The sequence below is a fragment of the Notamacropus eugenii genome, chromosome Y, assembly GCF_028372415.1.
Source record: "Notamacropus eugenii isolate mMacEug1 chromosome Y, mMacEug1.pri_v2, whole genome shotgun sequence".
NCBI classification, from domain to species: Eukaryota; Metazoa; Chordata; class Mammalia; order Diprotodontia; family Macropodidae; genus Notamacropus; species Notamacropus eugenii.
Window position 1 is genome coordinate 6,128,401 of NC_092880.1, and position 69,868 is coordinate 6,198,268.

At 37.2% G+C, this 69,868-nt stretch overlaps 1 protein-coding gene and 1 pseudogene across 1 annotated transcript; both read right to left on the reverse strand.

Annotated features, from left to right (window-relative positions):
• Positions 1 to 19,693: 19,693 nt before the first annotated feature.
• LOC140516792 (olfactory receptor-like protein OLF2) lies at positions 19,694 to 20,621 on the reverse strand (annotated as a pseudogene).
• Positions 20,622 to 38,240: 17,619 nt separating this feature from the next.
• LOC140516626 (olfactory receptor 5W2-like) lies at positions 38,241 to 39,173 on the reverse strand. The gene has a single exon (XM_072627628.1). It carries the CDS (start codon positions 39,171 to 39,173, stop codon positions 38,241 to 38,243), a length of 933 nt encoding a protein of 310 aa, XP_072483729.1.
• Positions 39,174 to 69,868: the final 30,695 nt, after the last annotated feature.

The following is a 69,868-nucleotide window of genomic DNA, read 5'->3' on the forward strand; positions in this document are numbered from 1 at the left end:
ACTTTCCCACATCCTCTCCAACATTTACCATTTTCTTGTGCTGTCATGTTTGCCAATATTATAGGTGTGATGTGGTACCTCAGAGTTGTTTTGATTTGCATCTCTCTAACCAATAGTGATTTAGTGCATTTTTTCATATGATTATAGATAGCTTTAATTTCTTCCTCTGAAAATTGCCTGGTCATATCCTTTGACCATTTATCAATTGGGGAATGACTTTCCTTGATAATTTCATGAAAAATGATGTGTAGGCTATTTTTTTGATCATGGCTTTCAGGTAGGCCCATAATTCTTAAATTGTCTCTCCTGGATCTATTTTCCAGGTCAGTTGTTTTTCCCATGAGATATTTCACATTATCTTCCATTTTTTTCATTCTTTTAGCTTTGTTTTGTGATTTCTTGGTTTCTCACAACGTCATTGGCCTCCATCTCTTCCATTCTAATTTTGAAAGAACTATTTTCTTCAGTGATCTCTTGAACCTCCTTTTCCATTTGGCTAATTCTGCTTTTGAAAGCATTCTTCTCCCCATTGGCATTTTGCACCTCTTTTGCCAATTGAGTTAGCCTGTTTTTCAAGGTGTTATTTTCTTCAGCATTTTTTTAGGTCTCCTTTAGCAGGCTGTTGACTTGTTTTTCATGCTTTACTTGCATGTCTCTCATTTCTCGTCCCAGTTTTTCCTCCACCTCTCTAAATTGATTTTCAAAATCTTTTTGAACTCTTCCATGGCCTGAGCCCATTGAGTGGGCTGGGATATAGAAGCCTTGACTTCTGTGTCTTTCCCTGATCGTAAGCATTTTTCTTCCTCGTCAGAAGGGAAGGGAGGAAATACCTGTTCACCAAGAAAGTAACCTTCTATAGTCTTGTTTTTTTTTCCCCCTTTTCTGGGCATTTTCCCAGCCAGTGACTTGACTTCTGAATATTCTCTTCACAACCACCTAGCCTCCAGATCCGCCCAGCCAGTGCTTGGGGTCTGAGAATCAAATGCTGCTTCCCAGCGTCGGGACTTTTGGCGGGTTCAGGGCTGCTATTCAATGTGAGATCAAGTTCAGGTGCTTAAGTGGGGGCAGGGCCGCCTCACAGGCTCAGTTCCCTCAGGGGGTTTATGCAGAGACATCAGCAATGGATCTGGGCTCCTGCCTGCTTGGGGAGCCCCAGTCTGCTCGCACCTCTGCTGCTGCCTCCCAAGGGGGCCTGAGTTATGGGGGCACCTCACCCCCCTCTTGGCAATCCAAGGAGACCTTCTCACCAACCTTTGGGGCCCGTGGGTGGAGGGACCCGCGTGGCTGCTGGAGGTCCCTAAAACCTGCTGGGATCTGCTCCTCTTGGTGCTGCGCAGCCAAGACAGGGCAGGGGTCGGCTCCTGGTCTGGGGTGCGAGGGACCTCTTGCGAGAGGTTTTCAGGGCTCTCTGGAACAGAAATCTCATCTGCTCTGTTGTTCTGTGGCTTCTGCTGCTCCAGAATTTGTTGGGAGTTCTTTTTTACAGAAAATTTATGGGCTGTGCATTCATACCTAGTGAATGTGTGTCTTTCTACTCCCCCATCTCGGCTCTGCCTCCCAAATAAAATAATCTTGGAAAATAATGAAAATATTTCTATTTCTTTTTTTAATTTAATTTAATTATTATTATTTTTAATGTTTTACAATCACTGCCATAAAATTAAGATTTTATCCCCCCCACACCTACCCCCCACTACCCCACTCCCTCCCCATGACAGCATACAATTCTGTATAGGTTCTACATACACTTTCCTATTGAGTACATTATCATTATAGTCATGCTATGTAGTCGGACTAAAATAAATGCGAGAAATCATATAACAAATCAAAACATGATACAAAAAAACAAACACACACAGACATGATCTGCAACTTTCTGCGAATGACTTCCATATTTCTTTGTCTGAGTATGGAAGGCGTTTTGCCTTAGAAAACCACCACTGCGATTTTTTTTTAATAAGTTCTTGCATTATTACGAAATTCCAAGTCTACCAGAAAAAACTCTCGCACACTGTGGTCGTTGTTGTGCACAAAGTTCTCCTGGTTCTGCTCCTTTCCCTCAGCATCAGGTCATATAAATCCTTCCAGGCCTCTCTGAAGTCTTCTTGTTCATCATTTCTTATGGCACAATAGTACTCCATTACATTCATATACCACAATATATTCAGCCATTCCCCAATTGATGGACCTCCCCTTCACTTCCAGTTTTTGGCCACCACAAAGAGTGCTGCTATAAATATTTTTGTACATGTGGGACCCTTTCAGAATTTTATGATCTCTTGGGGATACAGTCCCGGTAGCGATATTGCTGGGTCAAAGGGTATGCACATTTTTGTAGCCCTTTGGGCATAGTTCCAAATTGCTCTCCAGAATATTTGGATGAGCTCACAGCTCCACCAACAACAAATTAGTGGTCCAACTCTCCCATATCCTCTCCAGCATTTATCATTTTCTTGTTCTGTCATGTTTACCAATCTTATATGTGTGATGTGGTACCTTACAGTTGTTTTGATATGCATCTCGCTAATCAAAACTCATTTAGAGCATTTTTATATGATTATAGATATCTTTAATTTCTTCCTCCACAAATTGCCTGTTCATATCCTTTGACCATTTATCAACTGGGGAATGACTTGTATGGTTATACGTTTGAGTCAGTTCTCTATATATTCTAGAAATGAGGCCTTTATCCCCGAGCTTAGCCGTAAAAATTCTTTCCCAATTTACTACATCCTTCCTAATTTTGCTTGCATTGGGTTTGGTTGTGCAAAACCTTCTCAGTTTAATGTAATCAAAATTATCCATCTTGCATTCCATAATGCTTCCTATCTCTTCTTTAGTAAAAAATTCTTCCTTTCTCCATAAATCTGATAAATACGCCATTCCTTCCTTCTCCAGTTTATTCATGGTATCAGTTTTTATACCTGAATCATGTACCCATTTGGACTTTATTCTTGTGTACGGTGTCAGGCATGGGTCTATGCTTAATTTCCGCCACACTGTTATCCAGTTTTCCCAGCAATTTTTGCCAAACAGTGAGTTCTTATCCCAGAAGCTGGGGTCCTTGGGTTTATGAAACAGGAGTTTGCAATATTCCTTGCCTACTGTGTCTTGAGTGCCAAGTCTATTCCACTTCTCTACCTCTCTGTTTCTTAGCCAATACCAAGTGGTTTTGATAATTGCTGCTTTATAGTACAATTTGAGGTCTGGTAGCGCTAGGCCACCTTCCCAAACATTTCTTTTCATTAGTCCCTTTGATATTCTGGACCTTTTGTTCTTCCAGATGAATTTTGATATTTTTTAATCCAGCTCTAGAAAATGATTATCTGATAGTTTAACTGGTATGGCATTAATAAGTAAATTAATTTAGGTAGAATTGTCATTTTTATTATATTAGCATGGTCTACCCATGAGCAACTGATGTTTGTCCACTTACTTAAATCTGACTTTATTTGTGCAAAAAGTTTCTTGTAATTGTGTTCATATAATCCTTGGGTTTGTTTTGACAGGTAAACTCCTAAGTATTTTACAGTGTCTACCCTAGCTTTAAATGGGATTTCTCTTTCTATCTCTTGCTTTTGGACTTTGTTGTTAATATATAGGAATGCAGAAGATTTGTGTGGGTTTATTTTGTAACCTGCAACTTTGCCAAAGTTGTTTATTATTTGAAGTAGTTTTTTACTTCAGTCTCTGGGATTCTCTAAGTAAATCATCATATCGTCTCCAAAGAGTGATAACTTAGTTTCTTCTTTGGCTATTCTTTCCTTCAACAGCTTTATCTTGTCTAATTGCTACAGGTAACATTTCTAGTACCATATTGAATAATAGTGGTGATAATGGGCATCCTTGTTTCAACGCTGATATTACTGGGAATGTATCTAGCTTATTCCCACTGCATATAATGCTTGATGAAGGTTTTAGATAGATACTGCTTATTATTTTATGGAAAGTTCTCTTTATTCCTATGTTCTCCAGTGTTTTTAATGGGAATTCGTGTTTTTTTTTCAAAAGCTTTTTCTGCATCTATTGAGATAATCATGTGGTATTTATTAGCATTGTTGTTGATGTGATCAATAATGCTAATAGTTTACTTAATATTGAACCAGTCCGGCATTCCTGGTATGAATCCTACGTGATCATAATGTATTAATCTTGTGATAAGATGCTGTATTCGTTTTGCTAAAATCTTATTTAAAATTTTTGCACCTATATTCATTAGGGAAATTGGTCTGTAATTTTCTTTCTCTGTTTTGTCTCTTCCTGGTTTGGGTATCAAAACCATATTTGTATCATAGAAAGAATTTGGGAGGACTCCTTCTTTCCTAATTTTCAAAAATAGTCTATATAGTATTGGAATTAACTGTTGTTTAAATGTTTGATAGAATTCACTTATGAATCCATCTGGCCCTCGAGATTTTTTCCTAGGGAGTTCATTGATGGCTTGTTCAATTTCTTTTTCCGAGATGGGGTTGCTTAAGTATTCAACTTCCTCTTCTGTTAATCTGGGCAATTTGTATTTTTTAAAATATTCATCCATCTTGTTTAGATTATCGAATTTGTGGGCATAAAGTTGGGCAAAGTAGTTTCTAATTATTGTTTTAATTTCCTCCTCATTGGAGGTGAGTTCACTCGTTTCATTTTTAATATTTGTAATTTGATTTTCTTCTTTCTTTTTTTAAATCAGATTGACCAAAGTTTTATCAATTTTATTAGTTTTTTCATAAAACCAACTATTTATTTTATTTATTAACCCATTCGTTTTCTTAATTTCAATTTTATTAATCTCTCCTTTGGTTTTCAGTATTTCTAACTTGGTATTTACTTGGGGATTTTCAATTTGTTCTTTTTTGAGCTTTTTCAACTGCATGCCCAAGTCACTGATCTCCTTTTTCTCTATTTTATTTATGTAGGCATTCAAAGATATAAAACTTCTCCTAATAACTGCTTTTGCAGTATCCCATAAGTTTTGGTATGTCGTCTCATTATTGTCATTCTCTTGAATGAAATTTTTGATTGTTTCTATGATTTCTTCTTTAACCCATTCCTTCTTTAGGATTAGATTATTTAGTTTCCAATTGATTTTTTTAAATCTTTCCTTAGTCTTTTATTACATGAAATTTTTATTGCATTATGATCTGAGAAGGATGCATTGATTATCTCTACCTTTCTGCACTGGATTGTGAGATTTTTATGTCCTAGTACACGGTCAATTTTTGTAAATGTTTCATGTACCGCTGAGAAAACGGTATATTCCTTTCTATTCCCATTCAGTTTTCCCCACAGGTCTATCATATCTACCGTACCCAGAGTTTTATTTACCTCCTTAACCTCTTTTTTGTTTATTTTGAGGTTAGATTTATAGAGTTCATAGAGGGGGCGGTTGAAGTCCCCCACTAGTATAGTTTTGCTGTCAATTTCTTCCTTCAACTCCCCCAACCTCTCGTCTAAAAATCTGGATGCTATACCACTTGGAGCATACATATTTAGTAATGATATTGCTTCATTGCCTATGGTGCCTTTTAGCAGGATATAGTTTCCATCCTTATCCGTTTTGATTAGATCTATTTCTCCTTTTGCTTTGTCTGAGATTGGGATTGCTACTCCTGCCTTTCTTACATCAGCTGAAGCACAATATATTCTGCTCCATCCGTTGACCTTTATCCTATGTGTATCCCCCCGTTTCAAATGTGTTTCTTGTAAGCAGCATATTGTTGAATTATAGGTTTTAATCCATTCTGCTATCCCTCTCCGTTTCATGAGAGAATTCATTCCATCCACATTCACAGTTATGATTACAATCTGTGTATTTCCCTCCATCCTCTTTCCCGCCATTTGTGCTTTTAGCTCTCCCATCTCCCTTCCCCTCCTCAAAAGTATTTACTTTTCACCACCTCCTCCTGTGGCCTTCCCCTCCTTCTTTTTGCCCCCCTCCCTTTTACTCCCCTTTACTCTTATTGCTTCTTCCCTCCCTTTTACCCTCCCTCCCCTTTTTTCCCCTTCCCCTCCTACTGCCTATAGAGCTAGTTAGGATTATCTGCTTAAGTTTACTTTTCCCTCCTTTACATAAATTAGATGAAATTACCTCTCAAACAATGCTCATCTCACTCCCCTCCTTCCCTCTACTATAATTTTATACTTCTTCCTGTGATATAATTTGCCATTTTCTGCTTCCTCCTTTTCACACGTTCTATTACAATCCCTTCTCATACCTAAATCATATTTTTGACATGACATCATTTACTTTATACCCGTTCCCTCTATGTATATCCCTTTTATCATAACATCTGCACAGTTCTCAAGATTAACAGGTATCATCTTCCCTTATAGGGAGGTAAACAGTTTGCCCTAATTGAGTAACAAGTTTTTGGTTTTGTTTTTCCCCACTGTTTACCTTTTTATGATTCTCTTGAGACCTACATTTGAAGATCGACTTGACTATTGAGTTCTGGCGTTTTGGTCAAGAAGCTCTGGAAATCCCTTATTTCGTTGATTGACTTTCTCCTTGACTGAAATGTTATGCTGAACTTTGCTGGGTAGTTGATCCTTGATTGAAGCGCAATTCCTTTGCCTTACGGAATATTGGGTTCCAATTCTTTCTGTCTTTTATTGTAGAAGCTACAAGGTCCTGTGTGATCCTGACTGTATGTCCTTGATATTTCAAATGTTTCTTTCTGGCTACTTGTAGTATTTTCTCCTTCACTGGATAGCTGTGGAATTTGGCAACGATATTTCTTGGGGTTTTGAGTTTGGGATCCCTTTCAGGATGGGAACTGTGGATTCCTTCGATAACTGTTTTGCCCTCTGAATCTAGCACTTCTGGGGAGTTTTCCTTGATGATTTCCTGGAAGATATTGTCCTGTCTCTTTTCTTCATCAAGCGTTTCTAGCAGGCCAATAATTTTTAAATTTTCTCTACTGGAACTCTTTTCCAGGTCAGTTGTTTTTCCAATTAAACATTTTACGTTTTCTTCTCTCTTTTCATTCTTTAGATTTTGTTTGACTGATTCTTGCTGTCTCATTGAGTCATTAGTTTCTACTTGCCCACTTCTAATCTTTATCATATTGTTTTCTTCAGTTAACTTTTGCATCTCCTTTTCCATCTGACCAGTTTTTCCCTTCAAGGAGCTATTTTCTCCGGTTAATTTTTGTACTTCCTTTTCCATTCCACCAATTTTCCCAGTTAGGTTTTGTGTTTCCTTTTCCATTTGACCAATTTTCCCAATTAGGTTTTGGGTTTCCTTTTCCGTTTGATTAACTCTTCCTTTTAGGGAATTATTTTCTCCACTTAATTTTTGAACTTCCTTTTCCATTTGTTCAATTTTCCTTTTCAAAGTGATGTTCTCATAAGGTAATTTTTTTTTTATAATTTTAAATTCATTGGCCAGTTTTTCTTCTGTTTCCTTCTTCAGCTGTTCCAGGAGAGCTGCTTGTGCTTGTGAGAAATTCATAGTCTCTTCTGAAGTTTCAGATGGAAGTACAGTCTCAGCTCTGACCTCTTTGGTTTTTGTGTTTTGGTCCTTATCCCCATAGAAAGATTCTATGGTTTTTTCACCCTTCGTCTGCCTTTTCCTGTTCATGATGTTGACTGAGTGTTGTAGCTTCTGGTTCTTTCAGTCAGAAGCTACAGAACTTTTTGTTGAGCTGATGTGTGAAAAAGCTAAAAGTAGGTTTCTGTTTTTTTTTTTTCCCCCGGATCAACCCTGGGGTTAGCTTGTTAAGTGTGTGGAAGGAGTAGTTTGGTCACAGGAGATCTCCTCAGCTGCACTGAGGCAAAGACAAGGTCAGGGGATGGTGATCCCAGCTTCCCTATTGTCTTACCATTTCCCCTGGAGGGCTGAGGCATGCCTAGATGCTAATACGTGTTCCCACCCCTCCTGGCTCCTCTCCTAGCTCTGAGGCTTGCCTAGGTCCTAGTGCGAGTTTTCTCTGCCCTGGGTCCTCTGTTCTTCTGGTTCGCTTCTGCCACAGTCGGAGGAATCCCCCTTAGCTATTTTCCTAGCCTCAGATGTTATGAGACTATTTGCCCCTCTGCTGTTCCCGCTGATTAGGATTTTTCTGAGGAAATATTTTATGGTTCTTTCACGGTCATCAGAGGGGGAGGAGAGAGCATTTACTGATCACTCCACCATCCTGGCTCCCGGAAGTTCAAGTAGGTGACTTACCGAAGTTTAATCTTCAGGCTGAAGGTCTCAGGAGCTGCTGCGCTGATATCTGGCTCTCAGCAGCTCTCAGTGGTTTGGTTTGGCTTGTCTCCTGCTCCATCGGTTCCGCTAGCAACTCTCAAGTTTCTCAGGTCCCTTCAGCTCTGCTGCATGGACTGCGCTGTGCTGTGCTCTGGGGGCTCACCCCCGCGGAACAGATTCTTCCCGTGGACCTTCCAGTCTAACCTGGGCTCCGAATCCGTCACAGTCTGTCTCCCATTGGATTCCATACCTCCAAAATTTAGTCAGATTCTCCTTTCAGAGGTATCCAAAGGAGTTTGTCCAAGAGCTTAGGTGAGTCGTTGCTCTCACTCCGCCATCTTGGCTCTGCCCCCTGAAAATATTTCTTGAAAATTAGTATGAAACCTTTGGAGAATAATGCCTTTATGAGAAACCAAGAAAATATGACACAAAACCAAAAGAATGAAAAAATAGAACACAATGTGAAATATCTCATTGGAAAAACAACTGATGTGGAAAACAGATCCTGGAGAGTTAATTTACAAAATATTGAACTACTGGGAACCTAGACTTCTTCTTCCAATAAATTATCAAGGAAAAAGGCCTGATATTCTAGACCCTCAGAATAAAATAGAAATGGAAAAAATCTACCAACCACCTCCTGAAGGAGATACGAAAAGGAAAACTCCTAGGAATATTGCAGCCAAATTCCAGTGTTCCCAGGTTAACGAGATAGTATTCAAAGCACCCAGAAAGAAACATTTCAAATATTGTGGAAATACAATCAGAATAACACAAGATTTAACAGCTCCTGCACTAAGGGATAGAAGGGCTTGAAAAATGATATTCCAGAGGTCAAATGACATACGGTTAAAACCAGGAATAACCTGTCCAGCAAAACTGACTATAAGACGTCAGGGAAGAGAATAAAATTTCAATGAAATACACTTTTTTTAACATTCTTTGTGAAATGACCAGAGCTAAATCCAAATTTTGACCTTCATGTACAAGAAACAGGAGAAACACGTAAAGGTACACAGGAAAGAAAAGCTTTAAGGAACTCATTTAATTTGAAGTGTTTACATTCCTACATGGAAATATGTTATTTGTAAGTCATGAGACCATTTTCCATACTAGGGTAGTTAGAAAGAGCATATACAAAACCCAGAAGTTGATGTTTCCCTATACGTTATCTGTGTATGTATGTAGTGGTCAGACATTTTAAAGCATGTCTGTTGGCTTTTGACTTTTCTGTATTGTATCTAAATTTTTATTTTGATTTTCTCTGATACCCCTGCTTGATTAAGGTGATTGTTAACCCCTTGAAAGTTGCTTTCCTTTTATGAATGCAGATCTGCGAACTTGTGATATTAAGCCCCCCCTGTGTATATTGGGATGCTTACTGTTGCAGGTATGGAAGTTTATCTTACCCTACAGAAAAGGTAACGGGAGGGGATAAGAGAAGGACTATAATAGAAAGAGAGCTGATTGGGGGAAGGGGTAATCAGAAGCAAATCCTTCTGTGGGGTGATAGGTCAAAGGAGAGAATACAATAAATGGAGGGTGAGACATGATGGAGGGAAAAATAGTGTTACACATTATAACTGCTATAGAAGTGTTTTGCATGACTGCGTATGCATAACTTATTTTGAATTTCTTGTCTTATCAATGAGGGTGGGTGAGGAGGGATGATGGGTGAGAATGTGGAACTCAAAACTTTAAAAGTCATTGTTATTTTTTTTTACATGCAACTGGGAAATAAGATATATAAGCAATGGGGTTAAAAATTTATCTTGCTCTACAGGAAAACAGAAGGGAAGGGAGTAAGAGTGGGAGTTAATAGAAAGAAGGGTCGATTGGAGGAAAGGATATTCAGAATACATGCTGTTCTGGTGTATGGGGATGGGGGAGATAGGGAGAAAATTTGAAATTCGGAATTTTGTTGAAAATGGAATATAAATAAATTACAAAAAAATTCGGTTTAATTTTTTTCATGTAATTGGAGAAAAAAATAGAAATCTAGGTGTTAGACAAGATGACCCTCAAGATCTCTTCCAAGTCTAGACGTGTAATCTATTAGTCTTTTTACTTCTATCAAATGTTCTTTTTCCATTATTGGAAGCAAAGCTCTGAAGACATAATTTTTTTTTTATGATTTTTCCATGGCATGCCTTCTATACGCTGAACTTAGAGATGAGATAGCCTGAGTTCAAATTATGTTCCTGATATCTTTGTTAATGCAAGGCTTAACTTCTGTGGACCTCAACTTCCTCATCTGGAAAAGAAAGGGATAAGACTTCAAGTTCTTACTTAATAGGGTTTTCTTGTGACTCAGATGTTATGATTTTTTAACTCAAGTTAGATAAACCTTAAAGTGTTATGTAACTTGGAGAGAGACTCAGTCACAGAACCAGTATTGAATGAAGACTGCTGGGGGAAATATAGACTGGGTATTGATGGAAAACTAGTGGGCAAAGGGGAATGAGGAAGTGTTGTATTTCTTTCATGCCTAGGCCTTGCTCCAATCATGTCTTGACTATTCAGCTATGTGGGAAAACTGAACAAAATTTCCCTGCCTAGATGAAACCCAGAGACTGATTTCAGTGAGTTTCCTGAGGTTGACATCCTCTAGTGAGCTTCTTCATATCCTTTGCCTCATTCACTGATAACAAATACTCTGGAGTTGCACAATTAACTTCCTTCACATGGTTATATGACACATAGAACCTCCTATCTTGAGAACCAGCCTGCTCCAAGTCAAATTGACTACATTTGGTTCTGCTTCAGCCCTTTTGATGTAAACAATCATTTGTCACTTAAATACCAGTTCCAGCAGCCACTATCCTTAAATATGTCCTTTTTGCCTCTTATCAGTAAAATCGCATTGCTGCTCTAGGTGGAGAATTCTAGTATGCCAAGAAAGTTCTCCCTCTCTGGACCAATAAGTAGATTTCTTTGATTTTATGATACCAGGTATGGTCATATACTCAACTGATAGCTCCCTTATCTGTCTCCTATAACTAGGAAGATGTTTTATACAAACACATACGCATACGCAAGTGTGTATGTATATGCATGTATGCATATACAAACATAAGTACATACATACATACATATATATGTATATGTATGTATAACTTATTTTGAATTTCTTGCTTTATCCATGAGGGTGGGTGAGGAGGGATGATGGGTGAGAATGTGGAACTTAAAACTTTAAAAGTCATTGTTATTTTTTTTACATGCAACTGGGAAATAAGATATATAGGCAATGGGGTTAGAAATTTATCTTGCTCTACAGGAAAACAGAAGGTAAGAGAGTAAGAGTAGGAGTTTATACACACACACACACACACACACACACATATATATATGTATATATATGTATATGTGTATATGTTTCCACAACATTTTTAGTTCCAAATTTTCTCCCCATCTCTCCCCTACCTCCATCCCAAGATATCGTGCATTCTGATCACCCTTTCCCCCAATCTGCCCTCCCTTCTATCACACCCCTCCCTTCTCTTATTCCCATCTCTTCTATTTTCCTATAGGGCATGATAGACTTCTATACCCTATTACCCATCTTTCTTATTTCCCAGTTGCATGTAAAAACAACTTTTAACATTCGTTTTTAAAGGTGAGTTCCAAATTCTCTCCCTTCCTCCCTCCCCAACCATCCCCGCTGAGGAGGCAAGCAATTCAATATAGGTTATACATGTGGAGATATGCAAAAGAAGACTTCCATAAAAGTCATGTTGTGAAAGGCTGACTATATTTCCCTCCATCTTATCTTGCCCCCAGTTATTTTTTCTTTATTTTGACAGTGTCCCTCCACAAAAGTATTTATTTCTAATTATCCTCTCCTCCCATTTGGTCACGCATTTATCATGCCCCTCGCATCCCACTTATCCTCTTCAGTCCTACTTTTTCGTAATGTAACATAGGTTTTCATACCAAATTGAGTGTGTATGTTATTCCTTCCTAAGCCAAATATGATGAAAGTAAGTTTCGCTTTTTCCCTCTCAACTCCCTCCTTTTCCCCTCCATTGAAAAAGCGTTTTCTTGTCTCTTTTGTGAGAGATAATTTGCCCCATTCCATTTCTCCCTTTCTCCTCTCAATACATTACTCTCTCATTACTTAAATTTATTTTTTGAGATATCATCCCTTTCTATGTAACTCATCCTGTGCCCTCTGTTAGTACGTATATAATCCCTCTGACAACACAAATACTTAGAAAAGTCTCAAGAGTTACAAATGTCTTTCCATGTAGGAATCTAAACCTGTCAACTTTAGAGAGTCCTTTATGTTTTCTCTTTCCTGTTTACCTTTTCATAAGTCTCTTGATTCTTTTGTTTGAAAGTCAAATTTTCTACTCAGTTCTGGTCTTTTCATCAAGAGTACTTGAAAGTCCTCTACTTCACTGAATGACTACTTTCCCCCCAGAGGTCTTATACTCAGTTTTGCAGGATAGGTGATTGTTTGTTTTAATCCTACTTCCTTTGACTTCTGGAATATCATATTCCAAGCACTTTGATCCCTTAATGTAGAAGCTGCTATATCTTGTGTTACCTTGTTTATATTTCCACGACACTTGAATTGTTTCTTTCTGGTAACTTGCAATATTTTCTCCTTGACTTGGAAACTCTGGAACTTGGCTACAGTATTCTTAATAGTTTTGCTTTTTAGATCTCTTCCAGGAGGTGATCGGTGAATTCTTTCAATATTTATTTTATCTTCTGGTTCTCCAATTTCAGGGCAGATTTTCGTGATAACTGCATAACAGATGGGGTCTAGGCTCTTTTTTGATCATGGCTTTCAGGTAGTTCCATAATTTTTAAATTGTCTCTCCTGGATCTATTTTCCAGTTCAGTTGTTTTGCCAGTGGGACATTTCACATTGTCTGGTAGTCTTCCATTCCTTTGGTTTTGCTTCATAATTTCTTGATTTTTCATAAAGTCATTAGCTTCCATATGCTCCATTCTAATTTTCAAGGAATTATTCTCTTCAGTGAACTTTTGGATCTCCTTTTCCTTCTGGCCAATTCTGCTTTTTAGGGCATTCTTTTCCACATTGGCTTTTTGGATGTCTTTTGCCATTTTGGTTAGTCTGTTTTTTGAAATAGCATCTTTTTTTCAGTCTTCTCCAGTAAGTCATTGAGTTGCTTACCATGATTTTCTTGCATCATTCTCATTTCTCTCTCCAGTTTTTTCTCTACTTCTGGTACTTGATTTTCAAAATCGTTTCTGAGCTCTTTCATGGCCTCAGACAAATTCATATTTTTCTTGGAGGCTTTTGATGGATGTGTTCTAACTTTCTTTCCTTCTTGTTGCATGCTTTGGTCCTCCATGTCACCAAAGTAAGATTCTATAGTCTGATTCTTTATCCAGTTTTTGCTCATTTCCCCAGCCATTTACTTGACTTTCAAGATCTTTGTCAAGGTACTTCTCTGCTTCCAGTGGGAGTGCGTGGTGTACTCTCAGTCAATCCATCCCTCCTCCCAGTCAGAGAGCCTAGAGTTCCAGAAACAGTGGCTGTATCTGCCCCTGCTGTTGTTGTGACTGTCTTGGGTCCCTTCATCTCCTCCCTGCTCTGCCACCCTAGATCTGTGGTCGGAGCACTCCACTCTCCCACACTGGTCCTACAGGCTTTTTCCACTGACCTTCCAATTCGTCCTAGGCATTTTGGAGTCCTGAATTCTGGGAACTGCTACAAGTGCGAGAGATTCAGTCTCCCTAAGGCCTGCTTAGATTCCGTCTGTGCCAACATGGTCCAAGCTGGACCATGCTCTGCTCCCAACGTGGTGCAATAGACACTTCCCGGAGACCTTTCAGGTTGTCTTTGGCTGGAGATTTGCTTCACTCCATCATTCTGTGGGTTCTGCAGCTCCAGAATTTGTTTAGAGCCATTTTTTACAGGTATATGGCTGAGCTTGTAGCAGGTCTCTAGAGAATGCATGCTGTTATTCCGCCATCTTTTCTCTGCCTGCTATAGTTTTATTTCTTAAAGGAAAAATCTTTCCCATTCACATAAGTGTGTGTGTATGTGTGTGTGTGTGTGAATGTGTACATTTTCACTCCAATTGTGTATGCTCTTTCATATAAACATCTGTTTTATGAATAGACATCTTGCTTTTCTTTGTTTCCTAAAATATTACTTTAATAATGTTTAGCTTATGAATGTTTCCTTAAAAATCTGTATGTGATAACGTTGCTATAGAAGGCTCAGGTAAATACCATCTATCTTGGTGTTTTGTTTTGTTTTGTTATTTTTACTGGCCAGAATAAATGTCTATTTACTTCATGCTTTCTGTGCTTATTATTTTTATCCAATTTCAACTTAAGAACCCAGATGAGTGAAGAAAAATCCTTTTGGGTCCCACCTGTAATTTCATTGCAGACACATACTGCAACTTTAGTGATATTATATATGAATGACTTACTGAGAAAACAACAACAAATCTGGATACCTCCATGGCTATTCACAAACACTGATGAAGAACTCAATTATATGTTTAGAGACTCAACAGTGTAATTTCTGTATAAAGAATTTAAATATAAAAATTTCAATGAACATATTATTATCAATGTATATTTCATACTAAGGACATGGAATCTTAGACATTCATTGTTGGGTGGGACCTTGGACGTTGTCCAAGATAACCCTCTTGTATCAAGAATACCAGAATATGTTATTAATTCCTGGAGAATAATTTCTTCTCCCCTATAATTGAGGTCCAGTCGATGTGTGGAAACAATTTTACTGCATACAAGGGTTATGGAATTGACAACATCTATAGGATATATGCTGTGAATCATATTTCATGAAGTGTAAATACCCTATACTGCTCCATCTGCATTCTCAGACTGACCACTTGATTTTTAATGACTAGAAGTTGTGAAATGGATGATTGATGGATAGGGCTAAATTGGTGGACCAAAAATATAGTAAAACTGACTGGTTACAATGGGCATAAAGCTTACAACCCTGTAATCAATTCTATCTTTGTTTATTAAATTGAGTTAACTAGCTTGTATTGGCATGAGACTTTAAATACGAAAGTACTTCATTGCCACTGAATTATTTTATGTTTTACGGACTGAGAATGACAACGGAACATAAAGGCTAAAAATAATTTTTACATAATACCAAATTCTTACCATCTTTCATTTTGAAATTAAAATTGCTTCACTCATAGGTAGGGGAACAAGAGAAGGAAACTCAAAAAGAAGAAAAAAAGAAAGAAATTAACCGTTCATTTTGAACGAATAATTTAGATAAAAGCATTTGATGTTAATTCAGGCAGTGCAGTGAAGTGGAAAGAGTGGTTGGTTTGTTTTCCATTTGGATTCTGGCCCCAATGTTACTACTTCTTTACCTGTTACTTCAGTTAAGATATCAGAGATTCGGTTGCCTTATCTGGAAAGCAGACATGACAATATTACCTCATGTGTATTAATGAGGAACACACTACTGGAAATATCAAAGGATGGAGGTGCTATGTTATGGTATATCAACTGATTCATATTGTGTATTGCTACCATTAAGTGAGAGGCAGCCGAGTGAAATTCTAATTTGACTAGGGATGGCATCCCCCTTTCCACCACCTACCTTTCTAATGTGTCTTATAATAGACTAATTAGTTCAACAAATTACAAAGTGGGATAAACTGTTATCAGAAAGCATGTGTGGAAGATATAGAAGGGGAGATGGGGTGTGAAAGAGAAAAGTTATTTTGAATAGCGATTTGCATAGATATTCACGTCTATCAACATTCCATGCGCCACAGTTTATGATCTTCAAGGAGAGTCAATCATAGCCCGCCCCCACCTCCATCCCCTCTTCGGGGACACTCCAGAAAGACTCATAGTAATCAGGTGAGTTAATTTCCCAAACGGCAAATTTCTAATTCCTTTAATGTTCTTTTTAACTCACACACATATACAAACAGAAATTATGAATAATATATGTGTTATGCAAACATATATATGTATAATTACATTGTGTAGTTCAATATATGTATATATGCAATCTCTACGTGTATAGAATATATGTACATAGGCTTACAATATATAGACAATGAATTGTGTATAACAATGCATACATGCATATATAAATTGTTCCTATATGTATGTATGTATGTATAAATTTTATGCATACATATGCATGTATACATCAATTGTTCATTTTTAATAGAAACATATTGCTATCTTATGTGTACTCTACATGTATATATATATATGTATATATATACACAGCTGTGTGATTTAATACACATGCATATATCGTTCATATCTATATTTGTGTATATTTTTGCATGGATGCAAGCTTGCATGTATACATACATAAATGAGACACCAAGAACCATAAGAAGCTAGATTTGGAATTAAAAAGCAAAGAATTTAAAACGTATTTGACTCTGCTAATTGTAGAAATATGAAACCAGTTACGAAGCAGAAGAGTGATCATTTGTGCAGGCCCAAGGTTTGCTATGGAAGATCTGATATCATCTAATATATAGCTCAGTCATTTCCAATACAGCTGATGAGTCGGAGTTATTATTTATTTCCCACATATGTACCTGTGTATGCACCATTCTTTTTTTATGTTCACTTTCCTTCCTAAGGCCTACACAACAGTTTCATACATTATTTCTTATCAGTTTATTACCAGATGACTCTGCTCTTTCCCCTCCCCAGAGTATAATTTCATGTCTTGTAGTAACACATGAAAAAGAGAACAATGATGAAAAGTAGCTCATCAAAACAAAATCACGATATTGATAAGTATGATGGTACATGCCTGATTTTGCTACTTCAAAAACTTTACCTCAACCTCTATGATTTCCTCATCTCTAAGAGGAGATTAGACTAGGTGATCTTGCACATTTCCCTGCTAAATATGTAATCACGCTATAATTTGGTCTCATCATATATGTCCAGTTGAATTTATCAGAGAAGTGAAGTGTCCGTGACATTGCATTTGATCTTACTGTATTACGTATACAATACCAACGTACCTATTGGATTCCTTATAATCTTGCTTCTTATCTCATCATCCCATTGAACCTGCTCTCCCCCAAATTATCAATCATTTCTTAGTTGATAAATGCAACTATCTTTATTCAGTCTTTATTGGCCCTGACCTTTCTGCAGCCTTTGACAATGTTGATCACTCTCTCCTCCTTAGTACTTTCTTCTCCCTAGGTTTGTAGATTACCACTCTCTCCTGGTTTTCCTCCAACCTATGTGATTATTCCTTCTTAATCTATTTCACCGCATCCTCCTTCAAATCACATCCTCTACATGTAGTTATCTCTCAGGATTCTGGCCTGGGTTCTCTTCTCTTTTTCCACTATGCTATTTCATTTCTATCTTATGCTTATATACCTGTTTCATCCTTAAATCATGTATTATTTGTCTCAATAACGCACAAGTAATTATTCCTACTCTCAGGTAATGCCTTTTTAGTATAATAACCAATTCATATATTCTTTATTACAAATGATGGAAAGGTACATTACCGTTATGTAGGATATATATGCTTATATATGTGTGTATATATGCATGTATATATGAGTGTATACAAAGAAAACAATGATTGGAGGGATAGAAATGTTCCTCTGGTATGCTTGCTTCTTTTTTTTAAATTAATATTATTAATTTTCATTATTCTACAATCACTACCATATAACTTAGATTATTGTTTTTTCCTCCCTCCTCACTATAACCTCCCTCCCTCCCCGAGACAGCATACAGATTTGCATAGGTTCTACACACACATTCCTATTAAATACATTTTCACTGTAGTCATGCTGTGTAGAAGAATTAAAATGAGTGGGAGGAAACATCTAACAAACCAAAACGCAATACACACACACACACACACACACACACACACAACTATCTGCTACATTCTGTGATTGAATTCCATAGTTCCTTCTCTGGATGTGGAAGCCATTGTGCCTTAGAAGAACATTGGGAGATTTTTTAAGTGCTTACATTGCAATGGAGTTCCAAGTCCACCAGAAAAAAAAAACCCACACACTGTGGCCATTGCTGTGCACAAAGTTCTCCTGATTCTTCTCCTTTCGCTCAACATCAGATCATATAAGTCTTTCCAGGCCTCTCTGGAGTCTCTGTTCATCATTTCTTATAGCATAATAGAGTTCCATTACATTCATATATCATAATTTATTCAGTCATTCCCCAATTGATGGGCATCCCCTTGATTTCCAGTTTTTGGCCACTACAAAGAGTGCTATTATATATATTTTTGTACATGTGGGACCCTTTCCCATTTTTATGATCTCTTGGGGATACAGTCTGAGAAGTGATGTTGCTGGGTCAAAAGGTATGCACATTTTTGTAGCCCTTTGGGCATAGTTCCAAACCGCTCTCCAGAATGGTTGGATGAGCTCACAGCTCCACCAACAATGAATCAGTGTTCCAATTCTCCCACATCCTCTCCAACATTTATCATTTTCCTGTTCTGCCATGTTTATCAGTCTAATAGGTGTGATGTGGTACCTCAGAGTTGTTTTGATTTGCATGTCTCTAATCAAAAGTGATTTAGAGCATTTTTAATATGACTATAGATATCTTTAATTTCTTTCTCTGAAAATTGCCTGTTCATATCCTTTGACCATTTATTAACTGGGGATGAATGTATACTTCTAGCACATGCTCATTTGGCTTCAGTAGCTCCAAGAGACATTTCTGGAAGTTTCAGACAAACAATATAATCATACAGAGCCATAATGAACCTTTAAAGATTACAAAACAAACTATATTAGAGCAACTGAACATCAAAACACAAAAATATAGTAGATAAAAGGCAGTTCTCTTGGTGATGAATACTTAGGTAGAGGTCTGATCATTGCAACATACTTGTCTATGTGACTCTGGGAAATTCTTCTCTCATCTGAATTGGGAATAATTTCTTACCAGAATCTTCTGACACACATAAAATCACATATCTGGGTAAAGTAACAATAATTCAGAGATACAGAAAATAAAGCCACAATTATATTTTAACATACTATATGTCAAAGAGTGAGTAATTGATAGATGAGACATTGATAAACGTAGAACGCTGTGTAATTTTAAATTGAAGGTAAAGATATAATCTGTGATTCATAGGTCTATTTTCCTAAAATCTCAATTACTCATACCTTTCATGCATATGTGTATATGTGTATATGTCCATGCATACATGCGTTTATATGTGTATGTATGCATGTGTATATTGTTGTATATGTGTATACACACATTGATTGGGCAATTTCACTTTCAAGGAATATTGTGCATATAGAAAATTATGGAATATATTCCTGTTTAAGTAGAGATTGGATTAGGTCAACTCCGAGGTTCCTTTCACATTTTGAGATTCAGTGTTTGTATACTGACATGTTATTATTATCACTTCAATAAGACTTCAAACTTGTCAATTGGCTTAGAATACCTTTAATGAATTGAATTGGACTCCAACCTCCCAATATAGGGTCCAAATCATGGAAATCATAGTAACCAATATTACGAACATATATTATTTTTCAGTTTTCCCAGAGCTCCTTTCACATCTTTGTTTCGCAAACTATAGATCAAGGGATTCAACATGGGAATGACAAGGGTATAAAACAAGGAGATCATTTTGTCTTGGTCTAGTGAATAGGCAGAACTTGGTCTGAAGTACATAAATAGAAGATTACCCTGGAAGATTGTGACAGCAGTTAAGTGAGAAGAACAGGTTGAAAATGTTTTCCATCTGCCCTCAGAGGAGCGGATCTTAAACACAGAGAGGACTATATAACAATAAGAAATGAGAACTACTGAAATGCTGACCATTTCAATAAAGCCAAAGACAATGAAGATAACCAGCTCATTGACATAGGTATCAGAACAAGAGATTAATAGAAGAAGAGGAACATCACAGAAGAAATGATTAATTTCATTGGACCTGCAGAAAGACAATGTGAAGGTTAAAGTAGTATGGAGCAGAGCATCCACCATGGCCACCATGTAGACACCAGCCATCAATAAATAGCAAACGCTGCTAGATATATTTACTGTATAAAGTAAAGGATTGCTTATTGCCATGTAGCGATCAAAGGCCATTACTGCTAACAATAAAGACTCACAATCTGTAAAGTAACAGAAAACATAGAATTGCAGAGCACAACCAATGAAGGAAATTGATTTGTCTTTGGCAAAGAAGTCCACCAGCATCTTGGGGCCAATGGCAGTGGAGTAGCCGAGGTCAGAGAAGGACATGTGGCTAAGGAAGAAATCCATGGGTAAATGGAGTTGAGAATCTATCCTGATTAAGATGATCATCCCAAGATTTGCTACAAGAATAACCAAATAAATGATGAGAAAGAACAAAAAGAACCACATTTACCTCTGGAGCATTGGTAATCCCCAAGGGGATGAACTCAGTTGGGATGGAGTAATTCCCCATCATTTCTGTTTTGTTCTCTCCTCTGTTTCTGTGAACAGGACAGAGGCAAGTGGAGGAATTATATTTTCACTCTTTTGTAAACTAATGAGAAGAGGGCTTTTGGATTGGTTCTCATCAGTAAGGAGGAATAGAGTTCCTGTACACTTCATATTAATGCTGAAGAAAGATATCAAATTTCTTCTTATCCAGATGAGATATTTACAAAATAGTGGAGAAAGATCTGAAGACGTAAAGATGCCTCACAATTTTATAGTGCTTGAAGCCTTAAAAAAATTCTGTTGCACAATCTGATGAAGTGTGAACTGTAGAAAACAATATTTCAAATTTTCCTCTGTGAAAGAAGAAATTTAGAGTTATTGGATAATTTTCCTTTGATCAAGTATTTAGTCACATTAAATGAAGATCTTCATATATGTTCTCCTGAAAACAATCCTGAGAAATAGCGTGTGTTATTTCATAATCTTTCTCCCCAAAACTTAATGACCCCAAGTGTTTCAGTCTTGAACGAATGGAATGGACTACTGGTTAAGCATCTCTATACTTGGACTCAAGATTTCAACTGAAATCTTGCCTCAGACATATATTAATTATGTGCCCATGATCAAATACCCAAACACTCCTCAGCCTTAGTTTTCTCAATGATAAAATAGGGACCTCAACTCAAAAAAGTTTATTGAGGACTTTCTGTGTGCCAGTCAATTTGATAATCACTGTGGACACAAATGAAAGCATAAATAGGTGCTTCTGTCAAGGAACACATAGTCAAATGAGACAACATGCAATCCTACACACCCACATGTATGTATGTATTTGTGCATGATATTTTCAAGGGCAATGTATATGTATTAAAGAGGACTGAGAGCTTCTTGTTGTATAATATGGGGTATTAACTACTAATTGTATTGACAAAGAATCTGGGAGGCAAAGTTGCTAAGAGAAAGAAACCCTACATTGATAGAATTCCAAATGAAATGTCCAGTGATAAATACCGAATCTTGTGTCACCACATGTGCTTTGAATAAGTTTTCTCATTTTATTCTTAGAATCCCTAAGAGAGAGGTGGTATTATTGTCTTTTCTTATATAAAGAAACTGAGGCAGAGAAAGTTTAAGTGATATACTCAAAGTAACACAGTTTGTTTCTTAAATGAAATGAGAATTCCCCCAATCTTCCTCACTCCAGGTCCAGTACTCTATTCACTGTGCCACCTAGCTGTCTCTAAGGAAGTAACGTAGTTGGTGGTATGAATAGAATGCAAACATAAAAGTGGAACAAATACATAGAGGGTTTTAAAAGCTATGCAGATTATTCATTTAAACATTGATGTAATAGAGAGCCATTAGAGTTTATTGAGAGGGGTGGGGCAGTGACATGGTCAGATCTACTCTTTAGGAAGAAAAATCTGATAGCTCATTAAAGGATGGAGGAGATCTGAGAGTGATTGAGTGACTCAGGTAGACAAACCACAAGACTACTAGAATATCCTACTTAGAGGTGTTGAGTGTTTGCACCACAGCTTTGATAATTTAAAATGAGAACAGGGGTTATAAAGAAGTTATGATCCAAAGGTAAAATTGATAGAACCTTGCAACTCTCTCCGTTCCTCTCTCTCTCTCTCTCTCTCTCTCTCTCTCTCTCTCCAACTCTCTCCGTTCCTCTCTCTCTCTCTCTCTCTCTCTCTCTCTCTCTCTCTCTCTCTCTCTCTCTCTCTCTCTCGGAGAGGAGGTAAGAAAAGGAGGAAGGGGAGGGCACCATAGTTTCCAAATCTTGGTGACTGAAAAGATGATAGTACCCTCAAAAATAGAGATAGCAGGGGGAGCCAGAGCCAAGATGGTGGAGTACAAGGATGCACTAGAAAATCTCCACTCATAGCCCATAAAATACCTATAAAAATTACTCTAAACAAATCATAGAACGGTAGAAGCCACAAAATGACAAAGTGAAATAGTTTTGCAGCCCAAGGCAGCCTTGAAGAAGGACAGGAAATGTCTGTCCCACCAGGTGCTGGCCAGAACACAGTCCAGTCTTTACACTGTGGCAAGGACAGGACTGGCGTGGAATTCCAGGCTGTGCCACCAGCAGCAGCTGCAGGTAATTGATTCCACAACTCAAAAATGCCAAAGACAGCTTCAAAGGTCAGTGAAAAAGCTCTTTCATCTGAGGGAAAACTGAAGACACCAGTCTAGCCCCCGCCCCAGGCAGTAGCAACTTCCACTGTTGAAGCCCTGGCCTAAACATCCTGTGAGAACTGAGCTGCTGATCTGGATCTCAGCCCTGAGTAGTGGCCCTGGGTTGAGGAGGAGCACTGGCTGGTGGAGCTGGAAGAGGCTTTGGAGAGGGAATTCTATTCTCAGAAAGGAGTGCTTGTAGTTGCGCGCAGGCCAGGAGAGGAGTAAACTTCTCTCCATTGATTTTTCACCTTGGAGGAACTGAGAACTTACAGGTCCCCACAGCATACCCTCCTCTTGACAAACAACTCAAAAGTCAAGTAACCGGTGAAAAAATGCCCAAAAAAGGGAAAAAGAAAGACAATAGAAGGTTACTTTCTTGGTGAGCAGATATTTTCTTCAATCCTTTCAGATGAGTAAGAACAATGCTTACCACAGAGGAAGACCTAAAAGTCAAGGTTTCTGCATCCAAAACCTCCAAAACAAATATGCAATGCTCTCAAGACATGGAAGAGGTTAAAAAGGATTTTGAAAATCAAGTAAGCGAAGTGGACAAAAAATTGAGAAGACAAATGAAAGTGATGCAAGAAAATCTTATATACAGAGGGCATAGAGTGAGATGATTAGGAAGGGTTGATGTCTAAAAAAAAAAAAATTAAGAGGTGAGAGAGGAATATATTGGGAGGAGAAAGGGAGAAATGTAATGGGGCAAATTATCTCTCCTAAAAAAGGCAAGGAAAAGCTTTTTCAATGAGGGGGAAAAGAGAGAGGTTAGAGGGGAAAAGTGAACCTTTCCCCCATCACATTTGGTATAAGAAGGAAATAACATACACACTCAATTTGGTATGAAAATTTGTCTTATACTATGGAAAAGTAGGGGAGAAGGGGATAAGTTTGGTGTGGGGGATGATACAAGGGAGGGCAAGTGAGAGGGGAGGTAATTAGAAGTCAACATTCTTGGGAGTGGTAAGGTCAAAAGAGAGAATGGAATAAACGGGGGCCAGGACAGGATGAAGGGAAATATAGCCAGTCTTTCACAACATGCCTATTACGGAAGTCTTTAGCAAAACTACCATATATAACCTATATTGAATTCCTTACCTTCTCAGTGGGAATGGGTGTGGTGGGAGGAAGAAAGAGAATTTGGAACTCAAAGTTTTAGGAATGATTGTTGAGAATTGCTTTTGTATGTAACTGGAAAATAAGAAATATAGATAATGGGGTATAGAAATCTATCTGGCCCTACAAGAAAAGAGAAAGGATGGGGATAAAGAAAGAGAGGGGTGTGATAGAAGGGAGGGGAGATTAGGGAAGGGGTAATCAGAATGCACGGTTTTTTGGGGTGGGGGTGGGCACAGATGGGGAGAAAATTTGGAACTCAAAATCTTGTGTTAATGAATGTTGACAACTAAAAATATATAAATAAATTGAAATAAGGAAGTTTTTCCTGGTCTTCCTTACTATCTATGCTTTCCTTTGATACTTGCAATTTATGTATATATGTTATTTCCACATATTTTGTCTGTATATTGCTTCTCCCACTAGATTGTCTGTTCCTTGAGAGTGGTACTATTTTTTGTAATTTTCTTTGTATTTTCACTGCTTAGTACAATGTCTGACACAGAGTAGCATGAATAAAAATGAACCAGAAAAACAAAACGTTGTTAATCTCAGCCGAGACTAGTTATATTCAGTTGTATCCAAGTGCTCGCTAAGTTTCAGCTTCAGTTCAATTTAACGAGGCTTTTTTTTTTTTTACTGCTATGTGTATGGTGAAAGGTCATGTCTTATGAAGGATATAACTACCTTTAGAACTACCTGGGAGAACTACTCTTAGAAACATGGAGTCTTCCCTCTCACTGTATGACTAAGGACAATTGAAAGGACCCTTCTGAGCATCACCTTTCTCAAAGGTAAAAGGAATTAATAATACATACATATTTTACACAAAGATTTGTCATCAGGCTCAAAAGAAAATATTCACATTAATGTTTTTGGAAATTTTATTAAAATCTTATCCTATTCATTCAATTTGACAGATATTTATCAAATCTTTTATGCATGGCAAGATGCATGTTTACTTGATATATATTTTACTGGTTTTGGAGTTAAATAAACCTGGTGTTAACTTCGACCTTTTCTTCATACAGGTTATATGATCCTGCACAAGTCATTTAACCACTAACCTCAGTCTTCATCATAATATAATAATAATTTGGAGAGCAGGTTATGATCTTCCGTGACACAAGGAAATTCCTCACTAAAAATTCCCTCTATAATGACACACAAGTCTAGTTCATAAACACAGGAATGAGTACTCCTCAGAGTTCTAGTTGAAATTTATTGATCCTTAATTCTTTAGCTTCCCTGACATTTAATTATATAAGGGCCCTTTAGTCACAAATCTCTGGAACTCTCATCTGTGTGGGTCACCTAAGGAGACTGTCCTCTACAGCCACGATCCTACAATACCATCTCTTGAAATTTCTAAAACTTACCTGGCCCAAGAGCAGCCATGTGTCTTGTCTGATGGACTCAAGTGAAGGGAAGTCACTTTTAGTAACATCTTGAACTTTAAGCTTGGAAGCCTCTGATTTATCTCTACACACCTGTGTAAACATTTATCTAATTAATCCAAAGGGAAATTTCATTAATCTTCTCTTCCTTTAGCTATACATTACCCCAGACCAAAGTGGGAGCTGAAGCTGGGGACACAATGAAACTTTAAGTCCTCTAGTGTGTATTTATGCGTGTGTGTCTGTGTCTGTGTGCTTGTGTGTGTTTTCACAAATTGGATGATTGTCTGGATGGAGATCTCAGTTTACATGGCTTTTGTGTGTTCGTAATAGAGGATATTGGGAAAATGATGCATAGAAGGGAGAGGAATGGTGATCAGGGCCTAAAAAATCGTTCAATAATTTATGAACCATTTTGTCCCAAAGTTTTCATTTTCAGATAAAAAAAAAACTGAATTCAGCTTCAAACGCATTTATTAAGTCATTAACATATGCACTGTACTGTGGAAAAGAAGAAGTAAAAGGAGGAAAAGAAATTACATTTGCAATCTGCTTTAAAATTTATATAGCACTTTGAAAATAATATTTTTCTTAATTATCAACAGTGTTAATTCCTATTAATATGTCAAGGCAGTGTGTTCTAGACTTTAAAAATTAATATTCAAATGGACTTAGCTCTCAAAAGAAATATCTAAATGACTGAACAAGTTGTGGTATATGTGTAAAGGAATACTACAACGCTATAAAAATAATGAGTTTAATGATTTTAGAAAACATCTAGAAACAGTTGACAGAAATAATGAAGAGCAAAATGAGCAGAACCAAGGGAACATTAAATACAGTAACAATAAGATTGTTTTAATAATGGCTTGGATTGAACAAGTGTCTATTATAAATATCCAAATAAACTGCAAAGGACATATGAACACACATCCTAGTTGCATCTAGAGAAAGAACTAACAAATAAAAATATGCATAGAATAACTTTTCATACACATGCGTGTGTGTGTGTGTGTGTGTGAGAGAGAGAGAGAGAGAGAGAGAGAGAGAGAGAGAGAGAGAGAGAGAGAGAGAGAGAGAGAGAGAGAGAGAGAGTGTTTGTGTACAACTATTTCTGTCTAATGGTAGCCATGTCTAGGGTAGGAAGTCAGGGAAGAAAGAAAAAATGGAAAAAAGTTACATGATAATTTTGCTATATATTTGACAAGAACAGTAATTTATTTATAGTAAATTTGCAGTTCATTTACAACTAACTTTTTATAGTACCATTTTGTGGAAGCCTTTGGTTTATTTTATATATTAAAAATAAAATAAATACCTAATTATAAGGTGCAATATAGTGTCTTAATATCATGATGTTTATATGCTGAATTCTATATCACCTTCTAGATTATGGATTGTGAAATTTTCTTTTTTGAAATTTAATTTATTTGTATTCATTTTTAAAATTCACTTCTCTAAGCCATATTTTCTTCCCCTCTCTCAACGTTCCCTCCCAGAGAGAGCATGCAATCTTATATGGGTTCTACACATGCATTCTTATTAAACACATTTTCACATTACTCATGTTGCACAGAAGAATTAAATTGCTTGGGAGAAACCATGAGATTAACCAAGCCAAACCAAAACATTACACAATAGAAACTAATGTGCTTCATTCTGTGTTTCAATTCAATTGTTCTTTCTCTGGATGTGGATGCCATTTAGCCTCAACAGTCCTTTGGGGAAGGTTTAGGTCCTTTAATTGATGTGAAGGGTTAAGTGTATCAGAAACACTCCTCGCACACTGTGGCTATTACTGTGCTCATTGTTCTTCTGGTTCTGCTCATTTCACTCATCATCAGTTCATATAAGTCTTTCAAAGCCTGTCTGAAGTCTTCCTGTTCTTCATTTCTTATAGTGCAATAGTAATCTATTACATTCCTATACCACAGCTTGTTCAACTATTCCTCAATTGATGGGCATCCCTTGATTTCCAGTTCTTGGCCGCCATGAAGAGAGCGGCTAAAAATATCTTTGAACATGTGAGACCCTTTCACATTTTTATGGTCTCTTTGGTATGCAGTATTAGAAGTGATATTGCTGGATCAAAGGGTATGCACATATTTGCAGCTCTTTGGGCATGGTTCCAAATTGCTCTCTGGAATGGGTGGATCAACTCACAGCTCCACCAACAATGAATGAATGTTTCAAATCTCCCACGTTGTAGAGGGCCAGTACTGATGGAGTCTGGAATGTGAGGTACTGTCCACTTTTTACTTGACACTTGTATCAAGAAGTAAGGTGTGTTGAGGAAGGACCAGTATCAGTACCTTTGGTGTGATGGCTGCCGAGGTGTAGTCACAACCCTGCACATAGGCGGCCCAGGCCATAGGGTCGTTTGTCACTGGAAGCAGCAGTGGGACTCGGCAGCCTCCTGGGTGTCTCAGCAGCCATTTAAGGATCGCACTGCTCACCTCCTGGTGTGAGGAAGGGGACTAGAAAAAGTGCCCTAAACACTGCCTGCTTACCCAACCCTGGCCTGATTATCACGGTAGAGGAGGGGGGGGGGGGAATCTCACTATGTGGTCGAAGCATGAAAAAATGTACAAAAACATCTGCAAAGATGATTCCACTCACCATCACACATGGAACGTGAGCACACTAATAGACAACACAAAATCCAGTAGACCTGAAAGAACTGCTCTTGTTGCAAGAGAACTCAACTGGTATCATATCCAAATAGCAGCCCTGAGTGAAACAAGGTGGGAAAATGAAGGCCACCTTACTGAAGTTGGAGCTGGATACACCTTTCTCTGGAGTGGGCGCAGTGAAGGGGAGCGCAGTGAAGCTTGTGTGGGTTTTGCAATCAAAACCAATCTAATCAGCAAGCTGGCATGCCTGCCAAAAGGACTGAATGACAGTCTCATGACAATGCTATTGCCACTCGCAGGAAAACACATGCCACCATCATCAGTGCCTATGCTCCCACCATGGCAAACCCTAATGAAGTCAAAGACAAATTTTATGAAGACCTAGAGACCCTTATCTTTAATGTGCCAAAAGAGGACAAGCTTGTAATTCTGGGTTATTTTAATACTAAAATAGGTTCAGACTACCAGACTTGGCAGGGAGTCCTAGGGAGGAATGGAGTTGGAAACAGCAACAGCAAAGATCATTTGCTGCTGAAGACTTGTGTGTCACATGACCTTCTCATCACCAACACTGTCTTCCGTTTACCTAAATGGAATAAAACTTCATGGATGCACCCTCAGAGCAAGCACTGGCATGTGACAGATTATGTGATTGTAAGGAGAAGAGACAGACAAGATGTGAGAGTGACAAAGGCAATGTGCGGTGCAGAGTGCTGGATTGATCATAGACTTACCCTTTCCAAGCTAACTATTCACATTCATCAAAAGCGCCGACCTCAAGGCAAAATGACTACCAGAGGAATTAATGTCCACAAATTAGAGCCCTTCCCTGAGCATGAACAGTTTGCTGCTGACTTGGAGGGAAAGTTGAGCCAACACCCAGTTGGCAACGGTGGAGTAGGAAAGGAGTGGGCAGCGTTCAGAGATTTGGTGTACAGCACTGCATTTGCTCATCTGGGTCAGAATACTCGCAAACACCAAGACTCATTTGGTGAAAATGATGGGGAAATTCAGAAGCTGCTAAATGACAAATGAAAACTCCACAGGATTTACCAGCAGTATAGTTCATCCATCTCTAAGAAGGCAGCATTTAATTCCATCAAAAGCAAAGTTCAAGCAAAGTTTAGAGAGATGCAGGATTCCTCACTCAATAAGAAGGCAGATGAAATTCAGTTTTATGCTCATAGTAACAATCCAATTTTGGCCTAATAATTAACACACACACACACACACACACACACACACACAACGCAGGTGCTCCATCAGCCACCATCACACCATCCATATGTGGAACCATTGGTTACAACCAATGGAGAAGCTTTGAATGCTGTGGATAAGTTCACTTATCTTGATATTGTACTTTCGAGGGATGTACACATTGACAATGAGGTGGTTTCACTCATTACCAGAGCTAGCTCAGTGTTTGGGAGGCTCTGAAGAAAAGTTTGGGAGAGAAGAGGTGACTGACTACCAAACTGAATGCCATTGTGTTGACTTCATTGTTGTACGCCTGTGAAACATGAACAGTCTACCAGTGCCATGCCAGGAAACTGAAAGGTTTCCATTTGAACTGTCTTAGGAAGATTCTGGGGATAACCTGGCAGGATAAGGTAGCAAACACTGAAGTCCCTGCACGAGCTGAACTGCCAAGTATTCAAACTATGCTTCAGAGAGCGCAGCTCTCACGGGCTGGCCACGTTGTTTGAATGCCAAATGTACACTTGCCAAAAAGACTATTTTACGGAGAACTTGCATGGGGCAGGTGATCACATGGTGGCCAGAAGAAACGAGACAAGGACACTCTCAAGGTCTCTCTCAAAAACTTTGGATTTGACTGTGCAACACGGGAGACACTGGCACAGGACCGCCCAACATGGCTTGCCCACATAAGAAAAGGTGTTGTGCTCTTTGAGCAAATCAGAATTGACGCAGTACAAAGTAAACACAGGATGCACAAATTTGGGATAATCACCCCAAATATTCACACGGACTATCTGTGTCCAACCTGCGGTAGAGCATTCCGAGCACTTATTGGTCTGATCAGCCAATGGAACATACAGAAATTTCACATTACAGTGGTGATTTCATTTTGGTCTTCTTCGAAGGTGAAGGACAACCAACCCACCAACCAACTAACCAACCAAGCCTTTCCATCTTTGATATTAGTAATTTGATTTTCTTCTTTCTTTTTTAATCAATTTGACCCAAAGTTTAATATTTGCATGAGTCTTTTCATAAAACCAACTCATAGTTTATTTGTTAATTAAATAGTTTTCTTTATTGCAATATTTGCACTCATTTCTTTATCAGTATTTCCAATTTGATATTTACTTGATGATTTCCAATTTGTTCTTTTTTCTAGCTTTTTCAGCTGTCTGTACAATTCTTTGATGTCCTCTTTGTCTATTTTATTTACGTAGGCTTTCAATGATGTAATATTTCCCGTAAAAACTGCTTCCACACTATCCCATAAGTTTCGATAAGTTGTCTCAGTACTGTCATTGTCTTGAATACTGTTTATTCCTTCTATGATTTGTTGTTTAACTCATTCTTTAGGATTAGATTATTTACTTTCCAAGTAATTTTTAGTCTGTAGTTTCATGGTTTGTTACTACATATAGTTTTTGCTGCATTATGATCTGAGTAGGATACATTGACTATCTCCTCCTTTTTCCACTGGATTGTGGGGTTTTTATGCCCTATTAAACGATCAGTTTTTTATGTGTGCCATGTACCCCTGAGAAAATGATATATTCCTTTCAAAATGCATTCAATTTTCTCCAGACATCTATCATATCTACCTGATCCACAGTCCTATCCACTTCCTTAAACTCTGTCTGGTTTATTTTGATGTTAGATTTCTCAAGTTTACAGATGGAGAGGTTGAGATACTATAAAAATCTTTTTATGATACAAATTTAATTCTGATCCTCAAATCTGGAAGAGCTAAAAGAGAGAAAAATATTATAAGCCAATTTTCCTGATAGAGATGCAAAAATTTTAAATAAGATATTAGCAGGGGGTGGAGCCAAGATGACGGACTAGAAAGACACACTTATGTAGAGTCCTCCCCACAGCCCATAAAATACCTGTAGAGAGAGACTCTCAACAAATTTTGGAGCAGCAGAAGTGCAGAACAACAGAGTGGAGATTTCCAGCCCACGGTGACCTGAAAGGCCCACAGAAACATTGGTTGTGCTGGACGTGGAGCCGAGCACGGAGCCCAGCCCAGCCTTGGCCAAGGGGCACAGCGTGACCAGACTCTGGGAGGAGGACACCTCGGAGGAAGAATCTCCAGTTGCAGTAGCAGATCCTCAGATCCCTTGGCCCACAGTCGCCAAAGGTCAGCGACAGGGTTTTATCAGCTGTCCAGGAAGGGAGAAGGGACTTCCCAAAGCTCCCGCAGCAGGCAACAGCCACAGAGCCTGCACAGCAGCCCGTACAGAAGCTCCAACGTTGGAGCCTAAAAACCCCTGGGGGCATTGAAGAGCTGAGACTTACCTCAGGCCTGAGTGGAGGCCCTGGCCTAGCAGGTGTTTGTCTCAAACTGAATGGTGGCCCTGCCCATCCGGCTTATCTGAAAATCAGCCCCCAATGCTGACTTCAGAGCTGGAGGCCAGGTGGCTGTAGAGAGGTAACTGCTAAAATTGTGGGCATAAAAATCCCTCTCCAAGTTTAGACCAGTACACGCTTGATTGTGCCACCTTAGAGGAACTGAGATCTCACAGATTCCCAGAGTATACCCTACTCTTGACAAAGGACCCCAAAGTCAAGTAACTGTTTGAGAAAATGCCCAAAAAAGGGAAAACAATAAGACCATAGAAGGTTACTTTCTTAGTGAACAGATATCTCCTCCCATCCTTTCTGATGAGGAAGAACAATGCTTACCATCAGGGAAAGACATAAAAGTCAAGGCTTCTGTATCCCAAAGATCCAAAGTAAATTTTCAATGGGCTCAGACCGTGGAAGAGCTCAAAAAGGATTTTGAAAATCAGGTTAGAGAAGTGAAGGAAAAACTGGGAAGAGAAATGAGAGAGATGAAAGAAAAGCATGAAAAGTGGGTCAACACCTTGCTAAAGGAGACCCAAAAAAATGCTGAAGAAAATAACACCCTGAAAAATAGGCTAACTCAATTGGCAAAAGAGATTCAAAAAGCCAACGAGGAGAAGAATGCTTTAAAAAGAAGAATTAGCCAAATGGAAAAGGAGGTCCAAAAGCTCACTGAAGGAAATAGTTCTTTAAAAATTAGAATAGAAGAGATGGAAGCTAATGACTTTATGAGAAACCAAGAAATCACAAAACAAAACCAAAAGAATGAAAAAATGGAAGATAATGTGAAATATCTCATTGGAAAAAACAACTGACCTGGAAAATAGGTCCAGCAGAGACAATTTAAAAATTATGGGACTACCTGAAAGCCATGATCAAAGAGAGTGGGGGGGGGGAGAGAGAGAAAGAGAGAGAGAGAGAGAGAGAGAGAGAGAGAGAGAGAGAGAGAGAGAGAGAGAGAGAAAGAGAGAGAGAGAGAGAGAAAGAGAGAGAGACAGACAGACAGAAAGAGACAGAGAAAGAGAGACAGATAGAGAGACAGAGAGACAGAGAAAACAACTATTTCTGTCTAATGGGAGCCATTGCTAAAGAGGGAGCTAGAGAAGAAAGAAACAAATGGAAACAAATTGCATGATAATTTTATTATATATTTGAAAGAAATAGTAAGTCTTTTATAGTAGATTTGCAGTTCATATACAATTTTGTTTTCATTTCCACCCTGTGGAAATGTTTGGTTTATTGCATACATTAAAAATTAAAAAAAAATACTTTGTAATTATGAAAAAAATGCCCTAATATCATTATTTTTATATGCTGAATTCTATATCACCTTCTAGACTACAAATTTTTCTTTTTCTTTTTTTCTTTTTTTAAATTAATTTATTTTATTTCAGTCTTCAGCAATGACTTGCAAGAGTCTTAAATTTTCTTACCCTCCCTCACCATTCCCTCTCCCAGAGGGCATGCCATCTTATATGGGTTCTACACAGATACTTACTAAACACATTTTTCACATTGGCCGTGTTGCAGAGAAGAATCAAAATGATTGGGAGAAACCATGAGAGAAACTAGTGAGCTTCATTCTACATTTCAGTATAATTGTTCTTTCTCTGGATGTGTATGGTATTTTGCCTCAAGAGTCCTTTGGGAAAGCGTTAGGTCCTTGCATTGGTGTGAAGGACTAAGTCTATCAGAAACAGTCCTCACACACCTTGAGTTTTACTTTTACTTGTGCAGTTCTGCACGTTTCACTCAGTATCAGTTCATATAAGTCCTTCCAGGCCTCCCTGAAGTCCTTCTGTTCTTCATTTCTTATAACACAACAATATTCCATTACATTCATATACGACATCTTATTCAGCCATTCCCCAATTGATGGGTATCCCTGGATTTCTAGTTATTGGCCACCACTAAAAGAGCTGCTATAAATATTTTGGTACAAGTGGGACCTATTCCCATTTTTGTGAATTTTTTGGGATACAGTCCTACAAGTGATATTTTTGGGGCAAAGGGTGTGGACATTTTTGTAGCCTGTTAGGCATGATTCTAAATTGCTGTCCAGAATGGCTGAATCACCTCATAACTCCACCAAAAATGAATTCGTGTTCCAACTCACATACATCTTCTCCAACATTTATCATCATCCTGTTTCCTCATGTTAGTCAATCTAATAGGTGCGATGTGGTATCTCAGAGTTGTTTTGATTTCCCTCTCTAATCAATAGGGATTTAGAACATTTTTTCATATGACTATAAATAGCTTTAATTTATTCCTCTGAAAACTTCTTATTCATGTCCTTTGACCATTTATCAATTGGAGAATGACATGTATTCTTGTAAATTTCACTCAGGTCTCTATATATTTTAGAAATGAAACCATTAATACAGACACTAGTTGTAAAAATTCTCAGTTTTTTGCTTCCCTCCTAATCTTTCTTGCATTGGGTTTGTGAAAAAATATTAAATTTAATGCAATCAAGATCATATATTTTGCTTTTCATAATGTCCTTTGTTTCTTCATTGGTCATAAATTTGCCCATTTTCCATAAATCTGACAAACACATTATCCCTTCCTCCCTAATTTGCTTGTAGTACCAGGTTTTATACATAGGTCATGTACCCATTTGGACTCTATTTTTTAAATTTCTTTTTATTATTTTAATGGTTTTCAGTGTTCCAAAAATATTTGGAGATTTACCTGCCAAAACAAACCCAGGGACTAATAAACACAACTCCAAAAGAATGTTGGCACAAATGAAGTCAGATCTAAACAATTAGGAGAAAAATCAGTTGCTTGTGGGAAGCCCTAGCTAATATAATAAAAATGACAATTCTCCTTAAATTAATTTACTTATTCAGTGCCATTCCAACCAAACTACCAAGAACTATTTTATAGAGCTAGAAAAATATATAAAAATTCATTTGGATGACAAAAGGTCCAGAATATCAAGGGAATTAATTAAAAGAAATGCTAGGGATGGTAGCCAAACCATACGAGTTCATAAATTTCATCATAAATTAGCAATTTTCAAAAAACCTTTGTACTGTCTAAGAAAGAGAGAGTAGATCAACGAAATATTTTGAGTACACACGACACAGTAGTCAGTGACAATGTTTGACATTTTGACAGTTTGATAAACACAGAATCTGGGATAAGAAATCGTTTGAAAAAAATTGCCTGGAAAACTGAAAAGTAGTGTGGAAGAACCTGGGCATAGACCAATCTCTGACACCATATGTCAGAATAAAGTCCAAATGTGTATAGGATCTTGGTATAAAGGCTGATAGTATACACGAATTAAGGGAACAAGGAATAATTTGTCGGGCAGGAATTTATGATGAAACAAGAGATAGAGAACATTATGGAATGCAAAATGGATAATTTTGATTACACTAAATTGAAAAGTTTTTGCACAAAGCCAATTTAACCAAGATTAGGAGGGAAGCAGAAAACTGGGCAAAAATTTGTTTTTACACGTATTGTCTATGATAAAGGCCTCATTTCTTTTTTCTATTATTATTTTTTAATGTTTAACAATCACTGCCATACAATTGAGATTTTATCCCCCTCACACCTACCCTCCACTACCCGCCTCCCTCCCTACGACTGCATACAATTATGTATAGGTTTTACATATACTTTCCTATTGAGTATATTTTCACTATAGTCATGCTATGTAGTCAGACTAAAATAAATGAAAGAAATCATATAACAAATCAAAACATGATACAAAAAAATTACACATACACAAACATGATCTGCTACATTTTGCGAATGACTTCCATATTTCTTTCTCTGAGTGTAGAAGGCATTTTGCCTTGAGAACCACCATTGGGATTTTATTATTTTTTTTTAAGAAGTTCTTGCGTTATTACGAAATTCCAAGTCTACCAGAAAAAACTCTTGCACACTGTGGTCGTTGCTGTGCACAAAGTTCTCCTGGTTCTGCTCCTTTCCCTCAGCATCAGGTCATATAAGTCCTTCCAGACCTCTCTGAAGTCTTCTTGTTCATCATTTCTTATGGCACAATAGTACTCCATTACATTCATATATCATAATTTATTCAGCCACTCCCCAATTGATGGACATTCCCTTGACTTCCAGTTTTTGGCAACTACAAAGAGTGCTGCTATAAATTTTTTTTGTACATGTGGGACCCTTTCCCATTTTTATGATCTCTTGGGGATATAGTCCTAGTAGCGATATTGCTGGGTCAAAGGGTATGCACATTTTTGTAGCCCTTTGGGCATAGTTCCAAATTGCTCTCCAGAATGGTTGGATGTGCTCGCAGCTCCACCAACAATGAATTAGTGTTCCAACTTTCCCACATCCTCTCCAGCATTTATCATTTTCTTGTTCTGTCATGTTTGCCAATCTTATAGGTGTGATGTGGTATCTCAGAGTTGTTTTGATTTGCGTCTCTCTAATCAATAGTGATTTAGAGCATTTTTTCATATGATGATAGATATCTTTAATTTCTTCTTCCGAAAATTGCCTGTTCACATCCTTTGACCATTTATCAATTGGGGAATGACTTGTATGATTATACATTTGAGTCAGTTCTCTATATATGCTAGAAATGTAAAGGCCTCATTTCTAAAATATATAGGGAATTGAGTCAAATTTGCAAGAATGCAAGTCATTCCCCAATTGATAAATGCTCAAACGTTATGAATAGGAAGTTTTCAGAGGAAGACACTAAAGCTTTCTATAGTCATATGAAAAAAAATGATTAAAATCAATATTGATTAGAGAGATGCAAATCCAAACAACTTTATGGTACCACATCACACCTATCAGATTGGCTAACATGAAAAAACAAGATGATAATTATTGGAGAAGATGTGGTAGGGTTGGAACACTAATTCATTGTGGGTGAAACTATGAGTTGATCCAAACATTCTGGAAAGCAACTTGGAACTATTCCCAAAAGGCTATAAAATGTGCATACCTTTGACCCACCAATACTGCCATTATTGTTGTATCCCAAAGGTATCATAAAAATGGTAAAAGCGTCCATATGAAAAAAAATTATTTATTCCAGCTCTTTTTGTGGCATCTAAGAACTGAAAATCGAGGGGATGCCCATCAATTGGGGAATGGCTGAACAAGATGTGGTATATGAATGTAGTGGTATCCCATTGTGGTATAAGAAATGATGAACAGGTGGAAGGAGACAAGTGGCTGTGATAGGATATAAATTGTAGTAATGCTTACAGAGGATGCATGATCTCTCTCCCAACAAAAGAACACATATCTTGCACAGATCTAATGATGATAATGGAGAACGTCTTGGAATCTTAAAAGAGAATGTTTTATTATCATTTCCTGAGCTTGAGTATAATTGGAAAATTGTAACTAAATTTTAATCTTTGATATAAGTTCTTAAATAGTTTTAATTCTGGGAATAGTAATCTGAATGTTTGAGTAGATAGCTTCTCCTTTGGGAGACAGTGAGACTAAATGGAGCTTATAATATACTATCAGATATCATGACATTTACCAGGTTCTACATTAACAAATTGAAGAGCTTAGTATATCATATTTTGGAAGGCAAAGGAGCTAAGATTACAACTAAAAGTGTCTTACCCAGTTATATATTATATAATTATGTATTATACTTAGTTATAAGTATAATTCGTCACGGAAAACAATGAATATTCACGGAAATACAGAACTTTCAAGTTCCTTGAGAAAAAGAACAGAACTGAATAAAAATAAAATAAAATAAAAGAGATGATGGGAAATCCTACACTGCAATGCATGTCTCTAACCCATGATCATTTGGGTTAGGAAATTAAAAGGAGATTTTTGGATGTTTCAGAGAAACAATATAATCACAGAAAGCCACAATGAAGTTTGCAGTGTGCAAAACCTTCTCCACATATTAGGTCATTTGAAAATCAAAACATAGAAACACAGTAGATACAGAGTACTACACTTGGTGATGAAAACCTGGGTAGAAATCCAATCTTTGCAATAGTCTTGGCTGTATGATCCTGGGAAATTTTTCTCCAATCCCAATCTGAATTGGTAGAGGGGATAATTCTTTACCAGGATCTTCCTAGACATATGAAATCACACATCTAGCCAAGGAAACAATAATTCTTTAATATAGAAAATAAAGTCACAATTGTAACATACTTCGAATTAAAGAGTGAAAAGTTGATAGAAGAGATATTGACAAATGTAGAAGATTTTGTCAGTTTGCATTGGTCATCATTATATAGATAACTCTCTGAGGTAAAGATATAATTTGTGATTAATAGTTCTATTTTCCCAAAGTCTCAATTACTCATATTCTTTAATGTATAAAAGTAATACATATATCAATATGTATACATGTACATGTTTACCTGTTTATATGTGTGTACATATGTATTATAATATGTAAATATATGTATGCGTGTGAGTATATACAAATTCATTTGGATAATTTCACTTTGCAAGAAATATTTGACACACACATAGATAGATAGATCGACACACAGATAGATAGATAAACATAAATATAGATAACTATCAGAAATATTTTAGAATAAATTGCTGTTTAAGTATATATTGGACCAGGTGAACTCTGAGGTTCCTTTCACAGTTTGATATTCAGTGTTTCTGTATTGGTATGTTAATATTGTCATTTCAATAAGACTTCAGGCAGTTCAGGTGGCTTAGCATGTGTTTAATGAATTGATTGAAATCTCAGATATTCAATCTCCTACTATAGAGTCCAATTCACTGAGATGTTAGCAACAGATATTAAGAATATATTTTAGTTTTCAGTTTTCCCAGGGCCCCTTTCACATCTTTGTTTCGCAAACTATAGATCAAGGGGTTTAACATGGGAATGACGAGGGTATAAAATAAGGAGGTCATTTTGTCTTGGTCTAGTGAATAGGAAGAACTTGGCCTGAAGTACATAAAAAGAAGAGTACCCTGGAAGATTGTGACAGCAGTTAGGTGAGAAGTACAGGTTGAAAATGTTTTGTATTTACCCTCAGTGGAGTGGATCTTAAAAACAGACAGGATTATGTAGCAATAAGAAATGAGGACTGCTGAAATGGCGACCATTTCAATGAATCCAAAGACAGTGAAGATCACCAGCTCATTGACATGGGTATCAGAACAAGAGATTAATAGAAGAGGAGGAACATCACAGAAGAAATGATTAATCTCATTGGACCTGCAGAAACTCAGTGTGAAAGTTAAAGTAGTATGAAGAAGAGCATCCATCAACCCCACCATGTAGACAGTAGCAATCAATATGTAGCAAACCCTGCTAGACATATTTACTGTATAAACCAGCGGGTTGCTTATTGCCATGTAGCGATCAAAAGCCATTACTGCTAACAACAAGCACTCAGAATCTGTAAAGGAACAGAAAACATAGAATTGCAGAGCACAACCAAGGAAGGAAATGGATTTGTCTTTGGCGAAGAAGTTCACCAGCATTTTGGGGCCAATGGCTGTGGAGTAGCAGAGATCGCAGAAGGACATGTGGCTAAGGAAGAAGTACATGGGCAAATGGAGTTTGGGATCTATCCTGATTAAGATGATCATCCCAAGATTTGCTACAAGAATAACCAAATAAATGATGAGAAAGAAAACAAAAAGGACAGCTTTCAGCTTGGGAGTACTACTGATTCCCAAGAGGATGAACTCAGGTGGAATAGAATAATTCTTCTCCATCATTTCTGCTTTTTTCTATCTTCTGTTTTTGTGAAGAGGAAACAAACAAGTAGAGGAATTATGCTTTCACTCTTTTGGAAAGCTAACGAGTACAGGACTTTTGTATTGCTTTTCATCTGTAAGAAGGAGACACATAGTTACGGGATATTACTTATTAATGCCGACGAAATATACGGAACTTGATCTTATTCAGAAAAGTTATTCACAAAACAGAAAAGAAGGAACTGAAGACACAAATATGCTGCAAAATTGTATAATGCCTTAGGACTTGAAAAAGTTCCTTGGCCCAACCCATGAGGTGTGAACTGCAAAGATGAGTATTTGAAATTTTCCTCCGTGATAAAAGAAGTTCATAGTTACTGGATAATTTTTCTTTGATAATTAATAAGTATATATGTTAATAAGTTTTAGTTGAACATCATACAAGTACCCCTGATCATAATTATGTTAGTAAGTATTATCTGAAGATCAACATGCAAGTTTTCCTTACAGTAATTCTGAGAAATATCAGCAATGTTATTTCATAACTTTCCTTCCAAAAAACTGAATGACCCCAGATCTTATAACCTCCAAGCAATAGAACTGATGCTTATTTAAGCATCATAAAACTTGGATTCAGGAATATTTGAACCAAAATTCTGCCTCAGGCATATATTAAATATGTTACCTTGATCAAATACTCAAACACTCCTGAGTCTCATTTTTCTCAATGATAAAACGGGACCTCAACTGAGTAAAAATTTAGTAGGGATCTACTGTGTACCAGGCAATTTGATAAAGGTATAATTTATGTCTACTCTCAAGGAGCTTACAATGAAATGAGACAACATGCAAACAAATTAGTACACATCTATATGTATGTGTGCCTAAATATAAACATATATGTGTTTGTATGTATATGCAAATATATGTATTTATGCTTGATATTCTAAAGGGTAATGTACATATATATGTGTATATATATATATATATATATATATATATATATATATATATATATATATATATATATATATATATATATATACACACATATATATATATATATATATATATATATATATACTAAGGAGGACTGAGAGGTTCTTCTTGTATAATGTGGGGCGTTAGCTAAGATTTATATTAAGAAAAGGAATCTGGGAGGCAAAGTTGAGAAGAGAAAGAAATTCAGATTTGAGTGAATGCCAAATAAAATGTCCAGTCAGAAACATTAAATCTTATATGAGTAACAGCAAGGAAATAAGTGATAATACAAGTTAGAGTAAATAAGAAGAATAACGAAAAGTTTTATTTTTAAAGGTTTGCAAAGTTCTTTGAATATATTTTCTCATTTTACTCCCAAAATCCCGAAGATAAGGGTATTCCTATTGTTTCGTTTTATATGAAGAACCTGGGGCAGATAGAGTTTAAGTGATGTAGTCAGAATAACACAGTTTGTAAGCATCTGAACTGAGATGAAAGCTCCATTATTCCTGACTGCAGATTCTGTACTCTACGCTACGTGCCACCTAGCTGTCTCTAGCCAACTAAAGGAAAATGTGCTGTAAATAAACTGAAAAGGTAAAAAGGGAACAAGGACATAAAAGGCTTTAAAAAATAAAGAAAATATTTTGCATTTTATCATTGTTGTAACAGAGAGCCATTGGGGTTTATTAAGTAGAGTGAGATGATGACAGGGTTAGATCTACTCTTTAGGAAGAACAATCTGATAGCTGCTTAAATGATATAGTAGATTTGAGAGTGATTGAAAGAGGCAAGTAAACGAGCTACAAGGCTACTACAATTATCATGGTTAGAAGTGTTAAGTGTTTTCACCAGAGTTTTGACAATTTCAAATGAAAACTTGAGTTGTAAGGAAGATACGACTCAAAGGTAAAATTGATAGAACTTGGCAACTAAATGGACATTCTCTCTCTCTCCTTCCCTCCCTCCCTCTCCTCTTCTCTTTCTCTCTCTGTGTGTGTGTGTGTGTGTGTGTGTGTGTGTGTGAGTGTGTGTGAGAGAGACAGAGAGAGAGAGGGAGAGAGAGGGAGAGACAAACGGGGGACAAGGGGGAGGGAATGAAGATGAACCCTAGGTTGCAAACCTTGATGATTGGAAAGATGATGCTTCCCTGAAAGGTAAAAATGATGGGATCAGAGGTCTAGAGGGGGATACACATAAAATATTCCTAGAAAAATCCAACAAAAGAAAACATATTAAAAATCTCAGAAGGGATGATCTATATTCAGTTTTGGTCAAGTGCACAATAAGTCTCAGCCTCATTTCAATTAAACAACTTTCTTTCCTGCTATGTATATGGTAAAAGGTCATGCCTCATAATGGGTAACACTACCTTTAGAACTACCCTAGAGAACAACCTTAAAATCATGAAATCTTCCCTCTAACACATATTCATTATATGACTGAGGACTATGGAGAGAATTCTTCTAAACTTCAGCTTGCTCAAGTGTAAAAGGAAAAATATTTTATATATATATATATATATATATATATGTGTGTGTGTGCGTGTGTGTGTGTGTGTGTGTTTGTGTGTGTGTGTCTTGCAAAAAGATTTGTCATCAGATTCAAAATAAAATATTCACATTAAATATTTTTGCAAATTTTATTAAAATCTATTCCTATTAATTCAATTTGACATATATTTTCCAAATATTACATACATGGCAAGATGCATGGTTACTTAATGTATATTTTACTGGTCTCAGAGTTAAATAAACCTCTTGTCAAATTTTAACTTTTTCTTCATGCTGGCTGGTGTGATCCTGAGCAAGTTACTTACCCACTTACAAACCTCAGACTTCTTCACAGTATAATAATTTAGAGTGCAATATCTGATCTTCGATAATATAGAAAAATTTCTCATTGAAAATTTTCTCCGCAATGACACACATGTCTAGCCTATAAACTTAGAAATGAGCACTCCCAAAATACTAGTTGCTGTTCTTTGATCCTTAAGTCTTTACTTTGCCTTGTTTTCAGTAAAGTTTAAAAGAGTCCTTGAATTTTATTTCAGTTAAGACTCCTAATGGAATTTCAGTCTTTTTAATGTGATATTCATAGAGCAATACCCTATGATAGATATTGAAAATTGTGTAACACACTAAAAAAAAATAATAGTTTGTTACTGAGTGCCAGTCTTACTATTTGAGACTTTATGTGGGGAGCTTATGCTTATAGAGCATGGCGGGAGAAGAAAGCATAAAGGAAATGCAATTATTTTGGGGGAAAAGTGTGTGTGTGTGTGTGTGTGTGTGTGTGTGTGTGTGTGTGTGTGTGTAGTGTGTGTTGCCTGATGGGATATCGAATGGGAATATGTATGATTTACAGAACAAAAAAGATGAAAAATGGGGAGAAAGTTTTAATTTTTAAAAAAAAATACTTAACCTGAGCAGAAAAAAAGTGAAATGCAAATCAGCTTATAGTGATGTGAACCTTTGGATGGTGTTTTTTCAACTACTTTTGGTTGTAATCAAAAATTAATATTTATTATGTCGAAGGAGGTAAATACCTCAGTGAACCTAATTTCAACCAACAACAGCTAAGGTTCATTCATTTAGAGAGGGTATATACTTAACCTAAGGAGATAAACACCCTCTTTGCTATTCTGTACTAGATTCTGTCAGTGATCTAGCTTTGGATGAAGGACTTCAGTCACAAATCCCAGAATTCTCTTCTGTGTGTCCCCTAATTAGAATGTCCTCTAAAACCACTGGCCTACAATACCGTCTCTTTAAGTTTCAAAAACCTACCTGGCCAAAGATCATCGATGTGTCTTGTCTGATGGAATCAAGTGAGGGAAAGACATTTAAAAGAAAAAAATGTAACTTTTGAAATTTAAAGCTTGGTAACCTCTGGTTTATCTCTTCTCTCTTGTGTAAGCGCTTATCTAATTAACCCAAAGGGAAAACCAATTTGTATTCTCTTGCTTGAATGGTATATTTCCTCAGACCAAGGTGGTGAGTGTACCTGGGGATACATTTAAACTTTTAATCCTCTAGTGTTTTGTTTTGTTTTCCCCAAATGAAACAAATGTCTGGATGGAGATCTAGGTTTATATTTCTTTTTCACGTTTGTGATGGAGCACATTGAGAAAAAAAATTCTAGAAGGGAGAGGAATGGTGATTAGGACCAAAAATCTTTCAATTCTTTGTGAACCATTGTGCCTCAAAACGTGTATTTTCAGAAGGACAGCTTGAATACAACTTCACACACATTGGTTTAGGTATTCATATATGCATTGTACTGAGGAAAAGAAGAAAAAGGGGGAGGGGAAATTAACATTTGTAACCTGACTTAAAGTTTATCTAACACTTTGAAGAAAACTTTTTGTTAATTCTCAAAACAATCCTAGGGGGTAAATAATAATTTTCCTTATTTCTCCATTTTTTTCAGATGAGGAAACTGAGTTTCAGAGAGGTTAAATCACAGAATCATATTATCATAGATTTGAACTGGACGGGCAAGAGACTATCTGCTCCAAGACCTTCATTTTACAGAGGGAGAAACTGAAGTCCAATGCAGTTCAGGGATTTATTCAAGGTCAAAAATTTAGTAAGCTAAGTTGAAACATAATACACTTCCAAATCTCTTTGTTAGAGATGTGAGAAATGAGGCAACTGGGTAGTACACAGTATCAATCTGATACTGGACTTGGATTCAGGAATATAAGTGTTCACATTTGATTTGAATATATTCTTGAGTAAATCTTTTAATTTGCTGTAATGGTAATTTAAATAGGAAGACCTTTCCTACTTCTTAATAGGGCCATGTGACCTGTCTGGGTCACATGGTGCCTGTAGTGGGAGGAGCCTACTGAACAAGTGGAACAAGATGGGGTGGAGTAGGAAGGTTGGAACAGGAAAAGGTAGAGCTAGAGCAGAGGTGGGGGGAAGTTGGTCATGAGAACAGTCAGAGTTAAGAATGATGCAGGCATGCAGTCAGAAACACTCATCTTCCAGAATTCAACTTTGTCCTCAGACAGTTACCACTAGTCTGAACCTGGACAAATCACCTTATCATGTTTGCCTCAGTCCTTCATCTGTAAAATGAGATCAAGAAAGAAGTGAAGGAGCACTCCAGTTTCTTTGACAAGACAATACAAAATGTGGGCATGAAGAGTTGGAGACAACTGAAATGACTGGACAACAACACTATATACCTGAGAGTTCTTGAAATGGCAGGGTGGGGAGGATATACCCCTAAGAGAACTTAGCTAGGATACTTCTGTTTGGGTTGGAATTGAGGAAGGAGGAGCTGGTTTCTATCTCCTCAAAGAATAATTTTATGTTATGCATATCTCTTTGTGTTTGTTTAAAGTCATATGACCAACCTGGTATAGAGTTGCTATGTTACATACTCTGCAAATGTAAAGTTCATGATGTGTTTATTTTGTGAGAATTATGTTGCATTTACTTAACAAGTGTTAATGCCCATTCAGATAGGAGTGCCTGTTTAAGTCATCTGAATTTAGGACCACAAAGTATAGTGCCTCTCTTTGTTCCAGGAAACATGGTTGTTTAGATTGTCAGGCCAAGGATTCTGGAAGGGTGGAGTGTGATGACAAGCAAAATAGAATCTTTTGCTGTTTCTGTTCTAGTGTAATCAAGTGCCTCTGATTGAATCTTGCCTTTATCAGTTATGAATCTTTTCTACGAATAAAGTGCAGAAACAAGAGTTTCTTTAACTAGAAACAGTATATGTGTTGTTAATTATTTTAATGTGACTGAAGATCTTCCTTATCCACTAAGTGCCTGCACATTAAGAGGAGTTTGATTGGGGAAGATTTGTGGGAAGGCCCAAACTTTTTGTTGATGAGGCACTGGATCCTAAGGGTTGTGATGCCCTCTGGTTCTAAAAACTGTGTAAATACTCTGAGTTGAGCTTTTACTTTGAGGAATACAGACTGGAAGTGTTTTGTTTGACCAGAGGAGTGATCTGGGAAGTTGCTGAGGAGCCCCCCAGCTTTGAAAACCCACATGTCAGTGCTTCTCTCTCTGGTAACTATGGCTAGACAGTTGGCTCTGTCTATTGAATTATGGTCAGATAGAGGAAGCCATGTTGATCTTTGATTTACCTGTATTTTTTTTTAAGTTCAGGGTGCTGACTTCCCTGAACTAGGTGAATGATATATGTACTTGATTAAAGGAATGATGCATGTGTTTGATTAAAGTGATTGTGAACCCTTCAAAAGTTGCCTTTCCTTTTGCGAATGTAGATGTAAGAACTTATAATTGCAGGGCCCCCTGTGTATGGTAAGGTGCTTACTGATACAAGAGGTCATGTTAATAAATTAATAAGTTATGCTCCTGAGACTTGTGGCTTTGAAAACTGAGAGGATATTTTAAAATCTTACTTTTTTATTCATAATACTACAATTCTTCTTCCTTCTAAATTGTAAGATATATGAGCAAAAGTAAGAAGGTTTTGGTAAATCTTATACTCTAGCAATTAATTGATAATTTTTGGTGATAAATGAATAATTTACTAGTTAATCAGTATTAAACTATGACAAAAGTATTGGGTAGCTTTCACCAAAATTAACATATCAGATATAAATATTTAATAATGTTTTCAGTTTTTGATGCAAGGAGATAAATAGTGAATTATGGTACTAGAAATTAAGTGATATAAAGTTTATTTTCATTGCATTCTGATGTAGATGCTAAATAAATGAATGAGAATGGAAATATTTACAGGGGAACTAAATGGGAAAAAATGAAGTGGATCTAGTAGTATCACATCTCAAACTATATAAAAAGGTCATGATAATCTAAATTATTTTGTATTGATAAGGAAGGAAGAAGGAAAACAAATAAAATAAAATAGATTTGGCAATCAGAACCTAAGTAGAAATAAAAACAATGTTTGTTATCGAGGAAATCAATAATGTAAAATACTATTCATGGAAAAACTAGAAAGTAGTTTAAGTAAAACAAATTTCACACAAGTATCTCAATGATTTTTTTCACAACTAGTTCCAAAAAGAGTAAAAAAAATCTAAAAATTAAAATTAAAAACTATATTCCCTGAAAATGAGAGTTAGAAACAGAGTTAGAGAGAGAAAGAGAGAATGACATAAAGAGATAGGTGTGTTCATTCTTTGTTGCCAAAGAAGACCATGCCATCAGAGAAATGATGACATGACTTGCACCTGACTTTTGGTTTTGAGTGATGGAAGACTGTACAGGTCACCAGCCTCACTTCTCCATAGCTATCTGAATCCAGTGATCAGATATTCATCAGTATGACTGGAGATGACCCAGGATGAGGCAATTGAGGTTAAGTGACTTGCCCAAGGTCACACAGCTAGTGAGTGTCAAGTGTCTGAGGTGAGATTTGAAGTCAGATACTCCTGACTCCTGCCCTGGTGCTCTATCCACTGCACTAGCTAGCTGCCCTAAAGGAGATACGTGAAAAGAGAGAAAAAGTAGCTGACTATATTTCTCATCACTTTGGAGCCAGCCAGAATACGTGAATTGACAAGAAAGAAAAATACATAAGTCTATTAAAATATATGATGACTGTGTTTTTTTTTCAAATTTACCCAAGCACAACCAATAATGCAATCTTAGAAGAAGAAGAAAATATTATGATTGGAGGATAAAAACTTCTTGCATTTAAGATTTCTGTTAAAACTATGAGAATCAAATTTAATCAGGATTTCACTTCTATTTATAAAAGTAAGACACTGCCAACTCTAACTTATTTTCTCTCTAATATTCCTTTTTAAATTAAAAATAACTTTTTTCTTTAACTCTTGCTTCATTCTTTCCAGGATTTCTACTGTATCCCATTCCCAACTTGTTTGGGTTTTTTTGAGGATTTTTTTTGTAGATGGTTTAGAGCCATTTTTTTTCTTCCACCCCATTCCAATTTTGCCTTCAGTTCATCTGACACGATAATAGTATTTGGTGTTGAATTTTTTTTCTTGCTTATTGGCTTCCAGTCTACTTATTGATTTGAGATTTTATTTTACAGCTCTGTTCTCTGCACTTCTTGAAGGCATATACAGGCAGAATAAGTGTCCATCTGAGTCGTTCTGATGTTTTATTGTGATATTGAGTGCTATGCTCTTCTAGAATTTCAAGTACAGCTCAGTCTAAGTACCTGTAATCTTTAGTGCTATCACAGTGGTCTGATATTAGCCAAAAATCAATAGCTGATCAACTGATCTGAGTTCTAAAATTCCTGACCTGGGTTAAGTTTGAGGTTAGAAATCAGAACTTACTCTACTTCTGGACTCAGATCCACACAACTACTATTTTCTAATTATAAAAATGGCTATGGGCTTGAAGAATATATATATGTATGCAGACACACACATATATGTATATATACATGCATACAAGCATGCATGTATATATAGATATACATATATACACATATGTATGTATATATGTACACACACGCACGCGCACACACACACACATATATATGTATACGTATGTATACATACATACATACATATATATATATATATATATATATATGCAACCTGGGTCTTCTTTTCTGGATCCTTTCATCTTGACTAGCTACATTTTTTCCTTCTTGTAAGCCTGATCTAATTAGTATTCAACTAATTAAAATCCATTCCAGAAGATAATCCCTTTGTAGCTTTCTCACAGGTCTTTGCAATATTAGGTCAGTGCAAGAGGAAAGGGGGTCTAAAAGGAAAAGAACAGGAGGCCATAGCATGTGGCCAAATCAGTGTAGCTGCATCTCCGCTCTGTGCTATTTTACTGTGGTAGGAAAGGACCAATGTTCTTCTTACTTGAATGGCAACCAGCATCACCAGCCTTTGTAGTTTAGCAACCAATGAGGGAAACTCAAACCAAGCAATGATTGAAGCAGGCAGAAAATATATTCAATTGTTCCAAGGAGGTTAATGTAAGGAGGATGTCTACGAATTTAACTGGAAATCAATCTTAAAGACTGATTGGTTGGCTGGAAACCACCCAGCTACCCTCAAGTGGGCACAACACATGTAGGGGAAAAATTAAATGGAAGCACATTACAAAATAACAGTGGTTCAAATTCCATATACACTGATAAGAAAAGTATCTTCACTTGTCTCATTTCCAAAGGTCATGTTTTAGTTTTCAGAGTGCAAGAGGTAAGTCCATATTACTTCTTCCCAAATCCTCACTCTCTGTTCTAATCCTTTTATTTCCTTATTCCTTTCCCACTGTGTACTTTGAAAGTCACACCTTATGGCATTCCTTAACTGCTCCCTTTGAATGAAAATTAGTTTACCCCAGATGGCAATGCATTCCTTATAACCTTCTGTCTTGGGGAACATTCTTCTTTTACCTTCATGGAAAGTAGCAAGAGTGGGATTACTGAGAGTTTGTCCTTGCCACTTTCAGGCAATTCATCTCCTTTTGTTTCTTTTCACTTTAAGTTGCAAATACGTTTTTCCTTACTCTCATACTCAAACTCCTCCATGTTTCCAGAACTTATCAAATTCCATAACACTTTAAGAAATGTTGCTTTTATTTCTGTATTTTTTCAATATTTCTGAAAACTTTAATGATAAAGGAGTAGTAAAATGGTTTAGTGGATAGAACACTGGGTTTTGAATTAAGATGACTTGAGTACACATTTGTCCCCATGCCCTTAATAGCTGTGTGATCCTCTGCAGGGCAATTAAATGGATAGAGCTCCAGGCCTGAAGTCAGGAGGACCTTAGTTAAAATCTGGCTTCAGGACCTTACTAGGTGTGTGATCCTGGTCAATTCACTTAATCCTGTTCACCTTAGTTTCCTAAACTGTCAAATGAACTGCAGAAGGAAATGGCAAGCTGTAACAGCAAGCAAAGTAGGCACAAGCCACAATAATATCTCTGATAAAGTGCTCTATGCAATATATCTGAAATTTGGGAAACTCGACAGTGGCCACTGGGTTAGAAAATATAATGTTTATGTTCCAGTTCTAAAAAAGTGCAATGCCAAAAATGTTCAATTTGTTGAAGAATTGTGCTCATTTCACATGCCAGCAATGTTATGTTTCAGATTGTCCAACTAGGCTTTAGCAATATGTGAACTGAGAATTACCAGAAGAGCTGGCGGGTTTGCAAAGAGGCAGTGGAACTAGAGACCAAATTGCCAAGATTCACCAAATTACAGCAAAATAAAAACAAGAGAGTTTTCTTCTATTATTTTTTCTGTTTCCTTTGTTTATTGTTTCTTAATGTCACATGTTTATCTTCCAGTTCCAATTAAATTTCTAATGAATTATTTTCTTCAGTGAGTTATTATACCTTTTTAGTCAATTGGCTAACTTTGTCTCTTAAGGTGTCCTTTAATAAATTGTGCATTTATTTTTTTACGAAGATGTTAATTCTGTTTTCAAAATGTTCTTCAATGGCTTTCTTTTCTCATTTTTTTATTTTGCCATGCTCTTTGATTTTTACTTTTTTTGCTCTTTCTTTTTCTATTTTAGGAATTTTTTATGCTTGTTTCTAACGAATTTATTTTCCTCTGGGGGACTTTGCTTATAACTGTTTTCATGTTATTCTCTTTGTCTAAACTTTTGTATTGATCTTTCCTCTTACCATAATTGAAATTTGTGGTAAAATTCTCTTTTTATTATTTGCTGATTTTCCTGTCCATTCCTTGACTTTGAACTTTATGTTAACATTGGGCTCTGTGGAGCTGGGGAAGCGACATTGTCACATGCTTAAAGCTTTTTCTCCTTTCTATTTTCTATCCAACAATTTTGGATGTCTCTAAGTTTTCTGTACTTCCAAGGAGGTGTGAACTGGGGAGAAGAGTGGTCATTATTCTTTTGATCTGTTCTTTGGTCTTTTTCCAGAAAGGGTCACTTGTCCCTTTTAGCCTCAAATAATATTACCCCTTAGGGCTCCTGTTTCCTTCTACCTACCCTGGAACTGTGATCCAGAAGTGAGTGTGGGCAAAGAGCTGCTAAACAGTGCTTGGTCAGGTGTGCAGTGCTAGCACAGGACTCTCCTGCAACATCTTTCTGACCAGTTATCCAATCCTCTTTTTGTCTCTGGGCTGAGAACTCCTGAAGATGTTGTTGTTAAGCCCTTTCCAAGGCTTGCTGCTAGTGTTGCTTCCACAAGTACTCTGGGCTGGCACACACCCCAGGGTCAGAAAAGAAAAAAACAACCATCTTTTGACCTCCCAAATTTTCTAGCGCTCAGAAAAAAAAGTATCAGTATGATTTTTTGTTGGCTAAGCTGTTATAGCATTTGATTTGAAGCATATTTTAAAGCTATCTGAAGGGGAATTTTGGGAGAGGTTGACTGTTGTGCCTCCTTAACATTGCCATTTGATTCTGACTCATCTATGCAAAGTTATAAAAAGGGAAAAGAATTTTATAAACATCATCTCCTCATATAGGTGAAGAAAATGGGGGTCAAAGGGGCCTACTGACTTAACCAAGTTCACATAACTGCAAGTTATATAATAGAACTCGGTTATTATCTTTAATCACCATATTTTTTTTCTTTCCTCTGTGTCCAAGCTCTCTGATGGATAGAGCTGAATTTACATAAAAGGAGAGACGGGCAGATACTTTTTATTCCAGGTTCTCGGGGAATTGTTAGATTCCTCATGAAAAAGTCCTTGGCAGCTTAGGTCCGGAAAACTAAAACCCAGTTCAGAAGAGCTCAGAGTTAAGCAAAACTGTAAGTCAAGTACCCTGACTCAAATCCCAGGACTCTTTCTATCACATCACCTCATTAACAATGTTTCATATATTGGCTAAAGTCAGAACTCTTTTCTCATTAGTATTTAAAAGGGAGCTGAGAGAGGAGCTATCCCCATGACCAAAGAAGAATGAGACTAATTTTTTTTTTTTAAGGAAGCCTGACTGCATAGAACACAATCAACGTTATGGAATGAGGTTGCTATTTTTTTTTTTTTTGCAAATTATAGAGGACTGAGGCCAGTATTTTAAAGATTAATTGAGAGGTGGTGTAGTAGTGAATGAACAGTAATGTTGAGTCTATTCAAGAAATAAGTGGTTCTGAATTACCACTCTCAGATTTTCCTACTATGTGCTTTTGGACATGTCACTTACCGTAAGTCTCACTTTTCTTATCCATGAAATGAAGAAAAACAGATAGTTATATTGTATATATCCCAGGCTTGCTTGAGACTCACACAATAAACTATATGTCAAGCTTTTATTCTCATAACTTAAATGGAAATATGCGTACCAGCTAATAGTCTATGAGTAGTTTATTTTCATCCTTTGTGTTAAAAAAATGAATTGGATGAATATGATTTCATTCCATGTTAGGTAGATAAATATGGAGTATTTTATCATCCTAATAGCTCATATCAAACAAAATGTCTAGCTTTTGTAGGATAGACCTCTAAACTCCTTGCTCTCTTTATATGCTATGACACTACTAGGGGCCAAGATTCAGGACAGACCATAGAGTACCTTCACAACAATGGCAAGCATCCCATGAGCCCCAAAAGATCACATGTTTTCATATTACGGAGGGCTATACTCTGATATATATGACTTTTTTTGAACCATTTAAGATTGTGGTTAAGAAATTTTTTTTAAATGCCATGGGATTAGTTTTCATTTTAATTGCACACCTACAGTATACAGATATCCTATCTAACACTACATAGACAAAGACAAACATGATTTCAGTCATCTTTACTTTGATGAAGTTGAAAATATTTGTTAAATAGTTCCATGAGACGGATTTTGAATTTATCGTAAATTTCCTGGGCATTTGCTCAGGCACACTTCTTTTTTCAAACTTAGATTTTTTTTTCATATAAGAAACTGAGATACACATTCTCTTCATGTTTGTTTCTTTAGTTTCTACCAACACATTGCCAAATCTGGGTGCTACTGTTTTTCAATAACTGATCTTGTTACCCTTCTGAGACTGATTTCAAAGATAATCTCTTAACCCAAAGGAAAGAGCGATATTTAAATTATCCTGAATTGGAGATGTAGGAAGAGAGACATTGCTAAGTACTGAAAGTCTCAACATTGAACCTAAAATCATATCTTCGAAACAATTCCATTTACTAATGCTTTCCGAATCTATCCATGATATCATTCAAGGCAGACAAAGATATATGAGAACACCTTTCATCTTAAGAACGTTTAGAAAAAAGCAGGACAGATAAGTACTAAATTTTAGAAAGGTAACTTTGTCTACAAGGCAGGGTAGACTCAATGCCAAATTGTTGTAGAGATATGCTACAAAAATTTAGGATAAAGGGAGATTTCTCAGGACTGGAGGGATGAGGAACTCAAAGTAAGGCACAGATTCTATGAAGCAGAGGAAAGGAGTGAAAACATTCCAGATATGGTGGTGAGGGTTGGGGGAGTCACGAGGGGACAAAGAATAACAGGTTGGATGGAAAGTAATAAAATTACTTTCCTGGAGCATATTCTGAATGAAATTGTGTAGGAGGAATGAAAATATTGGATTAGGTCAAGTACTGTGTGTGTGTGTGTGGGGGGGTTGTCCTTCGTTGCCAAAGAAGACCATGCCATCAGAGAAATGATGACATGAGGGCTGTGCAGGTCACCAGTCTCACTTCTCCTCCACAGCCATTTGAATGCAGTGACCAGATATTCATCAGGATGACTGGAGATGATCCAGGATGAGGCAATTGGGATTAAGTGACTTGCCCAAGGTCACACAGCTAGTGAGTGTCAAGTGTGTGAGGTGAGATTTGAAGTCAAATTCTCCTGACTCCCGCACTGGTGCTCTATACAATGCACCACCTAGCTACCCGGCCAAGTAATGTATTCTAATTGTGAAAGACTTTTATATATTTGATCCTAAAGGTAATTGAGAGACATTACGGTTTGTTGGGTGGGGGAATAGTAAGGTCAGAATAGTATTTCATGAAATTTTCTTTTTTTTTTCTCTTTCTTTTTTTTTATTTTTTAAATTAATTTATTTATTTCACTTTTAACATTCATTTTCACAGAATTTTTGGGCTCCAAATTTTCTCCCCCCTTGTCCCCTCCCCCCACCCCAAAACACCGAGCATTCCAATTGCCCCCATCACCACTCCGCTCTCTCCTCCATCATTCCTCTCTGCCCTTGTCTCCATCCTCTCCTCTGTCCTGTTGGGCCAAATAACTTTCTATACCCCTTTACCTGTATTTCTTATTTCCTAGCGGCAAGAACAGTACTTGACAGTTATTCCTAAAACTTTGAGTTCCAACTTCTTTACCTCCCTCCCTCCCCCCCCCCCCCTCCTTTTGGAAAGCAAGCAATACAATATAGGCCAAATCTGTGTAGTTTTGCAAATGACTTCCATAATAGTCGTGTTGTATAAGACTAACTATATTTCCCTCCATCCTATCCTGCCTCCAATTCCTTCTATTCTCTCTTTTGATCCTATCCCTTCCCGTGAGGGTCGACCTCAAATTGTACCCTCCTCCCCATGCCCTCCCTTCCATCGTACCCCCCACCCTGTTTATCTCCTTGTCCCCCACCTTCCTGTATTGTAAGATAGGTTTTCATACCAAAATGAGTATTCATTTTATTCCTTCCTTTAGTGGAATGTGATGAGAGTAAACTTCATGTTTTTCTCTCACCTCCCCTCTTTTCCCCCAAACTAAAAAAATCTTTTGCTTGCCTCTTTTATGAGAGATAATTTGCCCCATTCCATTTCTCCCTTTTTTCCTCCCATATATTTCTCTTTCACTGCTGGATTTCATTTTTTTTTAAGGTATGATCCCATCCTATTCAATTCACTCTGCATACTCTGTCTCTGTGAGTGTGTGCGTGTGCATGTGTGTGTGTGTAATCCCACCAAGTACCCAGATACTGAATAGTTTCAAGAATTACTAATATTGTTTTTCCATGTAGGGATGTAAACAGTTCAACTTTTATAAGTCCCTTATGACTTCTCTTTGCTGTTTACCTTTTCATGCTTCTCTTCATTCTTGTGTTTGAAAGTCAAATTTTCTTTTTAGCTCTGGTCTTTTCATCAAGAATGCTTGAAAGTCCTCTATTTCATTGAAAAACCAATTTTTCCCCTGAAGTAGTAAGCTCAGTTTTGCTTGGTAGGTGATTCTTGCTTTTAGTCCTAGTTCCTTTGACTTCTGGAATATCCTATTCCATGTCCTTCGATCCCTTAACGTAGAAGCTGCTAGATCTTGTGTTATCCTGATTGTATTTCCACAGTACTTGAATTGTTTCTTTCTAGCTGCTTGCAATATTTTCTCCTTGACCTGGGAATTCTGGAATTTGGCCACAGTATTTCTAGGAGGTTCTCTTTTTGGATCTTTTTCAGGTGGTGATCGGTGGATTCTTTCAGTATTTATTTTGCCCTCTGGTTCTAGAACATCAGGGCAGTTTTCCTTAATAATTTCCTGAAAGATGATGTCTAGGCTCTTTTTTTGATCATGGCTTTCAGGTAGTCCCATAATTTTTAAATTGTCTCTCCTGGATCTATTTTCCAGGTCAGTTGTTTTTCCAATGAGATATTTCACATTATCTTCCATTTTTTCATTCTTTTGGTTTTGTTTTTGATTTCTTGGTTTCTCATAAAGTCATTAGCCTCCATCTGTTCCATTCTAATTTTGAAAGAACTATTTTCTTCAGTGAGCTTTTGAATCTCCTTTTCCATTTGGCTAATTCTGCTTTTGAAAGCATTCTTCTCCTCACTGGCTTCTTGAACCTATTTTGCCAATTGAGTTAGCCTATTTTTCAGGGTGTTATTTTCTTCAGCATTTTTTTGGGTCTCCTTTAGCAGGGTGCTGATCTGTTGTTCATACTTTGCTTGCAAGTCTTTTATTGCTCTTCCCAGTTTTTCCTCTGCCTCTCTAACATAATTTGGAAAACTTTTTGAGGTCTTTATGAGCTTTTCCCAGGTCTGATCCCATTGAGTAGGCTGGGATGTAGAAGCACTGACTTCCGTGTCTTCCCCTCATGGTGAGCACCACTCTTCCTCATCAGAAAGGAGGGAAGGAGAAACCTGCTCCCCAAGAAAGTAACCCTCTATAGTCTTGGTTTTTTTCCCTTTTTTGGGCATTTTCCCAGCAAGTGACTTGACTTCTGAATATTCTCCTCACACCCGCCTCGCCTCCGGATTCTCCTAGCCAGCGCTTGGGGTCTGAGACTCAAATGCTGCTTCCCAGCCTCAGGGGTTTGGGCGCGGGCAGGCCTGCTATTCAGTGTGAGATCAAGTTCAGCTGCCCGGGTTGGGGCAGGGCCGCCTCTCGGGCTCAGTTCCCTCAGGGGTTTTATGCAGGGAACTTCAACAATGGATCCCGGCTCCTGCCTGCTTGGGGAGCCTCGGTCTGCTCCCACCTCCGCTGGTGCCTCCCGAGGGGGCTTGAGTCATGGGGGCTCCTCACTCCCCTCTTGACCCACTGAAGAGACCCTCTCACTGACCCTTGTCACCTGTGGGTGGAGGGACCCGCGCGGCTGCTGGAGATTCTGTCCCTGAAGCCTGCTCGGATCTGCTCCCATCTGGGATCTGCTCTTTTCGGCCTCAGGCGGCCGCGGCTGGGCTGTTCTCGGCTCCCAGTCTGCTGCGCAAAGAACCTTTTGCGAGAGGTTTTCAGGCTCTCTGGAACAGAAATCTTATCCGCTCCGCAGTTATGTGGCTTCTCCTGCTCCCGAATTTATTGTCAGCTCTTTACTACAGATATTTCATGGGCTGTGGGTTCGGAGCTAGCGTATTTGTGTGTTTCTACTCCGCCATCTTGGCTCCGTCCCTTTATGAAATTTTCAATGAGCACTTTTTGAGTCCAGTCATTGAACAAAATCTAAATCCATCTAAGTTAAAATTGATGAATCAAAAAGTCTTTTATTTGTCATGGCAGGAGAGCCAAAGGGACTGTCTTTTGACTCCACTCGAACTTCAATGTACACACAATGTCTATTGTCAAAGGCAGGTACAATTGTAAATTGACTTCAGATGCTGAACATGTAATGCAATGTCTGACATACAGGAGGCACTTAACAAATGGTCATTAATTCATTGGTGCAATGTCAGTGCAGCATGAAATGTCTTTAGGAGTGTCCTATGGAGCTCTTTTTAACCCTCTGGTGATTCACATTTCATCAACATAACTTATAGTCAGAGTGCGAAGGTGATCAGGTCCAAAAGGCAAAATGGGAACAAAGAGTAAAAAATAAGTTGTAAAAAATAAATTTAGAATTAATGCTAAGGAGAGAGAGAGAGAGAGAGAGAGAGAGAGAGAGAGAGAGAGAGAGAGAGAGAGAGAGAGAGAGAGAGAGAGTTCTTAACAATTAGATACAGAAAAGTGTAATGATTATCTCAGGATGTAGATAGCTCCCTCAGTGAAAGTCCACAAATAGAAACTTAACAATGGGTGATTGCTAGTTGAGTTATAATGGGGAATATTTTCCTCATATGTATTGGATAAGACAGCTGTGATAGTACTTATGACTGTGAAACTTCGTGGTTTTGTGATTCTATGGAAAATAGAGTTAAAATGAACTTGAAAACATAGAATAAACAAAGTCAAAGGGAGTTCATCACACATCTCTTGGGCAAGTCAAAGTAATCATTTTACAGGGAGAGACAGTGGCACAGAGACCTATAACAACTTGCTTAACATGGATTTACTAATTTTTCTCATTGGAGAGTAAAGAAAATGGCAGAAACAGATTTCAGCACAGTGGTGGAATTCATTCTCCTGAGATTTTGTCACCTTCCCAGCCTACAAGTGTTTGTCCTTGGGATTTTCGTAGTGATCTACACAAATATCTTGGTAGGAAATGGCCTCATCATTGTCATTACCAAAGTTAATGTTGCTCTCCAAACATCCATGTACTTTTTCGTCAGAAATTTTCTTTCTTGGAAATCTGCTACACAACAGTGACTAATCCAAGAATGTTGTCATATTTTTGTACCCAGAAGAAACACATTTCTTTTTGTTTTTGTTTTTATTTATTTACTTGTTTATTTATTTATTTATTTTTCATTTTTAACAAAGTTCACATCACATAAAACAATTCCAGCTTTTGGTCAGGTGATACTGCTCTTAAACCATTTACAATATAGGCCACAAAAGAATTTTTTTTTAACATTAACCAACTGAGACACAAATAATACCTACGTATACTAACCTCATAAGCCTTTGACCTAATTGTATCCACACTATAACTAAGAATTAAAGGACCCTAACTTATTGTTGTTAGTCTAAATTCCTAAGCCAAACAGCTTAATTTTAGACTTAACCTCGGATGTTCCCCTACCAACAATCTAGAATTTAGTAGATCTGGTATTAAACTTACAAACCTTTTCACTATAGGAAATTGCCACGAAGAGTAGGGACATTGCGTGGAAACAATATCTCCCCAACTTCATATAAATTCCAGGCAGTAGTAGATTGTCAACTTGTGTTCAGTGAGGTTTAAAGTCTGCCAGATATCAGTGGGGAAATTGAGTCAGAAGAATCCTACCTCAGCCCAGGCTGAACAGCCGCTCTCCCACCCTTCCCATGAGATCACCTTTTGCAGTTGATACCAACATCTCACAGGCTTACGGGCATCATGGTTTGGAGGCTCAGACCGCCTTTCTTGCTATCCTTACCTGGACTTAGACTCACAAAAACAGTAAGTTAATAGTCCCATAGCGTCTTACATTTTAAAACTAAATCAATAAGCAGTCTACTGGAATCCATAACTACATTGATGGACCCTCATTTCTATTATTATTTGATTTCGTTGTTTTTACAGATTCATTAATTACTTGTCTTTTTAAAATCAATTATTTAATATATTATTTTGAGCAGAATTCATGAAGTATGATCAATTTTCTAAGTTTCAAATATTAAAATATATCAGTCAAGCACTAGATTATTTGGGCAATTGCCTTAGTTTACCACTTTATTTATTTCAGATTATGAGAGGCCATTGTTAGAATATTGAAGAAGCACTAATTTGCATTTTTGATCTAATTAGAGTTTACATAATGCTAAAAATGTGGAAGAAAGTAGAAAGAATAACTTTTGAATAAAACATTTTCATGAGTATGTAGGAAAGACCTTGAGATTTTGAAAAGAGTAGGAATTGTTCAGTTCTTTCCGTTGTATTTGACTCTTTTCCAGCCCATTTTAGGGAGTTATTGGCAAAAGTACTAGAGTGTTTTAACGTTTTTTTTCTCTATTTCATTGTAGCGATGAAGGAAGTGAGGCAAACAAGGTTATGTGACTTACCCAGGGTCACACAGTTAGTAAGTGTGTGAGGCCAGATTTGAATTCAGGTTTTCCTGACTTCAGGCCTAGCACTCTATGCACTGAGTCACCTAGCTATCTTTCGGTATGAATGATGAGATAAATTAAAACTCAACAAGGACTTAACTACTCTTTCTCCCTCCACATTTAAGTAGCAATTTTCTTTCAGTGCAACAATGACAATCTTGTTCCTTAGAGTTTATATTAGAAGGTTAAGCATAGGAGTCAAAATTGCGTAAAAGGTAAAGAAAAAATTATCATTTGTTGACTGGCTAGACTTAGGCTGCAAGTATGTTATAATTATATACCCAAAGAATAAGCCAACAACCATGACATGAAAAGAGCAAGTAGAGAAGACTTTGTACCCTCCTGTGGTTGATGGGAGCTTTAGGATAGTAGAAAAGACTTTTATGTAAGACAAGTGTATCAGCAGAAAAGGAACGATGACAAATCGTATAGCACCAGCATAGAGAGAGAACTCATTGAAAAAGGTATCCCCACAGGCTACTCTCAGTAATGGGTGGAGATCAGGGAAAATATGATTGAGTTTGTTAAAACCACAGAAAGGTAAAGAGAATATCCGGCATGTCTGTGCTATCTGTACTGGGATCCCAGTGGTCCAGGACCCAGCCACTAGCTTGACACATACTTTGTGGTTCATGATTAGAGGATAATAGAAAGATTTGCAAATGGCCACAAAATGGTCATATGCCACCATACCACGGAGGAATCATTCAGGAGTTCATAGGATAAGGGGAAATCCAAGTCGTATAGCACAGGATAAAAAAGATGCATTTATATTCTTGGTCCAAATATTTGTCAGCATTCTGGGGAAGGTGACTGATGTGTAACATATTTCCAAGAAAGAAAAGTTTCCAAGAAAAGAATACATGAGCCTTTGGAGAGCAGGATCCACTTTGGTCAAGGCAATGATGAGACCATTTCCTATCAGAATACTCAAGTAGATGACCTAAAATATTCCAAAAAGTGTCCGCTGGAGTTTGGGCTGGTCATAAAATCCAAGGAGAATGAATTCCACCACAACTGTGAGATTTTCTCCTGTCATTTTTTCCTGTATATTCTATATATGGAAATTGTGAACTAAGAATGGGTAAGCAACTTCTGCCTGGTAGTCATTTTTATTTCTTGCAGAGTATGAGATTTGGAATAGATCGTTAAAAAAAAATATTAACTACTATTTATTTATTTATTTAAAATATTAATTATATCATTTTAAACTGCTTCTTTGGGTTTCAATACACATTTTTAATGTATCTTTTTAAATTCAACACGAATGTGTCAAGGTCCTATGGCAAATCAAAAATTACTACCAATTATTGCCAGTTTTTTAATCATCATTTTATTGTCAATTTTGTATCAGATGTATGAATCATGTTTATATAATATTTGCATTTACGTGGGGCTAAGACTTTCACTCCAATTTAAAATTAGTATTATGTATTAAAAATGGTGTCACATGATACAATGTTGCTTTAAAATATCAAATTCTCTTGGGATTTCAAACTAGAAACCCTTTTAGGAAAACGTTAAACTCAGACTGAACTATTTTAAATGAATCTCAGTATTATAACTTTCCTTGGGATCCGTCACAACAGAAGGGAAGCTTTTGAAAATATGGTCTATATATTTTAACTGGTTGTGGAATAAAAAAGTAAAGAAATAAAATTACTTTTCTGAATCATGTTAGATCTTAAATGTTATCCACTTTTGTTGTGTTAATAATTTACTTATAACTTTCTGTCGAACTGTCTTTCAGCTCATCAAAATACATAAAGTTTTATGACACAATTTAGATACTATTTGCATTGCCTGACATCTCTGTCTACAATGTCATGTGTGTGCCTTGCCTATACTAGGGGATAAATCAGTATTTCTTTATAATAATTAGGTGAATTAAGTTTACTCATTGGCGCATTTTGAACATTTAAGGACATTTTTATTTTAAATCAAAATATCTCCTTTTTAACCAATGTTTGAAAATAACATTATTATTAATCAGTGGATAATTTTTTTTTATTCAATACATTTTGGAGGTGGTAATACATTAAACAATAATCAGCGATACTTTTTGTTCCCAGATCATTTCTAGTGTCAGGGTTGTATGATTAAATGGGACATGTAAGTACATCAATTATAATGGAGAATAAAGCCAGGTGGTTTTGCAGAGAATGTGTGTGGAGTCAAGAAGACTCATCCTCCTGAGTATGTATATGGTCTTAGGCATTTACTATTTGTGTGACCTTGGGCAAGTCACTTAACCCTGCTTGACTCAGTTTCCTCATCTGTATAATGAGGTGGAGAAGGAAATAACAAAACACCTGTATCTTTGCCAAGAAAACCTCAAATACGGTCCTGAAAAATTGGGAATGAATGAAAAATGGTTGAATAACTAAAACGACAAAACATAACAGAGAGGGCTAGAACTGGGTCACTGGTGTAGGAAGCCAGACCTTAGAGAGAGGTATTGGAGACAGAAGAAGGCAATGTGTACTAGATTTAGAATCACAGTGCCTGGAATGAGTTTCTGCTTCAGAAACTGCTATCTATGCGACCTTAAGAAATGTGTTCTTCTTACAAAATGAGAAGGTTGATCAGAATAACAAAAACAGTTTTATGCCATCTCTCAATTTATTTTTTATGAGCAAGAAAATGATAGTAAGTCTTTTGTTGCTGCTGCTCAGTTATTTCAGTGGTGCCTGACTCTTTGTGACCCCATTTGAGGGTTTTCTTGGCAAAGATACAAGAGTGGTTTGTTACTTTTTTCCAGCTCATTTTCCAGAAGAGGCAACTGAAGCAAACAGGCTTAATTGACCTGTCACACAGCTAGTAAGTGCCTTAGGCCAGATTTGAACCCAAGTCTTCTTGACTCCTGCTGGAGGGCACTATCCAGTCCACATTCTAGCTGCCTCAGTAAGTCTTTGAAGGGTAGGAATGGTACAAAAGCATATGATGTAAGGAATGTGATGTAAAGGAAGCAGACATGATTGTGCTTAAAACGCAGATTTCCAAAGTCTAATTTTGATCCGAGCAATCTCTGTTTCCTTTCATGACTGCCTACTACATGACTCCAGAATTTTCACCCCTTTTGCAGCCATTGCTCATGATTTGCCTCCCTCTCCCCCAAATGTTGCACTTCTATCACTCTTGGAAGACACAGAGCAGGGCCATCTTTTGGGGATAGCACTTAATATCCAGTTCCAATCCTGAATTTTTCACAAATAAGTTGTGAGACTATGAGGAAAACAATTACCAAGCCTGAGCCTTAGCTTCTACAGAAGTAAAATGGTTATAATAATATCCCCGAAAAGGATTATAAAGCTCAAATAAGATCTGGGTGCTTTACAATCCTACTATTAAGCAGTCATATGATATGGTGGCCAAAATAATTTTTTTTATCACTTTAGACTGCTTCATAATACAATTGCAGCTTCTAGGCAGGGATAGTACCCTTGGAGTCTTTCCTCATCAGACCATATCTCACATATTGTAATCCTATCTGGGCATGAAATTTTAAGGAAAAAATATTCATAAAATGTAGTTAATTCAGAAAACAAAGAGGAAGGAAAAGGGACTTGAATCCATACAATCTGAAGACTGTAAAACCAAGGTGTTATTTAGTTTGGAAAACGTAAGATCCAGAATGGGGGGCTAAGTTCAATATGTTCAAGTATTTGAAGGACTGGTTGCGCAGCAGAGATTAACCTTTTCACTTTGGCCGAGAGAATGGAACTACGAATACGAACAATGGGTGCATACTACTAAATAAATAAATGTAGATTGAATGACTGGAAAATAAAATAAATTTAAACAAAAAAATCATACTGCTTTTCAACAACTGAAGCTTATCAAAGATAGAACTGGATGCCTAAAAATGTGGTAGGTTCCCAGTCCTTGAAAATCTTCAAGCAGAGACAGGATGAAAACATCTGAGGTGCATTGAGATGAGAATTCCATTCACGAGTTGCTTGAACTAGATATCCACTGAAGAACCAACCAACTCGAATATTACATAAACCTCTTTGCTAATCTCAAAGCTGTATATAAATGTTAGCTAAAGTAAAGAAATGAGCATAATTAGGCTTCTGGAATTTCAGACTATGATTTTATCACAAATAGTGGGTAAGTGAACTGGATAATGTTAATAACATGAATATACCTTACATTCTTCCTCTATAGTATGTGAACCATAGCATCTGTTCTGACCACTTCATCCCTTTAAATAAAACATTACATATGCAAGCACTGTGAAAAATATTAAAAATAAAAGTTATTATAACAATCATGCAAAACTTGCATATCTTTCTTACAGCATGGTATAAATCTTAAAGCAGTATATAAATATTTACTTAAAAAAAAAAAAGCTGCGCTACTACCTGTCTGAAACTCAACTAATGTCTTCCTCTTTTCTGACCTATAAGTTTTACCTTTCTTATCCTCAAGGATAAGATCATATGTTGTTAAAGTTCTTTTAATGCTCATCATTATGAAAATGAATTTTATCTGAATTGAAGTAAGTAAGAAATTTTGAAAGAAGTTCTTCAGCACTCTAGGAGAGTGAAATTTCATGGCAGTAAATGCATGAAAAGACGGTTCCCTTTTCCTCTAACTAATCAGGGATTTGATAAATCACCATGACACTAAAGCATTTATCACGATTATGAGTGATTAAATTCATAGAAGCAAGTTGCTAGATAATAAGTAAAAGGTAACCAGATCATCACTTTCATAACAATTGGAGATTTTTTTTATTTAACTTTTAACATTCATTTTCACAAAATTTTGGGTTACAAATTTTCTCCCCTTCTCTCCCCTCCCCCCCGCAAACACCAAGCATTCTAATTGCCCCTATGACCAATCTGCTCTCTCTTCTATCATCCCTCTCTGCCCTTGTCTCCGTCTTCTCTTTTGTCCTGTAGGGTCAGATAGCTTTCTATACCCCTTTACCTGTATTTCTTATTTCCTAGTGGCAAGAACATTACTCGACAGTTGATCCTAACACTTTGAGTTCCAACTTCTTTACCTCCCTCCCTCCCCACTCCTTCCCTTTGGAAGGCAAGCAATTCAATATAGGCCAAATCTGTGTAGTTTTGCAAATGACTTCCGTAATAGTTGTGTTGTATAGGACTAACTATATTTCCCTCCATCCTATCCTGTCTCCCATTACTTCCATTCTCTTTTGATCCTATCCCTCCCCATGAGTGTCGACCTCAAACTGCACTCTCCTGCCCATGCTCTCCCTTCTATCATCCCCCCCCCACCTGCTTGTCGCCTTATCCCCCACTTTCCTGTATTGTAAGATAGGTTTTCATACCAAAATGAGTGTGCATTTTATTCTTTCCTTTAGTGGAATGTGATGAGAGTAGACTTCGTGTTTTTCTCTCACCTCCCCTCTTTACCCCTCCACTAATGAGTCTTTTGATTGCCTCTTTTATGAGAGATAATTTGCCCCATTCAATTTCTCCCTTTCTCCTCCCAACATCTTTCTCTCACACTGCTTGATTTCATTTTTTTAAAGATATGGTCCATCCTCTTCAATTCACTCTGTGCACTCTGTCTCTATGTATGTGTGCGTGTGTGCATGTGTGTGTGTGTGTAATCCCACCCAGTACCCAGATACTGAAATGTTTCAAGAGTTACAAATATTGTCGTTCCATGTAGGAATGTAAACAGTTCAACTTTAGTAAGTCCATTATGGCTTCTCCTCGCTGTTCACCTTTTCATGGTTCTCTTCATTCTTGTGTTTGGAAGTCAAATTTTCTTTTCAGCTCTGGTCTTTTCATCAAGAATGCTTGAAAATCCTCTATTTCATTGAAAGACCAATTTTTCCCCTGAAGTGTTATACTCAGTGTTTCTGGGTAGGTGATTCTTGGTTTTAGTCCCAGTTCCTTTGACTTCTGGAATATCCTATTCGATTCCCTTCGATCCCTTAATGTAGAAGCTGCTAGATCTTGTGTTATCCTGATTGTATTTCCACAATACTTGAATTGTTTCTTTTGCTGCTTGCAATATTTTCTCCTTGACCTGGAAACTCTGGAATTTGGCCACAATGTTCCTAGGAGTTTCTCTTTTTGGATCTCTTTCAGGCGGTGTTCTGTGGATTCCTTGCATATTTATTTTGCCCTCTGGTTCTAGAATCTCAGAGCAGTTTTCCTTGATAATTTCATGAAAGATGATGTCTAGGCTCTTCTTTTGATCATGGCTTTCAGGCAGTCCCATAATTTTTAAATTGTCTCTCCTGGATCTATTTTTCAGGTCAGTTGTTTTTCCAATGAGATATTTCACATTATCTTTCATTTTTCCATTCTTCTGGCTTTGTTCTGTGATTTTTTGCTTTCTCATAAAGTCCTTAGCATCCATCTCTGCCATTCTAATTTTGAAAGAACTATTTTCTTCAGCGAGCTTTTGAATCTCCTTTTCCATTTGGCTAATTCTGCTTTTGAAAGCATTCTTCTCCTCATTAGCTTTTTGAACCTCTTTTGCCAATTGAGTTAGGCTAGTTTTCAAGGTGTTATATTCTTCAACATTCTTTTGGGTCTCCTTTAGCAAGGAGCTGATTTGTTGTTCATGCTTTGACTTCATGTCTCTCATTTCTCTTCCCAGCTTTTCCTCCACCTCTCTAACGTGATTTTCAAAATTCTTTTTGAGCTCTTCCATGGCCTGAGCCCATTGGGTGGGCTGGGACACAGCAGCCTTGACATCTGTGTCTTTGCCTGATGGTAAGCATTGTTCTTCCTCATCAGAAAGGAAGGGAGGAAATGCCTGTTCACCAAGGAAGTCACCTTCTATAGTCTTATTTCTTTTCCCTTTTCTGGGCATTTTCCCAGCCGGTGACTTGACCTGTGAATATTTTCCTCACACACACCTCGCGTCCTGATCCTCTCAGCCAGCGTTTGGGGTCTGAGATTCAAATGCTGCTTCCCGCCTCAGGGCTTTGGGCGGGGGCAGGGCTGCTATTCAGTGTGAGATTAAGTTCAGATGCTTTGGTCGGGGCAGGGCTGCCTCTCAGGCTCAGTTCCCTCAGGGAGTTTATGCACAGACCTTCCACAATGGATCCAGGCTCCTTCCTGCTTGGGGAGCCCCGTCTGCCGCCACCCCTCAGCTTCTGTCTCCCGAGGGGGCCCGAGCCATGGGGGCACCCCACTCCCCCCTCGACCCACCAAAGAGACTCTCTCACCGACCCCCGTCACCTGTGGGTGGAGGGACTTGTCCGGCCACTGGAGATCCCGTCCCTGAAGCCCGTTCGGATCTGTTCGTCTCGGTGCCGCGGCCGCAGCAGGGCTGTACTCAGCTCCCAGTCCCGCCGCCCAGTCCACAGCGCGAAGGACCTTTTGCGGGAGGTTTGCAGGTCTCTCTGGAACAGAAATCTCCCTTGCTCCAATGTTCTGTGACCTCTGGGTGCAGAATTCGCCGTGAGTTACTTCTTTGTAGCTCTTTTGTGGGTTGTGGGTTCAGAGCTATGTGTATGTGCGTCTTTGTACTCCGCCATCTTGGCTCTGCCTCACAATTGGAGATTTTTTTAAAATTTGGGTTTTTGTTTTTGTTTTTGTTTTTTTTTTTGTTTTTGCTGTCCTGATGGGCAGAAAGATTCCTAACGAGCTGCTGATCAATTCTCCTCTCAGAAATTTCTCTAAACTTCACTGGTGAGGATAACTGCAAAACCAAAGGGAATAGACTGGTACGCAAATAATTAAATCCATAATAAAGCAAGAATAAAGCTGTAATTTTGGAAGCTTTTTTTGTTTAGTTTTCTTTTTCCTCTTACCAATGAAAAATCAGAGTGAGGATCCTCGGACTTGACTTCAGCTTTTGTGGTCACTGCAGAAGAGTCATAATTGTTTTTTTTTCTTTCATTTTTGGCAGGAAACCTGAAACCAACCTAGGAAGGAACTGGGGCTTTCATTTCCTTAACCAGGAATTTATAAGATTGAAAAAGACATTCTACATGGAATTCCAGAATTCATGCAGAATGCTAACTATGTTCAGTGACATTTCAAGTGCAAAGAATTTCTTTAGGCTTAGTAACACTATTGGACTTTGAACAATTTCTGTCCTTTATATTCTTCAATTATTAAAACCTATTGAATTGCTTGCAAAACATTTACCTGACTAAAAGCACAGCCACCTTTTGTAATGACATTGCTGGGAATGTCTTCAAGGTACTTTTTTTGGTTTAATTTATTAATGATAGAAAGCTAAAAATTCCAACTGCCAGATTCATATGGTGGGTTCTTTTCATGTAGTGGAGATTCCATCATGATTGTATGAATCACTAAGTAAGGAACCTTGGATTCAGAACTTGCTGGGAGTTTAGAGAATATCCGATACCAAATATTGATCGAGCTAGGGAAAGAGAAGCTAGGATGAGAAAATAGTTACCTTTTTCAAATGGAAGAAAAATTAATTAGCATCTTCTTTCTATGATGAATAATTTGAAATTGTAGAGAGATATAGAGGACATAGATATAAAAATGTATATGAGTTTTCAATGCAACCCATTCATCCTCCTCCCCACACACAAAAGACATGAAAAGTATTCAGTTGGTAAACCATTTTCTGTTAATTCTTGTTTTCATTGCATTTGGAGGAGCTACTTAAATTGATCGATATCCCGCACTGCTTTGCCCAGTGGGAACATATTTTACTCCATTTTGCTTTTTTCAATTTTTAATGAGATCTTCAGGTTCCCAAATCCACATTTCTGCATTAGTTAATGAGCTAATGTATGTGATGTCATAGAGCAAGTCCACAGAGAAGAATCTGGGAATTTAAATCTTGCCTTGGCTAGTCCATTTCTTCATCGAGTGATACTTGGCAATTCATTTCACAGCTTTGCGAGAGATTTTTTCCTCTGTATGAAATGGGACTAATGATGCTTAACTCCTAGTCTCAATGTGTACTTAGGAAATCACTGAAACTATAATCCAAAAGAACTATACTCTTTTCTTCTGGGTAGCATTTCTGTGGAAAACAGTATTCAACCCCTAGAAATTAGGACAGAGAGCTTAGGTATAGAAATAATTATTTCAAAATTAAATGGAGCAAAGAATCAGGACGTGGTGACAGGAGACCTGGATAAAAACCAGAGGATGCAACTGCTATAGCTAATTAGCTGGGGACTTTGCAAGAATGGGTGGCTGAATAAATAGAACTGAGGGAGACCTGAGTTTGATCCCTTCCTCATACTCTTACTGTCCAAGTATTTAGGTCTAGGAATTTACTTTGTGTCAGACTCAGTTTCCTCATCAGAAAAAATGAAATAGTAAATAACTTCTACCTTATGGGATTGGAAAAAGGATCAAGTGTGAAAACAAATTTACGATATTTTACAAACCTCAAGATCAAATTGGGCTGTTGGTACTATTACTACTTGGCTGTTCGTTTTCCTTTTTCTCCAAAAGGACCAAAATGACATCACTATGAAGGGGTGAAGATAAGGAAAGCAAAGCTATTTATATTGATACGAAAATGCTATAAATTAATATTAACCAGAGAGAATCAAATTAAAACAGTTAAAAGGTATCATCTCACATCTATCAGATTGGCTAATGTGGCAGAAATGGAAAATGATAAATGTTGGAGAAGATGTGGAAATTTGGAATACTAATGCACTGCTTGTGGAACTGTGAAGTGTTCTGATCATTCTGGAGAGGAATTTGGAACTATGCCCAAAAGTTTATAAAATTGTGCATAGGCTTTAATCCAGCAATACCACTACTCGGATTTTATCCCAAAGAGATCATAAAAAGGGGGAAAGGGAGGCATATGTACATAAAATATTTGTAGTAGCTCTTGTGTGGTGGCATAGAATTGGATATTGGGAGGATACTCATTAATTGGAAAATGGTTGAACAAGGTGAGATATATGAATATAAAGGAATATTATTGTACTATAAGAAATGAAAAGCAGACAGATTTCAGAAAAAACCTGGAATTACATGCAATGATGTTGCATGAAGTGAGAAGAACCAGGAGAATACTATATGCAGTTAGAACAACAGTGTGTGGTGATCAACTTTGATAGACTTGGCTCTTCTCAGCAATAAAATAATTCAAGATAATTTCAAAAACTTATGATAGAAAATGCTATCCACATCCAGAGAAAGAATTATGGAGTCTGAATGCAGATTAAAGCATACCATGTTTTTTTTTGTTTTGTTTTTGTTTCTCAACATTTTTCCTTTTTGTTTGAATTCTTCTTTCACAATATGGCTAATGTGGAACTATGTTTAACATAATTGTACATGTATAGTCTACCAGATTTCTTGCTGTCTTGATGAGGGCAGAGAAAATGGAGGGAAGGGGAAAAGTTCGGGATTAAAATCTTACAAAAATAAATGTTGAAAACTAACTTTGCATGTAACTGAGAAAATAAAATAAAATATTATTAAGTGTCAAAAGAATGAGTTCAACGGAAATCAATTTACTTATTTAACACCCTAGCATTCAAGTTACATACATGCATGCATACGCACATATGTGTATACACATATATATATGTGTATATGCTCTATAATTGTCTATATGATAGGTAGATAGAAAGATAGTTACGCAGATAGATAGATTGATAGATGCTAATAAAAGAAATTATTGGGATCTTGCCAAAATTGCAGAAAAATTGCAGAGATTTTTGTGAGCTATTACAAATTCCCCTCCGAAAATATTTAAAATTTTGACTCAAAATGAATTCCAGAGTGATAGAAACAACAAAAGGTAGGAAGAAACAATTGTCTAGATTAAGATGACTTAGAAGGTCTGCTGCTAGGGTCTATCACACAGAGGAATGAGTGGAGCACAGTCCAGCAAAAGATTTGCCAGCCCAGGCCATGACATGCCAAGCCAGAAGCAGGCCTTGGTGCAACTGAATGTTTGTGATGTCTGCAGCTCTCAGTCAACAAATGGTATGAGCATTCGACAACTGGCCAGAAGGAGATTCAAGAGGACCCGTAAGTGACATTGGGTGAAGGACTCTCTTGCAGTGAAAAAAGTGAAAAAGAGCACTAGCACAATATAGTTTGCAGTCACTGTGAAGCAGGATTACTTCAGGGTAGAAAAGAGTTCTTGTCATTACTCACAAACATTCTCACTGGCGGTGAACATATATTTTCTTAGATCATATCACCTCGGAGTAACTGAATATTTACAGCGCCACGTAGACCTAGTTGTGAAAATGGCAGTGCGGAAAATCTGAAGCTTTGGAGAGTGACTTCTGCACCTTGGGTTAAGAACCTTACTTAAAAATAGCACTAAAATTAAATAGTTAACTAGAAAAATGAGCCAAAAAGTACCTAATTATAGAAAGTTACTATCGTGACAGGAAAGATCAAAACACGAATTGAGAAGAAAATTAAATCAAAGTAAAAATTGTACATAGGTATCAGAACCAAAAAGGACTTCCAGAAGAATTTTTAAAGGATTTTGTAAACCTAACAAGAGAGATAAAGAAAACACTAGAAAAAATAAATAAGAGTAATGAAAGATAATCATGAAAAAAATAT

What these genes read in the sequence shown, in the direction of transcription:
- LOC140516626 (XM_072627628.1), bottom strand. Translation starts at nt 39,173, where the DNA reads ATGATGGAGAAGAATTATTCTATTCCACCTGAGTTCATCCTCTTGGGA.